This window comes from Ranitomeya imitator, chromosome 3 (assembly GCF_032444005.1).
Source record: "Ranitomeya imitator isolate aRanImi1 chromosome 3, aRanImi1.pri, whole genome shotgun sequence".
In the NCBI taxonomy this organism is placed as follows: Eukaryota; Metazoa; Chordata; class Amphibia; order Anura; family Dendrobatidae; genus Ranitomeya; species Ranitomeya imitator.
The window spans coordinates 397,634,370-397,706,065 of NC_091284.1; the positions used below are offsets into that span (position 1 = coordinate 397,634,370).

Genomic DNA, 71,696 nt, shown 5'->3' on the forward strand with positions numbered 1-71,696 from the left:
AACTTCTGTAAAGCACATGGGGGTTCAAAGTGCTCACCACACATCTAGATATGTTCCTTAAGGGGTCTAGTTTCCAAAATGGGGTCACTTGTGGGGGGTTTCCACTGTTTAGGCACATCAGAGGCTCTCCAAACGCGACATGGCGTCCGATCTCAATTCCAGCCAATTCTACATTGAAAAAGTAAAACGGCGCTCCTTCACTTCCAAGCTCTGCGGTGCGCCCAAACAGTGGTTTACCCTCACATATGGGGTATCGACGTATTCAGGAGAAATCGCACAACAACTTTTGTGGTCTAATTTCTCCTGTTACCCTTGTGAAAATAAGAATTTGTGGGCGAAAATATCATTTTTGTGTAAACAAAAGCGATTTTTTATTTTCACGGCTCTACGTTATAAAGTTCTGTGAAGCACTTGGGGGTTCAAAGTGCTCACCACACATCTAGATAAGTTCCTTAAGGGGTCTAGTTTCCAAAATGGTGTCACTTGTGGGGAGTTTCCACTGTTTAGGCACATCAGGGGCTCTCTAAACGTGACATGGCGTCCGATCTCAATTCCAGCCAATTCTGCATTGAAAAACTCAAACGGCGCTCCTTCATTTCTAAGTTCTGCGGTGCGCCCAAAAAGTGGTTTACCCCCACATATGGGGTATTGGCGTATTCAGGAGAAATTGCATAACAAAATTTATGGTTACATTTCTGTTTTTACACTTGTGAAAATAAAAAAAATGGTTCTGAATTAAGATGTTTGCAAAAAAAAGTTAAATGTTCATTTTTTCCTTCCACATTGTTTCAGTTCCTGTGAAGCACGTAAAGGGTTAATAAACTTATTGAATGTGGTTTTGAGAACCTTGAGGGGTGTAGTTTTTAGAATGGTGTCACACTTCATTATTTTCTATCATATAGACCCCTCAAAATGACTTCAAATGTGATGTGGTCCCTAAAAAAAAATGGTGTTGTAAAAATGAGAAATTGCTGGTCAACTTTTAACCCTTATAACTCCCTAACAAAAAAAAATTTTGTTTCCAAAATTGTGCTGATGTAAAGTAGACATATGGGAAATAGGGATTTTTGTGTGTACTCACCGTAAAATCCTTTTCTCCGAGCCACTCATTGGGGGACACAGGACCATGGGTTATGCTGCTGTCACTAGGAGGCTGACACTAAGCTGAGACAAAAAAGGGTTAGCTCCTCCCCTGCAGTATACACCCTCATGCTGGCATCCAGAGACCCAGTTAAGTGCAAAAGCAGTAGGATAACGAGAACAATATATCAAAAAACATTGGAACATAACATGTCAAACAACAGTCAAAGACTAAAAAAAAAGATAACTAGCCGTAAGGCTACCAGGGTGGGTGCTGTGTCCCCCAATGAGTGGCTCGGAGAAAAGGATTTTACGGTGAGTACACACAAAAATCCCTATTTCTCCTTCGCCTCATTGGGGGACACAGGACCATGGGACGTCCCAAAGCAGTCCCTGGGAGGGAAACAATACAACCAAATAACTCCGTGTACCATCTGACTACAGGTGCGCAACGGCCGCTTGCAGGATGCGCCTGCCAAGGGCCGCGTCCGCAGAGGATTGGATGTGAACATTGTAATGCTTCGTGAACGTGTGTAGGCTGGACCACGTTGCGGCCTTGCAAACCTGCTCCGCTGATGCCTGGTGCCGGATGGCCCAGGAAGCACCCATCGACCGAGTGGAGTGAGCTCTAATCCCCGCCGGGATAGGACTGCCCCTGACCCGATAGGATTCCTGGATAGCAGATCGGATCCATCTGGCTATCGTGGATTTAGATGCAGCCAAACCCTTTCTGTGACCCTCCGGGAGCACAAAAAGGGCGTCCGATTTTCTGAAGTGCGCCGTTCTGGAAATGTACTTCCTGAGGGCCCGTACCACGTCCAGAGTATGGAGAGCCTTCTCGACCCTATGTTTGGGCTGCGGACAAAAGGAGGGAAGAATGATGTCCTCGTTAAGGTGGAAAGATGAGACCACCTTTGGAAGAAACGCCAGAGAAGGACGTAGGACTACCTTGTCCTGATGAAAGGCAAGGAAAGGTGCCCGGCAGGATAGAGCGGCGAGCTCTGAAACCCTTCTGATGGACGTCACCGCTACCAGGAAGGCAACCTTCCAAGAGAGAACAGAGAGCGGAACGTCCTGAAGGGGTTCGAAAGGCGGTTCCTGGAGAACCCCCAGGACCAAGTTGAGATCCCAGGTCTCCAACGGCATCCTGTAGGGAGGAACAACGTGGGAGACTCCCTGAATGAAAGTCTTGACCTGAAGGTTGGTGGCGATCCTACGCTGGAACAGCACGGATAAGGCTGAGATCTGACCTTTAAGAGAGCTCAGGGCCAAACCGGAATCCAGACCGGACTGAAGGAAATTCAGGATACAAGGGATGGAGAACCTGAGCGGAGGGTGCCCTCGGAGCCTGCACCAAGAGAAGAAGGACTTCCAGACGCGGTGGTAGATAGAGGCAGAAGACGCCTTGCGAGCACTTAGCATGGTGGGAATGACCTGCTGAGAGAAACCAGCACGAGCTAGAATCCAGGTTTCAACAGCCACGCCGTTAAACGTAGGGCCCCTGAGCTCTGATGGTAGATCGGTCCTTGACGAAGTAGGTCTGGGCGGTCTGGCAACCGCAAGGGGACGTCGGCTACGAGCTGGACGAGTTCCGCGTACCACGCGCGACTAGGCCAGTCTGGGGCGACCAGAATGACCGGAACTCCCTCCGTCCTGATCTTTCGGATGACCTTCGGCAGTAAGGGAAGGGGAGGAAACACATATGGGAGTTGAAAATGATGCCACGGAGAAATCAGCGCGTCCACTCCTATGGCCTGGGGATCCCGAGATCGAGCAATGAAGTTGTGGACTTTGGCGTTCCATCTGGACGCCATCAGATCCACGTCCGGGGTCCCCCAGCGAAGACAGATCTGGTGAAAAACTTCTGGGTGAAGTTCCCACTCCCCCGAGGCGAGGCCCTGGTGGCTCAGGAAGTCCGCCGCCCAGTTCTCGACTCCCGGAATGTGCACCGCCGAGATGATGGAGTGGTTGGTCTCGGCCCAACGAAGGATGAGGGAGACCTCCCTCATCGCCGCCCTGCTGCGGGTACCCCCCTGGTGGTTGATGTAGGCCACCGCCGTGACATTGTCCGATTGGACTCTTATTGGGTGACCCGCGAGCAGAGCGTGGAAGTGAATCAGAGCAAGTCTGATAGCACGAATCTCCAGAATGTTGATGGGGAGACTGGATTCCCGAACAGTCCAACGGCCCTGGGCCGAGTGGTGAAGAAACACCGCCCCCCAGCCAAGAAGACTGGCGTCGGTGGTCACCACTAACCAGCGGATCGGGAGGAAGGACTTCCCCTGGCGAAGAGATGGTCCCAGGGTCCACCAAATGAGCGAATGTCTGACCCTTGGGGACAGAGGACAAGGGAGGTCGAGAGAAAAGAGACTCCTGTCCCAGTTGTCCAGCAGAGCCTGTTGCAAGGGGCGGAGATGGAGTTGAGCGAAGGGAACAGCTTCGATTGCCGCAACCATCTTTCCCAGGATCTTCATGGCGAACCGAATGGTTCGCGGGCGAGAATGGCAGAGTGTACGGACTCCCTGTTGGAGCGCTTGGACCTTGGACCGAGGAAGCGAAACCAGCCCCCTTGAAGTGTCCAGGATCATTCCCAGAAAGGAGATCCGACGGGAAGGAACGGGAGATGACTTGTCCAAGTTGATCAGCCAGCCCAGGCGCGAAAGAGAATCCAGGGTAATGTGGACGCTTGACTCGCAGGCCTGAAACGACGGGCCCTTTATGAGGAGATCGTCTAAGTAAGGTAATACGACGACTCCTCGAGAGTGAAGCATGGCCATGACAGCCGCCATGACCTTGGTGAACACCCTGGGCGCCGTGGCGAGACCGAAGGGTAAGGCCGTGAACTGGAAGTGGTCCTCCCGAATGGCAAAGCGGAGGAACCTCTGATGAGGCGGGAAAATCGGGATGTGAAGATAGGCATCCTTGATGTCTATCGAGGCCAAAAATTCCCCTCTTTCCATGGAGGAGATGACCGATCTGAGCGATTCCATCCTGAAGTGCCGGACTCTCACGCACTTGTTCAGGAGCTTCAGATCCAAAATGGGACGCACTGTCCCGTCCTTCTTTGGCACGACGAAGAGGTTTGAGTAGAAGCCTCTGAACCTCTCGTGTTCCGGGACCGGCATGATGACTCCGCTCTGGCGGAGGGAGTGGATGGCGCAAAGAAGGGCACGAGACTGAGCTCCCGAACTGGGAAGACGAGAGGGGAAGAACCGAGTTGGAGGGGGGGAGGAGAACTCTATCTTGTAGCCAGATGATACCAGATCTCTGACCCATTCGTCGTGAACGACGGAGAGCCAGGCTTGCTGAAAAAGGAGTAGACGACCGCCTACTCTGCTGGTATCGACTGGCGCCGTTCCCGAGTCATTGAGAAGGGAATCTGGGGGGTCTCGAACCTCTGGTTCGGGGCTGCCTCGGTTTCCCGCGCCAGGAAGGATTAGGTCTGAAGGATGGACGAGCGTCTCTGTCTGCGCGGGCGGAACGGTCCGATCTGGGAAGGCCAGAGGGATTGGACCAGGTAGAGCCGGTACGAAAAGGCCGAAAACGAAAATAAGGCTGGCGCTGGAAAGCCGCCTTGGGCCTCTGTTGGGGAAGAAACTTGCTCTTTCCCCCTGTGGCGTCGGAAATAAGCTGGTCAAGCTTTTCGCCGAAAAGACACCCGCTTTGAAAAGGGAGAGAAATCAGGGATTTTTTAGAGGAAGAATCTGCGCGCCAATCTCTGAGCCAAAGGGCCCTTCTAATAGCGATGGCGTTGGAAGCCGCTGAAGCTGCGCAATTCGCCGCGTCGAGAGATGCGAACATAACATAATCACTGGCCATGGCTAGCTGCTTAGCCAGGTCCGCCATTTCAGAGGGGAGATCCTGCTCATTAATGGATTTCGCTAGGGCGTCCGCCCAGGAAACCATAGCCTTGGACACCCAAGCCGCGGCGAAGGAGGGAGACAGGGACGAGCCAGAGCCTTCGTACACAGAGCGAGCTAGAGAGTCTATCTGGCGTTCGGTGGGGCTCTTAATTGAAGCGCCCTCCGGGACTGAGAGAAGAGTCTTAGAAGCCAGGCGCGAGACCGGCGGATCTACAGTAGGGGGATCCGTCCAGTCTTTCACGAGATCAGCTGAGAAGGGATACTTGGAAACCAAGTCCTTCTTACCCGTGAAGCGCTTGTCTGGGCGCTCCCTGTGACGCCTGACTATATCCAGGAAGGCTGGATGAGAGGCAAAAGATTTGTGAGAACGCTTGGTTCTGGAAAAGGAGACCGCGTGTTCCGGAGCGGAATTAGAATCGTCATCCACCTTCAGTGCGTGATTGACTGCTACGATGAGGGAGTCAACCGTGGCTCTGAACTCCGGAGCCTCCGGATCCAAAGAAATTTCGGACTCATGTTCAGAGCCTTGAACGCTGCGAGCCCCCAAAGAGGGAGAACGAGAGGTGGAGCTGCCAGAGTCTGAATGGCGGGGTGAACGCTCAGGAGAGGTAGTACAGGTCCGTTTTCTGGACGACCGTGCCTCCTTAAGAGGAGAGCGGCCCCTGCTGGCCGACGATTCCCCTGCTATGGAGGGATCTCTTAGCACCTGTAGCGGATTGCCTCGTTCCCCGGGAGGATTTTGAATGGACTTGAAAGAAAACGAGAAACGAGGCGACCCACGGGGGGGGGGGGCTAGGTACGCCAGGGTCGGCGGCGGTGGAGGGCTCCTGGGCACATGGGGCATCGCAGGCAGAGCAGAGGGGAGAGCTTTGAGGCCTGGGAAGTGGGGCCTGGCAGGTGGTACACGCAGAAAAAAAGGTTGTATGCACCTTAGAGGATTTTTTAGACCTTGACTGCGACATGATGCTAATGCAGAAAAAATTACAGGGTCTATATGAGAGGGCGGCGCTGCAGAGGGGAGCTAACGATGTCTCCTTACCCCGGTCCTGTGTCCCGCTATCCAGGAGAGACGAACTGCTGAGAGATTCTCTCTGAGAAGAGGAAGCCGGCTGCACGTGGGCCACTGACGCACCAGAGATGCGACAGGCAGGAGCTGCGGCGCTGAGGAGAGGGACCAAGATGGCCACCGAGATCAGGAGGAGAGATCTCGGCGGCTGCGAGAAGCGCCAGGAGCGGGGGGCGGCGCCGCTGTGACACGTCTGGAGTGGGCGGAGCTTAACGGCGGCGACCAGCGGCTAGGCCGAAGCCGGGGGCTAAATTTGCGGCCTCGGCCCGGCGCGCGGTCGCAAGCGCCGGAAAAAGACAGGGACACCGCCCAATGAAGGAAAAACCGCCTGCAGATGGTGACCCAGGGATGAGGAGCCCTCCTGACCGCTGGCGACCCCACCCCCAAACCCCCCACCGGGCACTTACCCTGATATGGAGGTGAGAGGGTGCCAAGCATTAGGAACGGTGCAGGGGTTGGGAAGCCTTCTATCCACCGACCCCACGTGGGGGGTGGAGAGGAACCGTCCACCACCTGAGTCACAGTCACATTGGTGATGCAGTGTGGTGTGCACGGACGCCACGGGGATAAAGCCACTGTACAGCCGGAGGGTAGGACCTGGTGGACAGGGCAGATGTCCGGCAATAAAAAGGCCTGGCTGCAGAGGAGGATACTGGAGGTAAAAACACCAGTGCTCGTCTGTATAACAAAAGGGGAGATCGGGGCCCATTAGGGGAGAAACCGTCGCCCAAAAAAGGACAGCTCAGGCAGTGGCTCCCACGACGCAGGAGAGGATACGGTGAGGTGAAACTCCCGTGCTCGCCTGTTGTTGGTTCGGGGGAGATCGGACCTTAGAAGAATCCGTCGCCCCCTTCGTCCGGAATAGATAAAAGAAAAAAGAAAAAGAAAAAAGAGAAAAAACCCATAGGGGTTAAAAATCAGTGTGCCTCCTACGGACACTAAGCTTAAACTGGGTCTCTGGATGCCAGCATGAGGGTGTATACTGCAGGGGAGGAGCTAACCCTTTTTTGTCTCAGCTTAGTGTCAGCCTCCTAGTGACAGCAGCATAACCCATGGTCCTGTGTCCCCCAATGAGGCGAAGGAGAAATGTTATTTATTAACTATTTTTTGTGACATATCTCTCTGATTTAAGGGCATAAAAATACAAAGTTTGAAAATTGCAAAATTTTAAAAATTTTCGCCATATTTCCGTTTTTTTCATAAATAATCGCAAGTAATATCGAAGAAATGTTACCACTAACATGAAGTACAATATGTCACGAAAAAACAATCTCAGAATCAGCGGGATCCGTTGAAGCGTTCCAGAGTTATAACCTCATAAAGTGACAGTGGTCAGAATTGCAAAAATTGGCCTGGTCATTAAGTACCAAATTGGCTCTGTCACTAAGGGGTTAACCTTTCAGGTGTTTCACAGGAATTTTTGGAATGTTTAAATAAAAATGCATAGTGGATGCTTTCCTGAAACGGAACATTTAACTTTTTTTCACAAAAAATTTAATTCAGCTCCAATTTGTTTTATTTTACCAAGGGTAACAGGAGAAAATGGACCCCAAAAGCTGTTGTACAATTTGTCCCGAGTACGCCGATACCCCATATGTGGGGGTAAACCACTGTTTGGGTGCATGACAGAGCTCGGAAGCGAAGGAGGGCAATTTGACTTTTCAATGCAAAATTGACAGGAATTGAGATGGGACGCCATGTTGCGTTTGGAGAGCCACTGATGTGCCTAAACATTGAAACCCCCCACAAGTGACACCATTTTGGAAAGTAGACCCCCTAAGGAACTTATCTAGAGGTGTGGTGAGCACTTTGACCCACCAAGTGCTTCACTGAAGTTTATAATGCAGAACCGTAAAAATAAAAATCATATTTTTTCACAAAAATCATCTTTTTGCCCCCAATTTTTTATTTTACCAAGGGTAAGAGAAATTGGACCCCAAAGGTTGTTGTACAATTTGTCCTGAGTACGCTGATACTGCATATGTTGGGGTAAACCACTGTTTGGGCGCATGGGAGAGCTCGGAAGGGAAGGAGCGCCGTTTGACTTTTCAATGCAAAATTGACAGGAATTGAGATGGGACGCCATGTTGCATTTGGAGAGCCACTGATGTGCATAAACATTGAAACCCCCCACAAGTGACACCATTTTGGAAAGTAGACCCCCTAAGGAACTTATCTGGATGTGTGGTGAGCACTTTGACCCACCAAGGGCTTCACAGAACTTTATAATGCAGAGCCGTAAAAATAAAACAAAAATGTTTTCCCACAAAAATTATTTTTTAGCCCCCAGTTTTGTATTTTCCCGAGGGTAACAGGAGAAATTGGACCCCAAAAGTTGTCCAATTTGTCCTGAGTACGCTGATACCCCATATGTTGGGGTAAACCCCTGTTTGGGCACACGGGAGAGCTCGGAAGGGAAGGAGCGCTGTTTTACTTTTTCAACGCAGAATTGGCTGGAATTGAGATTGGACGCCATGTCGCGTTTGGAGAGCCCCTGATGTGCCTAAACAGTGGAAAACCCCAATTATAACTGAAATCCTAATCCAAACACACCCCTAACCCTAATCCCAACAGTAACCCTAACCACACCTCTAACCGATACACCCCTAACCCTAATCCCAACCCTATTCCCAACCATAAATGTAATCCAAACCCTAACTTTAGCCCCAACCCTAACTTTAGCCCCAACCCTAACTGTAGCCTTAACCCTAGGCTCAATTCTAGCCCTACCACTAATGAGAAAATGGAAATAAATACATTTTTTTTATTTTTCCCTAACTAAAGGGGTGACGAAGGGGGGTTTGATTTACTTTTATAGCGGGTTATTTAGCGGATTTTTATGATTGGCAGCCGTCACACACTGAAAGACGCTTTTTATTGCAAAAAATATTTTTTGCGTTAACATTTTGAGAGCTATATTTTTTCCGTATTTGAGTCCACTGAGTCATGCGAGGTCTTGTTTTTTGCGGGACAAGTTGACTTTTTATTGGTAACATTTTCGGGCACGTGACATTTTTTGATCGCTTTTTATTCCGATTTTTGTGAGGCAGAATGACCAAAAACCAGCTATTCATGAATTTCTTTTGGGGGAGGCGTTTATACCATTCCGCGTTTGGTAAAATTGATAAAGCAGTTTTATTTTTCGGGTCAGTACGATTGCAGCGATACCTCATTTATATCATTTTTTTTATGTTTTGGCGCTTTTTATACGATAAAAACTATTTTATAGAAAAAATTATTTTTGCATCGCTTTATTCGGAGGACTATAACTTTTTTATTTTTTTGCTGATGATGCTGTATGGCGGCTCGTTTTTAGCGGGACAAGATGACGTTTTCAGCGGTACCATGGATATTTATATCCGTCTTTTTGATCGCGTGTTATTCCACTTTTTGTTCGGCGGTATGATAATAAAGCGTTGGTTTTTGCCTCTTTTTTTTTGAGCAGGCACTTGGTAAGCCACCTCCCTCCCTGCAGGACCCGGATGCCGTGGCCATTTTGGATCCGGCCTGCTGCAGGGATGTGGGGCTCCCTGTTCTATATGTATGCACTGTGGTATCAGTGGCCCAAAGGCATTTAACTCCTTAAAATTATCAGTTACGTATTCAGATGTGTGAAAATGGGCTGTGTGCCCACTTTGATGCCAGTTCTGATGCGCTGGTATATGCGAGTCCCATATGCCAGTCCCGTATGCGCTGTGGTATCAGTGGCCCAAAGGCATTTAACCCCTTAAAAACATGTTACTTATTCAAACCTGCGAAAATGTGGGCCAGGCTGGAGGGACCTGGAATTGATGCAGGGAATCACTGTCTGTGTTTTTTATGTATCAGATCAGTGGCCCAAAGTCATTTAACTCCTTAAAAACATCAGTTACTTATTCAAATGGCAAAAATTGACTGCCCACTTTGATGCCAGTTCTGATGCCCAGAACCCATGTGGGCCAGGCTGGAAATAACTGGTTTGGATGTGGGGCGCCCTGTTCTGTATGTCTGCAGTGTGAGATCAGTGGCCCAAAGGCATTTAACCCTTTCTTCAGCGCTCTTTGGTGCCCATTTTTATGCCAGTTTTATTGTTTTTGCAGCCGTTTTTAAGCGTATTCACATCAGGGCACCTCACTGCATTGTCGTTTGTTAATGTGCTTATTTTTTATTGTTAAACCTATAAAAAAAAACAGAAAAGAAAAAATTGCCGAAAAAGAAACTGTCGAATAAGAAACCAACTTCAGCTCCTAATAAGAAACCAACTTCAGCTCCGAATAAGAAACCAACTTCAGCCTTGTGCCAAAACCAGGGGTGGAACAAATAGAGGAAAAGTATAATAGAAACATATGCACCACTTCTGTATTTATCACCCACTCCTGGTTTGGGCTTACAAATACTGATGTAAAATACTGACCAAATACTGAACGTGTCAACATGGCCTCTGGCTGCAGAATTACCACAAGCTCTGTAAATACTGACCAAAAGTGGCTGTGCGCTTTATATAAAAAAGGGACTAATTGCATAAGCATGAAACCACAGCTACAGCTATATTGTGACTTGCCCTCTGACCTACTTGCACCTAAACTAGTAATATATCATTGCTCTGTAACGAGATCCGGTTCGTCGTGCCCTCACTGCCACACAGAGGGCGGGAACGGACTCTCGCGATAACTTGCGATGCATGCTAACTTGGGCACACGATTTACAGCTACAGTTCCTCCTAACTTGTTTTCAGATGGCGGAGAAGATCCGCCTACCCATTGTCCGATCTCACTGCTTATTGGCCTGTCAGCTGTCCATCTAAATGCCGACTCCCGAGTCAGTGCTTGGATTGGCAGAGACGTTAACTTTGTTCTTATCTGCAAAGTGCACGGAAGGCTCCGCCTTCTTATTGTTCGATCCGATCGTTCATTGGTCGGAGAACTGTCCGTCGAATCCGGACTCTGGGAGCCGTGTGGGGATTGGCTGAGTCAGTCTAGCACGTAGGCGGACGCTGGGTCGCAGAGCAGGAGTGGATCCGGAGCCCAGGAAGGAAAATGGCGTACACCCAGGGAACAAAGAAGAAAGTGTGCTATTATTACGATGGTAAGAGGGCGCGGAGGGTACGCAGTGAATGGAGGGGGCAGTGCTGTGGTGGGAGAGTGAAGGGCGCTCCGGGAGCCAGAACCGGGCACGGAATTGGCGGGGTCTGCGGGAGGTAGCGTGGTCCGGGCAGGAAGTGGGCTGCAGGGAGCGGGAGGGACTGGATGTGCCCCTAGGGGTTACCCTGTGTACTGTGCAGGACTTGGGTAACTGCAGCAGTGGGTCATAGTGACTGGTTTCCACGATGGGCACTTAAAGGGGCTCTCTGGGGAAATGTTCTATCCCCTTTGTTAGCAGTCAGGTGTGTATATGTGGTGAGCGCAGTAACGTAGTCCTATGACCGGCGGATCGGGGCAGTAACAAGGCGAGGGTCAGAGCGAGGCCCTATAGTCTCATTCTTTAAGAAAAGGTGACCCCTCCCCCCCACTGTGATTCGCCAGGTCATGTGACCCTAGCGCACCACTGAAGATGGCGATTGGGGAGAATATTACTCACTAGATGCTGGCCCGATTCTAACGCATCGGGTATTCTAGAATATGTATGTATATAGCAGCCACATAGTATATAGGAGTACTACGTGGCCTGTGGTATATACACCATGTGGCTGCTATATACATACATATTCTAGAATACCCGATGCGTTAATATTGCCCACGCAGTATATGGCACAGCCCACGCAGTATATGGCACAGCCCACGCAGTATATGGCACAGCCCACGCAGTATATGGCACAGCCCACGCAGTATATAGCAGCCACGCGGTATCTGACACAGCCCACGTAGTATTTAGCAGTGTGGGCACCATATCCCTGTTAAAAAAATAAAAAAAATAGTTATATACTCACCCGGCGGGATCCAGCGGACCTCTGGCGATGCGCGCGGTTGCCGCCATCTTGCGTTCCCAGGATGCAGGGAGTATGGATTACTGCTGGGAGTATGGAGCAAGCTCCGAGCACTGACTGCGGGGAGTAGGGAGGGACTAATCGGACTGTGTCCGTCGCTGATTGGTCGCGGCAGCCATGACAGGCAGCTGGCGAGACCCATCAGCGACTTGGATTCCATGACAGACAGAGGCCGCAACCAATGAATATCTGTGACAGAAGGACAGACAGAAAGATGGAAGTGACCCTTAGACAATTATGTAGTAGATACACACCTTATTGCTATCCATGAAAGCGAAAAATAAAACATTTCATCGGCATGGTCACTGAAAGGGTTATTCCGGTATAGAGAAATGGTTATGGATTATCCACAGCATACGTAATGCTGGTCCGATCACTGAGACCCTCCAATTGCCAGGACAGGGGCCTCTGAGCTCATATCTTGGATCCTCGCTGATCTGTGTTCACACCCGTTCATCATCAGACTGAAGAGCAGTTGTGCAAACTCTGGTCCTCACACTTCCGACACAATCCATCATCCGGCCGCACATTTGTGGTATTTCATAGTGACCGTTCAGATGAATGGGTCGTAATGTCATCTGTGAGTGCCATGCATCTGCTGGAGAATGGGGGGCAGCCATAACCCCACGTACTGAGGGCTCTACTATCACACCATAGAGAGTGGCTCCTCTAATTGGTGCTGCTCCACTAAATCTGGAACCGCTTTTCTTTTCTTTTTTCTTGTGTCCTTCCACTCCAAACTTATTCACGCTGGTAATAAGGATATGTTTCGTTTAAAAAAAAAAAAAACAACTGGGTATATACGCCAAGTTAGTTGTAAATTAGCATATTTATTTTCGGGCGGCATAACTTTGGAATGGAGCGGCACAAAAAGAAAAAAAATCCATAATCGATGGAGCAGCAGGGTTTGGAGGACAGTCTCCATTTAACCCCTTCATGACCCAGCCTATTTTGACCTTAAAGACCTTGCCGTTTTTTGCAATTCTGACCAGTGTCCCTTCATGAGGTAATAACTCAGGAACGCTTCAATGGATCCTAGCGGTTCTGAGATTGTTTTTTCGTGACATATTGGGCTTCATGTTAGTGGTAAATTTAGGTCAATAAATTCTGTGTTTATTTGTGATAAAAACGGAAATTTGGCGAAAATTTTGAAAATTTCGCAATTTTCACATTTTGAATTTTTATTCTGTTAAACCAGAGAGTTATGTGACACAAAATAGTTAATAAATAACATTTCCCACACGTCTACTTTACATCAGCACAATTTTGGAAACAAAATTTTTTTTTGCTAGGAAGTTATAAGGGTTAAAATTTGACCAGCGATTTCTCATTTTTACAACGAAATTTACAAAACCATTTTTTTTAGGGACCACCTCACATTTGAAGTCAGTTTGAGGGGTCTATATGGCTGAAAATACCCAAAAGTGACACCATTCTAAAAACTGCACCCCTCAAGGTGCACAAAACCACATTCAAGAAGTTTATTAACCCTTCAGGTGCTTCACAGCAGCAGAAGCAACATGGAAGGAAAAAATAAACATTTAACTTTTTAGTCACAAAAATGATTTTTCAGCAACAATTTTTTTATTTTCCCAATGGTAAAAGGAGAAACTGAACCACGTACGTTGTTGTCCAATTTGTCCTGAGTACGCTGATACCTCATATGTGGGGGTAAACCACTGTTTGGGCGCACGGCAGGGCTTGGAAGGGAAGGAGCGCCATTTGACTTTTTGAATGAAAAATTGGCTGCACTCTTTAGCGGACACCATGTCACATTTGGAGAGCCCCCGTGTGCCTAAAAATTGGAGCTCCCCCACAAGTGACCCCATTTTGGAAACTAGACGCCCCAAGGAACTTATCTAGATGCATAGTGAGCCCTTTAAACCCCCAGGTGCTTCACAAATTGATCCGTAAAAATGAAAAAGTACTTTTTTTTTCACAAAAAAATTCTTTTAGCCTCAATTTTTTCATTTTCACATGGACAACAGGATAAAATGAATCCTAAAATTTGTTTGGCAATTTCTCCTGAGTACACCGATACTTCACATGTGGGGGTAAACCACTGTTTGGGCACATGGTAAGGCTCGGAAGGGAAGGAGCGCCATTTGACTTTTTGAATGAAAAATTATCTCCATCGATAGCGGACACCATGTCGCGTTTGGAGAGACCCTGTGTGCTTAAACATTGGAGCTCCCCCACAAGTGACCCCATTTTGGAAACTGGACCCCCCAAGGAACTTATCTAGATGCCTAGTGAGCACTTTAAACCCTCAGGTGCTTCACAAATTGATCCGTAAAAATGAAAAAGTACTTTTTTTTCACAAAAAATTTATTTTCGCCTCAATTTTTTCATTTTCACATGGGCAATAGGATAAAATGGATCCTAAAATTTGTTGAGCAATTTCTCCCGAGTACGCCGATACCTCATATGTGGGGGTAAACCACTGTTTGGGCACACGGCAGGGCTCGGAAGGGAAGGCGCGCCTTTTAACTTTTTGAATGGAAAATTAGCTCCAATTGTTAGCGGACACCATGTCGCATTTGGAGAGCCCCTGTGTGCCTATGCAATGGAGCTCCCCCACAAGTGACCCCATTTTGGAAACTAGACCCCCCAAGGAACTTATCTAGATGCATACTGAGCACTTTAAACCCCCAGGTGCTTCACAGAAGTTTATAATGCAGAGCCATGAAAATAAAAAATAATTTTTCTTTTCTCAAAAATGATTTTTTAGCCTGGAATTTCCTATTTTGCCAATGGTAATAGGAGAAATTGGACCACAAATGTTGTTGTCCAGTTTGTCCTGAGTATGCAGATACCCCATATGTGGGGGTAAACCACTGTTTGGGCGCACGGCAGGGCTCAGAAGGGAAGGCACGCCATTTGGCTTTTTAAATGGAAAATTATCTCCAATCATTAGCGGACACCATGTCGCGTTTGGAGAGCCCCTGTGTGCCTAAACATTGGAGATCCCCCACAAATTACCCCATTTTGGAAACTAGACCCCCAAAGGAACTAATCTAGATGTGTAGTGAGCACTTTGAACCCTCAAGTGCTTCACAGAAGTTTATAACGCAGAGCCATGAAAATAAAAAAAAAAAAATATTTTCTCAAAAATGAATTTTAGCCCGCAATTTTTTATTTTCCCAAGGGTAACAGGAGAAATTTGACCCCAAAAGTTGTTGTCCAGTTTCTCCTGAGTACGCTGATACCCCATATGTGGGGGTAAACCACTGTTTAGGCACATGCTGGGGCTCGGAAGTGAAGTAGTGACGTTTTGAAATGCAGACTTTGATGGAATGCTCTGCGGACGTCACGTTGCGTTTGCAGAGCCCCTGATGTGGCTAAACAGTAGAAACCCCCCACAAGTGACCCCATTTTGGAAACTAGACCCCGAAAGGAACTTATCTAGATGTGAGGTGAGCACTTTGAACCCCCAAGTGCTTCACAGAAGTTCATAACACAGAGCAGTGAAAATAATAAATACGTTTTCTTTCCTCAAAAATAATTTTTTAGCCCAGAATTTTTTATTTTCCCAAGGGTTACAGGAGAAATTGGACCACAAAAGTTGTTGTCCAGTTTCTCCTGAGTACGCTGATACCCCATGTGTGGGGGTAAACCACTGTTTGGGCACACGTGGGGGCTCAGAAGGGAAGTAGTGACTTTTGAAATGCAGACTTTGATGGAATGGTCTGCGGGCGTCACATTGCGTTTGCAGAGCCCCTGGTGTGCCTAAACAGTAGAAACCCCCCACAAGTGACCCCATTTTGGAAACTAGACCCCCAAAGGAACTTATCTAGATGTGTGGTGAGCACTTTCAACCCCCAAGTGCTTTACAGAAGTTTATAACGCAGAGCCGTGAAAATAAAAAATCATTTTTCTTTCCTCAAAAATGATGTTTTAGCAAGCAATTTTTTATTTTCTCAAGGGTAACAGAAGAAATTGGACCCCAGTAATTGTTGCGCAGTTTGTCCTGAGTATGCTGGTACCCCATATGTGGGGGTAAACCACTGTTTGGGCACACGTCGGGGTTCGGAAGTGAGGGAGCACCATTTGAATTTTTGAATACAAGATTGGCTGGAATCAATGGTGGCGCCATGTTGCGTTTGGAGACCCCCTGAAGTGCCTAAACAGTGGAAACCCCTCAATTCTACCTCCAACACACCCCTAACCCTTATCCCAACTGTAGCCGTAACCCTAATCACAACCCTAACCCCAACACACCCCTAACCACAACCCTAACCCCAACACACCCCTAACCCTAACCACAACCCTAATTCCAACCCAACTCTAAGGCTATGTGCCAACGTTGCGGATTCGTATGAGATTTTTCAGCATCATTTTTGAAAAATCCGCGGGTAAAAGGCACTGCGTTTTACCTGTGGATTTACCGTGGATTTCCAGTGTTTTTTGTGCGGATTTCACCTGTGGATTCCTATTGAGGAACAGGTGTAAAACGCTGCGGAATCCGCACAAAGAATTGGCATGCTGCGGAAAATACAACGCAGCGTTCCCGCGCGGTATTTTCTGCACCATGGGCACAGCGGATTTGGTTTTCCATATGTTTACATGGTACTGTAAACCCGATGGAACACTGCTGCGGATCCGCAGCGGCCAATCCGCACCGTGTGCACATAGCCTAATTCTAAAGGTATGTGCACACGCTGCGGAAAACGCTGCGGATCCGCAGCAGTTTCCCATGAGTGTACAGTTCAATGTGAACCTATGGGAACCAAAAATCGCTGTACACATGCTGCGGAAAAACTGCACGGAAACGCAGCGGTTTACATTCCGCAGCATGTCACTTCTTTCTGCGGATTCCGCAGCGGTTTTAGAACTGCTCCAATAGAAAATCGCAGTTGTAAAACCGCAGTGAAATGCGCAGAAAAACCGCGGTAAATCCACGATAAATCGGCAGCGGTTTAGCACTGTGGATTTTTCAAATCCGCTGCGGAAAAATCCGCATAGGACCAGAATACGTGTGCACATACCGAAACCCTAACCCTAGCCCTAACCCTACCCCTAACCCTAGCCCTAGCCCTACCCCTACCCCTACCCCTACCCCTAGCCCTAACCCTACCCCTAACCCTAACCCTACCCCTAACCCTACCCCTAACCCTAACCCTAGTTCTTACCCCAACCTTAGTGAAAAAAAAAAAAATTCTTTATTTTTTTTATTGTCCCTATCTATGGGGGTGACAAAGGGGGGGGGTCATTTACTATTTTTTTATTTTGATCACTGAGATAGGATATATCTCAGTGATCAAAATTCACTCTGGAACGAATCTGCCGGGCGGCAGATTCGGCGGGCGCACTGCACATGCGCCCGCCATTTTGGAAGATGGCGGCGCCCAGGAAAGAAGACGGACGGACCTCGGGCGGCCAGGTAAGTATAAGGGGGGGGAGATCAGGGCACGGGGGGGGCGTCGGAGCACGGGGGGGTGGATCGGATCATGGGGGGGGTGGATCGGAACACGGGAGGGAGGATTGGAGCACGGGGAAGGATTGGAGCACGGGGTGAGGGATCGCTGTGCGGGGGGGGTGGATCGGAGCACGGGGGGGGGGTCGCTGTGTGCGGGGGGGGGATCGGAGTGTGGGGGGGTTTGATTGCAGCACAGGGGGTGTGATTGGTGCACGGGGAAGCGGACAGGAGGACGGGGGAGCGGAGCACAGGACGGAGGGGAGCGGACCACAGATCGGGGGGCTGGGGGGGCGATCGGAGGAGTGGGGTGGGTGCACATAAGTGTTTCCAGCCATGGCCGATGATATTGCAGCATCGGCCATGGCTGGATTGTAATATTTCACCAGTTTTTTAGGTGAAATATTACAAATCGCTCTGATTGGCAGTTTCACTTTCAACAGCCAATCAGAGCGATCGTAGCCACGAGGGGGTGAAGCCACCCCCCCTGGGCTAAACTACCACTCCCCCTGTCCCTGCAGATCGGGTGAAATGGGAGTTAACCCTTTCACCCGGCCTGCAGGGACGCGATCTTTCCATGACGCATATGCTGCGTCATGGGTCGGAATGGCACCGACTTTCATGACGCAGCGTATGCGTCAAAGGTCGGGAAGGGGTTAATTGTGGAAGGTCCTGTAAGCAGTGTGTACTTACTGCACATAAAGCAGAAATGGCGCCACAGAGCTCCTCAGGGGTGGTGCTGATGACTGCTGCAGCAGATGTCTGCTATCACGTGCATAACTGGAAGGTGTCGTAGCTGCTGATCACACATGTATCCTGACAGACATCTGCCTAGCAAAGTCATTAGAGCCTCTGTCCTTCCAATGTGGAAGGGAGCAGCACTGGAGTGTCCCTTTATCTTTTCTTCCTGTGACAGAATGCTTGTTCTGGCTGCCATATCTCCCATACTGCAATGAGAACTGTACCTGTGTGGGTGACTAAATTGGGGTTAAACACCCATTAAACACTTGTACACGTCTGTGCCATGGTGTCGGCAGTCATGTTTCCGGGGCTCACGTGAGGTTGCTGCATCACATACGCTCTGTGCCAAATTGATGCTGGCGTCACTGTCCCCATCAGCAGGCCGTCAGGGCTGCGATTGCTCTTCGACTTTTTGATGTTGGCTTTTTCCGAATGCGGGGACAGTGACGCCAGCGCTGATTGGGCACAGTGCTCACATGACGTGACAACCTCACATGAGCTCCAACGCTGCTGGAACTGCTAAAACCAAAACCTGAAATGGACGAGCCAGAAACTAACCCCTATGTTCTTGGATTTTTAAGACCGTTTATTGAAGAAAATCCCGGAATTTCTCACCCAGTTTGGATGCACTTATCTGCTGCTTACATATGCGTTAGAGAAGTCAGTTAAACTAGCTGATATCAGTGGGATCGGCCAACAATCTTTACATACAGACTCTCCAACAGATGATATTGGGAGGCAATAAGTATCAGTAGCATTATGACTTGCCCTATCCATTTGTTCTGTAGGCTCCCAGATGCTTCGTTAGGCCTCAATCAGAGATCCGTGTTTCTCACGTAGGAGAAAAACAGACTCATTATTTTGATCAGTGCATTTTTCTCGTACATGGAGAAAAGTCCCCACGTGCCTCTTTTGGCAGTTTGTATTTTTGAGTTTGCTGCGATATTTGTGGATGGTCAGCAAAAGGATTTCTGTTTGCCAAGTGTATCATCTAAAGATGGATGAATCTGAAAATGTACCGTACTTTATTTTGTAAGCATGTGGATTTCCTACATTCCTATAAGATAGTTATGCCTCCATTTATCTTTTGACTGTCCTAATTTCACCCTACCTTCTTGGAAAGAGTTTAAAATCCACTGCCAGACTCTATCATCTTTGTCAATCTCCTGACAGAGCAAAGGGAGCACCCTAATTCCTATTGGTGTTATCTTATGTGTCTGTGCATTACATAATAGCAGAACCTGCCACTTTCAGCGGGGTCAGCTTACCATCTAACATGTATGAAGAGACCTCCCAATTGTTCCCTGGCAGACATGTTACGGGAGAAATGGATCCAGGCTGTTTTAGTTCAGCAGCCGATCATCTACCATTTGCTCTCAACGCAGGAACTTTTGGCCCCTGAGGGTCCTTATGTAAGGCATGGAGGGGAGCAGAGGGTGTCCGCAAAGGCCTGATAGCTGTGTAAGCGTCCCATAGACATTAGATATGTATGGAGCCTAGATTTCTTTTTTGTTCCCATTCTAGTGATAATTGATGATGCAGTAGGGACAATTCTAAACATTAGGGCATTTTTGGTATTCCCCATTTCTTGTTAGTCCTTTTTTGTGTAACAAGTGTTTTTATAGGACAAGTCACCTGCCCGCAATCACTTTTTAAGAAACTTCCTGGCTATCTTAGTTCTTTCATTATGCTTCTAGAAAAAAATAATATATCATTGTTCTCACTTCTTGCCATTTACTCTTGGAAGACATTTCCCCCCCTAGTCGGATCAAAACATATTGTGCAGTAGAACAGAAAAAGCCAAAGTCCAACAGCAGTTCTAAATGATGCCAAGATAAGATGACTCCACCCCCACACGCCTATTACAATTCTTATAAACCCACAATACCATATAAGATGAGATCTACACACAAGGAATGGAAGAAGAAACCTGTTCAAAAACCAACATGCTCCTAACTGTTGTTTTGGGCCCTACAATAGTCCCTGGGAGCCCAGGCGGTCTCAACTCTGTCCAAACTCGCATTCCATAAGACTGCCGTGCTCCATCCAGCAGGTGTCGGGTAATCTAGATAGATATGCTAAAGGGGCGTCAACAGCGATATTCCCATTATTGGCCCCATGCTTCCTGACCCTACAGCGTCTGCAATCAGTTACCTGCTACAGACATTGATTGGCAGCGTAGTCACAAGTTTATGTTGGAATATCATCACTGGAACAGGAAATACAGAACATTTCCAGGAACTCGTAGAATCATCAGAATTAGATTGGCAAGCAATGGGGATGATTTTTTTTTTGTAAATTGTTCTGTCTTTTAGAAATGTAGTGTGTGTGATTCCAGTGCAGCTCTGGTCCTCTCCATCACGTGACCACATTTGTCTTTTTCTGCAGAGCTCAGAATTTGGCTCGGGTTCACATAGAGAAATTGATCCTTGTAAGATCTATATGTGCATTTGATATCCTATAATGACTAGTGATAATCACGCACAATGGAAGTGAATGTGAAACTCGAGCTTTTCTCTCTCGTAATATGTCTTGTTTTGTGTCATTTCTTAGGGGACGTTGGCAATTATTACTATGGACAGGGACATCCCATGAAGCCGCACAGAATTCGTATGACACACAATCTGCTTTTGAACTATGGCCTCTACCGCAAGATGGAAATCTATGTAAGTTTTTTATGTAAATGTTAAAGGGATGAGGTCACTTGCTTATTAGCAGGGGTCAATTCAAGGATATTGTACAATGTCCATGTAAGTTGTGTGCAGTTTGTGATTATACAAACCGTCTATTAATTTTGGAAATGCTGGTTAAGAGGCTTGCATCTCACAAATGGCAACTTCAGCAGGCTTTTGGTCCAAGACTATTATATGAAATACCTATGATGATAATTTCACTTCACTGCAGTCTATTTAAAACTGAACACTGACTTGCATTGTGACTAGTGATGAGTGCACGTGCTGGATAAGGTGTTATCTGAGCATGCTTAATTGCTAACCAAGTGTCTTCGGCGTGCTCCAAAAATGTTTTGAGTTCCTGCAACTGTATTTCTCTCAGCTTTTCGACAGCTGCAACACATGCAGGCACTACCTATTTGTTAGGCAATCCCTGGGCTGTTCTACAGCCGCAACAGACCCAAGACATGCAGGCGCGGGGACTCAAGCGTATTTTTTGAGCACGCCAAAGACACTCTGTTAGCACTTGAGCATGCTCAGATAACACCTTATCCTAGCACGTGCGCTCATCACTAATTGTGGTTATAGCACCACCTATTGGCTTCAACTCAAGGTCTGGATGTAAAGGACTGTATCGGTATGCAAATTCCTATATGCAGCTGCCGCCTCCACTTAGCTGGTTGCGGATGGACTGGGTCTGAGCACCAGTAGTAAATGGCTGAGTTCACTGTGTAATATACATGTAATACCGTATAGCTCGATTTGTACCATGTTTATATTCATGTATTCCATACAAGTTCATTTGACCCAATAAAACATTAAAATAAATTTATATTTATATGTTTTGATTATTGGACCAAAGTTAACTTGTCAGATGCTAATGATGTGAGCAGGGCTGCGGAGTTTGTAAGCTAAACCTCTGACTCCACAGCCCTGGATGTGAGTGCTGTGTGCTGACTTCAGCAGTGCTTCTACTTGGCAATCATTGGCAGTCTGATCTAGGCGCACTCCTATTGCTGAAAGCTAGGTGCAGTGTAGATGCTCGTGTCATACTTGACATTGACAGCTCAGTATGTCTCGCTTTAGAGCATGCTCTGTATGACAAGACATTGGTGTACAGTGAATGTTAGAAAGAAAATCGAACATTCGGTATTAGATGACGTTAAAGGTACCATCACACTCAGCAACTTTGCAACGAGAATGACCACAATCTGTGACATTGCAGCGTCCTGGATAGCGATCTCGTTGTGTTTGACATGCAGCAGCGATCTGGATCCCGCTGTGCCATCACTGGTCGGAGCTAGAAGTCCAGAACTTTATTTGGTCGCTAGATCGGCGTGTATCGTCATGTTTGACATCAAAAGCAACGACGCCAGCAACGTTTTTACATGGAGCGAGAACAATTAGTGAGTCGCCGTTACGTCACTGGATCGCTCCTGCATCGTTCTGGAGTTGCTGTGTTTGACGTCTCTACAGCGACCTAAACAGCGACGCTCCAGCAATCTAGTTTAGGTCGGATCGTTGTCTATATTGCTGGAGCGTCGCTAAATGTGACGGTACCTTAAGGGTACCGTCACACAGTGTCATTTTGATCGCTACGACGGTAGGATTCGTGACGTTCCAGCGATATCCATACGATATCGCTGTGTCTGGCACGCAGCAGCGATCAGGGATCCTGCTGAGAATCGTACGTCGTAGCAGATCGTTTGGAACATTATTTCGTCGCCGGATCTCCCGCTGTCATCGCTAGATCGGTGTGTGTGACACCAATCTAGCGATGCGTTCGCTTGTAACCAGGGTAAACATCGGGTTACTAAGCGCAAGGCCGCGCTTAGTAACCCGATGTTTATCCTGGTTACCATCGTAAATGTAAAAAAAAAAAAAAATCAGTACATACTTACATTCCGGTGTCCGTCAGGTCCCTTGCCGTCTGCTTCCCGCACTCACTGACTGCCGGCCGTAAAGTGAAAGCAGAGCACAGCGGTGACGTCACCGCTGTGCTTTCACTTTACGGCCGGCAGTCAGTGAGTGCGGGAAGCAGATGGCAAGGGACAGACACCGGAATGTAAGTATGTAGTGTTTGTTTTTTTACGCTGGTAACCAGGGTAAACATCGGGTTACTAAGCGCGGTCCTGCGCTTAGTAACCCGATGTTTACCCTGGTTACCCGGGGACCTCGGCATCGTTGGTCGCTGGAGAGCTGTCTGTGTGACAGCTCTCCAGCAACCACACTACGACTTACCAACGATCACGGCCAGGTCGTATCGCTGGTCGTGATCGTTGGTAAATCGTATAGTGTGACGGTACCCTAAGACTGTAGGCAATAAGTTGCTAATCTTCTTTTGTTCTTTATCAGAGACCCCACAAAGCCAATGCAGAAGAGATGACGAAATATCACAGTGACGATTACATCAAATTTTTACGCTCTATCAGGCCAGACAACATGTCCGAGTACAGCAAGCAGATGCAGAGGTGTAAGTGCCAACCATAAGCCCCTGCAGTAAAGTACATTTGTTACTTTGAGCTGATAAGCAATGTTTTCCTTTTCTCTTCTCTACAGTTAATGTTGGGGAGGATTGTCCGGTATTTGATGGATTGTTTGAGTTCTGCCAGTTGTCGGCAGGAGGCTCCGTAGGTAAGTTTTTCATTTTTTTTTTAATAGAGAACCTGTCCTAATTGTGGGCAGCATGATTTATTGACATGTGCCCTGATTCCATGAAGTATTAGGCTACTTTCACACTAGCGTCGTACGACGCACGTCGCAATGCGTCTTTTTGCAGAAAAAACGCATCCTGCAAAGTTGTCTGCAGGATGCTTTTTTTTCTCCATAGGCTTGTATTAGCGACGCATTGCCACACGTCGCAACCGTCTTGCGACGGTTGCGTCGTGTTGTGGCGGACCGTCGGCACCAAAAAACGTTGCTTGTAACGTTTTTTGGTGCGTTGTCCGCCATTGGAACTCCGCCCCCTCCTCCCCGCAACTCTCAATGGGGCAGCGGATGCGTTGTAATAATGCATCCGCTGCCCCCGTTGTGCTGCGTTGTCACAGGATGCGTCGGTACGTCAGCCCGACGCACTGCGATTGACCGACGCTAGTGTGAAAGTAGCCTTGGCTATAAAGTACAGAGCTCGGCTATATCTGGCTGTCTCGTAGTAAATGAAGGGAATGAAGATTCTCAACCTCACCTTCTTCAGGCAGATGGGGCTCTCCAGAGACGCGTTCTCGGGGTCACTAGGTGCCCCAGTGGACGGACCTCCAGCGATCAATAAGTTCCCACCAACTCTATTTGTTGGGCTTAGCTTATGTATGACGTGGCCGGTCAGGACGGTAAGGGGTTGTGATTACAGCATGTAAGGCCACACTGCTTTGGGATACTCACCCACCGACTGTAATTTTTTTCTGTGCCGACTTCATTAAAGGAACTTTTTCTGATACGATAATGGCCAAGTACGGACTGTGCTTATATGAGCTAGATTGGGATTAGTATTGTAATGGGGTGCTATGTATGAAGAGTCCGCTGAGCCTTTATTTGCAGTCTGTCTGTTCACATAAATGGGGAGAGCTGGCATTTTACAACGAAGATTTCTCTAACGCATGGCAATAAGGACTCATGGGTTTTATTTTTTATTGGCAGCAAGTTCTGTGAAATTAAACAAGCAGCAAACAGACATTGCTGTAAATTGGGCAGGTGGACTACATCACGCCAAGAAGTCTGAAGCCTCAGGATTTTGTTACGTCAATGACATTGTCCTTGCTATCCTGGAACTGTTAAAGTATGTATGCCCTATAGTAAATTATTATTATTTTTTACATACTGGTGTTTTCTTTATTTATGCAGACATCTAATGTTATATTTTCCTGGTTCTAGATATCATCAGCGGGTACTGTATATCGATATTGATATTCATCATGGCGACGGTGTGGAGGAAGCCTTTTATACCACTGACAGAGTCATGACTGTTTCTTTTCATAAATATGGGGAATATTTTCCAGGCACTGGGGACTTAAGAGTGAGTATGAGACCTACCGATCGAAGGCTCTTGGATCATTACATGAATGCATTTAGTTGCCAATGTTTGGGGATCATTTTTACACTTTTGACATTAAAAAAAAAATTAAAATATGAATTATAAGATTAAATGTTAGCTGTGAATACTCGCCTTAACCCCATTGACAACCTTGTGATTTTTTTTTTTTTTTTTTTCTCACTTTCATTCTCCTTCTTCCCAGAGCCATAACTTTTTTTTTTTTTACATATTTTTCCTGTCAATACGGCCATGTGAGGGCTTGTTTTTTTGCTGGACGAGTTGTACTTTTGAATGACACCATTGATTTTTACCATGTAGTGTACTGGAAAACGGGGAAAAAAAATTCCAAGTGCGGTGAAATTATAAAAAAAAGTGGAAATTTTTACAATATTCACTAAATGCTAAAACTGACCTGCCATTATGATTCCTCAGGTCAGTACAAGTATTGAGATAGCAAATATGTAGGTTCTTTTTTTAAGTGGTTAAAAAGACACGTACATTTTTGGGATCTGGGGCTGTGTGAGGACTTTTTTTTTTTTTTCTTTTTTCGCATAGCTGATCTTTCTATTGATGCCATATACTACGTGGCTGGGCAATGTACTACGTGGCTGGGCAATGTACTACGTGGCTGGGCAATGTACTACGTGGCTGGGCAATGTACTACGTGGACGTGCATATTCTAGAATACCCGATGCGTTAGAATCGGGCCACCATCTAGTGTGTGTGTATATATATATATATATATATATATATATATATATATATATATATATATATATATATATATATATATACATACATACATACATACATACATACATACATACATACATACATACATACATACATACATACATACATACATACATACATATATATATATATATATATATATATATATATATATATATATATATACATATACATATATATATACATATGTTCTAATATAGAATGTTCTACATGTTCAGAAGTTCATACTTGCCACATGTCAGGCAAATATCCTCACCAAAACCAAAGCGATATTAACCAGAGAAACAAATATGGTCTTTCATGTTGTGTTTATGATCTGTTATCGTTTATAACTTTATTCAATTAGGACATTGGCGCTGGGAAGGGCAAATACTACGCTGTGAATTACCCTCTTCGAGATGGTATCGATGATGAATCCTATGAAGCCATTTTCAAACCAGTAAGAGTTTTATTTTTTTTGTAACGCCCAGTTTGTGTATTAAACTTTAATACCACTCTTTATAGCCAATGTGTGTCTTTTTTCCAGGTAATGACAAAGGTTATGGAGATGTATCAGCCCAGCGCTGTAGTGCTACAGTGTGGTGCAGACTCGCTCTCTGGAGACAGACTAGGCTGCTTTAATTTAACCATTAAAGGTAAGCACTGATTTCATTTTACTTTCTCTAAAGCACTACACTAAACTTTACTATTTTATCTGTTTATTGTCATATATAGTTGTGGCTCAAACTCAACAGTTTACCCATTGGGCAAATTTAACCTGACAACTATTACTTTTTAGGGGACTGTACACTCCCTGACAGAAGTTTTGTCGCTTATCCATGTTATGTAAATAAAAGCTTAGAACCTGATGTTAAATTCATCCATTGATTGTATAAATTATTGTTTTGAAAGCTGAAACCCTCCGAAATGTGGTTTAGGTTAAGAAAATTGGCCTCAATGCACAAATATTGATCAATTAATGGACACAGAATGGTCAGTGTTTGGCAAGACAAAAGTTTTATCCCTGGTCATATAATGCACCTAATCCTAGTTTACATCCTCACCTGTGCTCAGTAAATGATCGGTTAATTAGTGTGTGTGTGTGTGTGTGTGTGTGTGTGTGTGTGTGTATAAAAAGAAACCTAGCACCCCAGACCTTCACTTGAAATGCATCTTCAGCTCTGACAACATGCCAAAAATCCACCCTGCAACCAAAGCCTGGATTATCAAGAGGCTGAAGACCAGATCTACTGCAGAGGTGGCTGGCACCTTTAGGCTAAGTGCACACGTTGCAGAATTGCCGCGAGTATATCGCATTTGGAATTAGCATGCGTATTCCCGCTGAACACTAGCGTTTTGCAGATCGCTTGGAAAACTGATTGACAGGTTGGTCACACTTGCCAAACATAGTGTTTGACAAGTGTGACCAACTCTTTACTATTGATGCTGCCTATGCAGCATCAATAGTCTAAAGATAGAATGTTAAAAATAATTTTAAAAAAAATGGTTATTCTCACTTTCCGGCGTCCCGATCTCCTCAGCGGTGCACGCGGCGGCTTCCGTTCCCATGGATGCTGTGTGTGAAGGACCTGGGATGACGTAACGGTCACGTGACTGCGACGTCATCGCAGGTCCTTCGCACACAGCATCCCTTGGAACAGAAGGCGCCGCGTGCACCGCTGAGAGGCGGGAGGACTCTGGGGGGCCATCGGAAGATGAGTATATCACTATTTTTTTTTTTAGTTCTTTTTTTTTATTTTTACAATTATATGGTTCCCAGGGCCTGGAGGAGAGTCTCCTCTCCTCCACCCTGGGTACCATCCGCACATGATCCGCTTACTTCCCACATGGTGGGCATTGCCCCATGCGGGAAGTAAGCGGATCACTGTATTCCTATGTGTGCGGAATCCCCGCGATTCCGCAAATTAATGAACGTGCTGCTTTTTCCCCGGAGTGCGTTTCCGCTCAGGAAAAAAAACGCAGCATGTGCATACATAATGTGGATTGCATTCTTTTAATAGGATGCTTAATGTAAGCGTTGTGTTTTTTTTTTTTTTTTCGCGGTTTTATCGCGTTTTTATAGCGAAAAATCCAGAATGTGTGCACACTGCCTTAATGTGTCTCAGCATCAAGTACAAAGAATTAAAAGAAGATTTGAAGGGACTGGAGATGTTTGACAAGCCCAGGTCCAGCAGACCCCGCAAGACAACTGCCCAGGAGGAACGTTTGTTGGTTAGAAAATCCAAAGCAAGCCCCTCTTCCACTGCAGCAGAGCTCCAACACGCCGGGTCACCTCAAGTCCCTGTGTCTTCTGGAACAGTTTGTAGGAGTTTATCTTGAAATGGCCTCCATGGTCAAATCAGTGCCCAGAAGCCAGCACTAAACAAATGGCAAATTAAAAAACTGTGTGGCATTTGCAAAGTCCCATAGCCTGCTAAACAGATGGATGCTGGAAAAGTGGCAGAAGGTGGATTTCTCTGATGAATCTTCAGTAGAATTACACCACAGCCGCCGCAATTACTACAGGAGACCTACTGGAGCCCGTATGGATCCAAAATACACCCAGAAAACAGTTAAATTTGGTGGTGGAAAGATCAAGGTCTGGGATTACAATCAGTATTTGGGGTGTGCTAAACATTTGCAAGGTGGAAGGCAATATCAATAGCCTAAAATATCAAGAAGTATTAGCTACCTCTTGTATTCCAAATCATAAAAGGGGTCAAATTCTGCAGCAGGATGGTGCTCCATCTCATACATCCATCTCAGACTACAACAAAGTTCCTCCAGGCAAAAAAGATTAAGGTGCTCAAGGACTGGCCAGCCCAGTCACCAGACATGAACATCATTGAGCATGTTTGGGGTAGGATGAAAGAGGAAGCTTGGAAGACAAAACCAAAGAATCTAGATGAACTCTGGGAGGCATGTAAGACTGCATTCTTTGTTATTCCTGATGACTTCATTAATACATTGTATGAATGATTGTTGAACCACATGGATGCAGTCCTTCAAGCTCATGGAAGTCACACAAAATATTAAATATGACTCTAATAGCACCACAACTTCATTCACCAATGTTATTAACATTTATTTGTATTTTAAGTTAATTATTTGTTTGAATATCACATTACTTTCTGTGGGCGACAACTTTTGTCTTGCAAAAATCTGACCATTCTGTGTCCATTAACTGATCAATATTTCTGCATTGATGCCAATTTATTTTCTTAACCTAAACCACATTTCAGAGGGTTTCAGCTTTCAAAAGCATAATTTATACAACCAATGGATGAATTTAACGTCCGGTTATAAGCTTTTATTTACATACCGTGCATAAGCAACATAACTTATGTCAGGGAGTGTACTTGTGGTTGGCATTTAGCATCACCAACTGTCTGATATTTTTGAAGGTAGGGGCTTTGTTGATTGTAAAATTTTTCCTAGCTTTGTGATGCAAATGGAACAGAAAGTTGGGAAGCATAGAATGTGATCACTGTACATATGTCTTTTCTGATTGTTCTGACCAATTGAACAAACATCAATTTTTGTGCTATTAGAACATTCTGCACTGGAACTGATTACAACAGTGGTTATATTAAATCTATTTACAACTGTGGATATGATTCTACCACTGACCACATAACCTGAAAAAGGGGTGTTATTAGTTAACGCTAATTCTGCATTCACACATTCGTGAGTCACAGTCCGAGTATGGACCATGATGGCTGGACTGATCGCATGTCTCCTGTCCCGACCTCTACTGTCTTGTAGGCATTTATGAGGCTAAGTTTGGATTAAGAGACTCACAACAGGTCCATGCATCGATGTTCTTTAAAGAGGCTGTCCATTACTAGGACAACCCCCTCTAGATGTAAATGCTTTGCTCCAATAAAAAGACTATACTTTCCCTCCGTGCCGACACCGTTCCAGAGAGCGCTTGCTCTCTCTGGGGCTCCCAAGCAGTTATGACTCGTGAGCCTGGTGTCCAATCAGCGCTGGCGTCACGGTCTCCACCTTTGTACGAATTGAACATCAAGAGGAAGTCAAGGCTGCAGCTAATCTCAGACTTCGTTTTCATGTTTAGTCCGTACAAAGGCGGAGACCGTGACGCCAGAGCTGATTGGGCATCGGGCTCACTTGTCACAACAACCCCACGAGAGCTCCGAGGAGAGCGAATGCTGACACCACAGGAACTGTGTTGGCACGGGAGGAAAGTATAAGCTTTTTTTTTTTTTTATTGGGAACAAGCGTGGGATATGACAAGGAGTTGTCCAAGTAGTGGACAACTTTTAATCTGACCGTGACGCATGGATGTTTGAATGCAGCATTATTATGCAGTGCTCATGATTAGCGATGAGCGAATATACTCGTTTCTCGAGCACGCTCGGGGGTCCTCGGAGTATTTGTAAGTGATCAGAGATTTAGTTTTCCTTGCCACAGCTGAATGATTTACAGCTACTAGCCAGCTTGATTACATGTGAGGATTACCTAGCAACCAGGCAACCCCCACATATACTCAGCCTGGCAAGTAGCTGTAAATCATTCCGCTGCGGCGATGAAAACGAAATCTCCGAGCACTTACAAATACTCGGAGGACACCCGAGCAACGAGTATACTCTGTCATCACTACTAATGATTACTATGTTGGCACTAAGATACAAGCACAATTATTGGAAACCAGATGGTGGCCAGATTCTAACGCATCGGGTATTCTAGAATGCACAGCCACGTAGTGTATATAGCACAGCCCACGTAGTGTGTATATAGCACAGCCCACGCAGTATATAGCAATGTGGGCACCATATCCCTGTTAAAAAAAAAAAAACAATTAAAATAAAAAATACCGTATATACTCGCGTTTAAGCAGACCCGAGTATAAGCCGACCCCCCTAATTTTGCCACAAAAAACTGGGAAAACTTAATGACTCGAGTATAAGCCTAGGGTGGAAAATGCAGCAGCTACCGGTAAATGTCAAAAGTAAAAATAGATACCAATAAAAGTAAAATTGAGACATCAGTAGGTTAAGTGTTTTTGAATATCCATATTGAATCAGGAGCCCCATATAATGCTCCATAAAGTTTGATGGGCCCCATTAAATGCTCCATATTAAAATATGCCCCATATAATCCTGCATAAAGGGTAATAAGGGCCCCATAAGATGCTCCATACAGTCACTGCCCCTTATAGTGCTGCACAATCGTTATGGCCCCATAAGATGCTCCATACAGTCACTGCCCCTTATAGTGCTGCACAGTCGTTATGACCCCATACAGATGCTCCATACAGTCACTTGCCCCATTATAGTGCTGCACAGTCGTTATGACCCCATACAGATGCTCCATACAGTCACTTGCCCCATGATAGTGCTGCACAGTCGTTATGACCCCATACAGATGCTCCATACAGTCACTTGCCCCATTATAGTGCTGCACAGTCGTTATGGCCCCATACAGATGCTCCATACAGTCACTTGCCCCATATGCTGTGGCTGCGATTAAAAAAAAAAAAAAAAATCATATACTCACCTCTCCGTCGCTCAGGACCCCGACACTTTTACCTGCTCCTCGTTCTGGTGCGGCTCCGTCTAGCACTGACGTTCAGCAGAGGGCGCGCACTGACAACGTCATCGCGCCCTCTGACTTGAGCGTCACAGCCAGAGGACGCTGATGACTGAGCCGCACCCGAACGAGAGGTAAATATCGCGCAGCGCTGCGCTCCCCCTCCCCGTATACTTACCTGCTCCTGGCGCTGTGCAGTCCCTGCTTCTCCCGGGGCTGCATATTCTTCCTGTACTGAGCGGTCACCGTTACCGCTCATTACAGTAATGAATATGCGGCTCCACCCCTATGGGAGGTGGAGCCGCATGTTCATTACTGTAATGAGCGGTACCATGTGACCGCTCAGTACAGGAAGAATATGCAGTGCTGGAAGAAGCAGGGACCGCACCAGGAGCAGGTAAGTATAATTAGACAGCCCCCGCTCCCCCTCCCTTGCCGACCCCTGCGTATGACTCGAGTATAAGCCGAGAGGGGGACTTTCAGCCCCAAAAATTGGGCTGAAAATCTCGGCTTATACTCGAGTATATACGGTAGTTATATACTCACCTTCCGTAGGCCCCGGGATCCAGCCCAGGCCTTTACCGATGCTCCTTGCGCTCCAGTCCTAAGAATGCATTGCGGCAATGAGTCGAGATCATGTAGCGGTCTCGCGAGACCGCCACGTCATCTCACGAGACCGCTATGTGATCTCGAGTCAGTGCCGCAATGCATTCTTGGGACTGGAGCGCAAGGAGCAGGAAAGGCTGCGGCGGACTTCGGAAGGTGAGAATATAATGTTTGTTTTTTTATTATTTTTAACATTCTATGTTTTTATTATTGATGCTGCATAGGCAGCATCAATAGTAAAAAGTGAAGCGGTGTTCAAATCCCACCCCAATCTCGCTGATTGGTCGCAGCTGGCCACGACCAATCAGCAACCCAGGATTTCCGTTACGCAAGTGACATATATATATATATGTGTGTGTGTGTATGTGTGTGTGTATATATATATATATATATATATATATATATATATATATATATATATATATATATATATATATTATGCTATGAATTGAAAAAAAATATGAAAAAAATAAAATACATGGGAATACATTTTAAATTGGCTGCTTTTAATTGTGCAAATTTAAAGTGACGTTCTATATTTTCATATTACTTACGTGCACGTTGATGAAGTAGAGTTCAAACACTCAGGAAAAACAGCCACTAATGTAGAAATACTCTGAAAGTTGCTAGTAGGCTCTGCCCAACTGCTAACTCTGCTAATGATGAAATGTTTGTCTTCTAGGACATGCTAAGTGTGTGGAGTTTATGAAGACATTTAACCTTCCATTGCTGATGCTGGGCGGTGGTGGCTACACAATCAGGAATGTGGCCCGCTGCTGGACATACGAAACTGCTGTTGCACTAGACACGGAGATCCCCAATGGTTTGTACACTTTTTATTTACGGTATAGTTGAGCTTAACAGGTTTCTTTTGGACTTTTAATCTATAACATGATGCTTTAATGTTTACACATATTTCATTACTTTTTGCCAAAATGACCCATATATAAATCTATCCAGTTTTGTACATTCCACCTCACCAAAGTATGTCCCCCTCCAGCTTCTATTTACTCTTCAGTTGCTATTTGAGCCATTCTGTAGTTCCAGGGGCCCTGGTCAATTCTGCACAGTGTAGTCGCTCTTAGCTGGCTTTTTGACAGCATAGTTGTGCTTTATCTAGAAAGAGAGCTTCTGCTGTGAGTGATGTGATGGAAAGAGACAACGCCTCCTTCACTACAAAGCAATTTAAGAGGAGTGCTTTAGTGTAGAATGGGCTGTAAACACGGGACAGAAAGGAGACATACTACAGAATGGGTTGATGTAGCGTTACAGAAATGAGATGTACTGCAGGATTGGGCCCTGTGTGCAGAGTCTGTTTGATTAGTTGAGCTGTTTATTTACTGCTGCTGAGAACGAGTTCAGTGATGTAAAACTGCAATCCCGCTCTATTGATGCTTATGACAGAGGATCATCTTCTCACCTATGTATCTGCAGAGCAGCGTTTACAGTTTCCCATGTCTTCTGCCAGCAGCCGTGCACTGCTGTTGTAAAGAAGTGCAGGACAGTTGAACTATGCTGTAGGCAGCTAATGATGTAAAATCATACTGTAGCTGTACTGATGATTAGAAGAGGACACAGGAAAAGCTGAGCTTTTCTAGTAAAGTCTGCAATGTTGCACTTCCCATCTGCCACCATGATTAAACTAAAAGGTATTATTTTGGTGCTTCAGGTTGAATATTTAGCACATTTACAGCCTTGCATATAGCTCTGTATTTCCTTTTGTTATTGAGGAAAATATTTGATTTGGTGCTTTTTCATTCTTCAGAGCTTCCGTACAATGATTATTTTGAATACTTTGGCCCCGATTTTAAGCTTCACATTAGTCCTTCCAACATGACGAACCAAAACACTAATGAATACTTGGAGAAGATCAAGTGAGTACCTAACTTTTATTTTTTATAAAATGAAATTAAGTGGGCATTGTACATTCAACACACTTTGCATAAATCAAAAGTACAAATGAAGATCAGAAAATTCTTATCATAATATATCTTATCCGAGAAACAAGCTTCTTTCTCTATCGCCTTTCATTGGGGGACACAGGAACCATGGGTGTATGCTGCTGCCACTAGGAGGCTGACACTATGCAAATAAAAAAGTTAGCTCCTCCTCTGCAGTGTACACCCTACCGACAGGAAGTAGGATATTCAGTTTAGCTTAGTGTCAGTAGGAGGTGGACACGGGTCTTTCATTAGACCCTTATCTACCTCAATGTGCGTCGTTCCTTTTCAGGTTTTCCGGAGGGATACAGGGTGAGCAGTCACACCTGTAGTCCCACAAGGCGGACTAGGAGTACGGCGTGTACTGCCACCCCGTATCCTCATATATCCCTCTCCAGGACCAAGATCCTAGCACACAAGCGTGCTCAGAAGTCCGGTCCTGGCTCCGTCCCCCACCCACTCGCCCACCAGAGCCTGTCGGTTGGAGGAGACGAGGACGTCCATCAGCTCACTGGACGTCTGATATTTTCCCACAGAATGAGGTTAGTAAGGACGGCGTGGGATTTTTTAGGTGAGTATTCCAAAGTACCTCTGGGTCCTTCCTCAGTTCCAGGGTAGTCATTTGGGGGTCCCTTGGGATTTTTTCCAGGCTGCATTGACCTGGTTGACATTTTCTCATGGGGCGGGGGTCGTCGCCCCATTAGCGTGGCAGCCGCGCTGTTCTTGGCCTTACAGGCGGCCGCGCTGCCTTTTTTCCCCGCACTGTGCTCTGTCCCGTTGCGGCGGCCGTGCGGCAGCCTCTGCCTTTTTTTCCCCCTGCGGCTGCACTGTTTCTGTCCTGGCGCGGCGGCATTATGGTAGCCGCGCCGATTTCCTTACGGCCGCACTATTCTTTTCTGACACGGCGTGGCCGCCTCGCTGGCAGCCGCGCCGCTTTCTCCTGCGGCTGCACCGCTTTCTTCTGGTGCGGCGGCTTTGCAGGCACCGCCGCCGCTTCCTCCTACGGCCGCACTGTGCCCTTTTGGCACGGCGGCCTTGCAGGAAACCGCGCCGCTTCACCCGCCGCCGCGGCCCTTCCCGGCGGCCGCCGGCCTTAAATTTGGGCCCCGGCTTCTTCCGGGGCCTACTTCCGGCGCTGCGTCTCTTCCCACTTCCTTTCCCTCGGGCGGGCTTTTCTCCCGCCCGACTATTATCGGCAAGCTCCGCCCACCGCCGCCATCTTGGTGCTCCTGGCCTGGCGGTTAAGCCCCGCCCACCACTCCCAGGCAGCCACAGATGCTTATTTCAGTGCCAGGAACGTTTTTCTTTGCACATCCCAAGAGTGCAATTTCCTGGCATCCTCGCATCTCCCCACTGCTGTTCTTCAGACCTGCAGCAAGTTTCGGACAAGAGTGCCCCAGATGTGTCTGCCTGTTCTCCTAGGGGCTATCGTTCCTGAGGAGCATCTTCAAGGCCGTGCAACCTTCCATCTGGATCCCGCAGTGTCTGCCGTGAGTACCTTTGCACCGCAGTTTGTCTCAATCCCCGGTCCCCTAGTCTTCTGACATTTACCTCAGGGGCCCGTTCGGTCTAATTTTAAGGAAGGTCACTCCCGACCTCCTACTTTTTCCTGTGCCTTAGTGAAACACTTTCAGGGTGCGTCTTGTAACCGCAAGCTTCCCTCAGTCAGGCCTGCAGCAACCCACATTATGTTCACCACCCAAGACCCCCCTGCTGCTCCGCCTCAGAGCGAAGTCCCCACCCCAGGCTGGGCCTCCCCTCTGTCTCTATCAATAGCGGATCTCACACGGGTGTCCCAGACCCTTGTGTCCGTGCTCGATCGGTTGCCCCTGCAGACTTCCGCAGTAGCCAGCGGGTCGCAAGAAGCTCCGTCCGAGTCTTCCAATACAGGCCGTGAAAGATTCCCCCCCCCCCCCCCCCGAGTAAGGCGAGGTTTTTCTCTGATGCGCCTTCGGAGGATAATTTGGGGCCGGAGTCTAACCAAATCATAACATGAGGGATATGGTTCAAGGCCTCATTGGAGCGTCCAATCTGACCTGTGGCATCAAAGATTCCTCGACGGAACCCGCAGATCAGGCGGTTTCGTTTAGACGGTCTAAATTACCTCCCAAGGGATTCGCTCCTCATCCTGAATCGAGGAGCTTCTGGCCAGAGAAAGAGCGAATTCGACCACACGTTCTCACAGAGACAAGCGTCTTGGAGTCTCATATCTCTTTCCTCCGGACCTCATCGCCAACCGGAATGAGAGGCGTTAGAGAACGACCTCTCCCTCTGTGGATCCGCCGCTGCTAGACTTGCCACCAACACAGTCTTCACGCTGTCCGGTGGGGAGACTCTGACAGATTCCATCGATAGGATCATGGAATCCTTCGTGAATTCGACTTTCGAAGCTGCCGCATCATCTCTATGCCCGGCTTTCGCTTCCACTTGGGTTTCGAAGTCTGTATCCGAAGGGGCTAAACAACTCCGTTGGGGCATTCAGGCCGGAGCTCCACCAGACTGGATGGCGGAAGTTTCCACCCAGATTACTCACGCCGGGGAATAATTTGTTCCCTGGACGTCGCGTCTTCAGTACAGTAATGTTGTTGCCAGCCGTCACTCTGTTTGGCTCGAGTCATCAAAGAAGTCCCTTACGGGCCTGCCTTTTTCAAGGATCACGTCTTTTCGGTTCCAAGCTGGACCAAATTACTAAGGAAGCCACTGGCGGCACCAGTTCTCTTCCTAGGCGGCAACTTCGGTCCTTTCGGCTTTTCTCGTCGCTTTGCAGCATCAGATTCCTTTTTCGCAACAGCAGAGGCCTCAGGCACGTTAAGAGAAGAAGGTATTCTTCGACTCACTCCTTCCTGGCGTTCCCTCTACTTCTAAGGTGGATTCTCCAGGTTCAGGACTGGAAGTTCCACCTAGGCATGACCCACGACTAGACTCAAGCCCATTTCCCAGGCTGGGCAGCCGTCTCCTGTTCCTCAGGGACGTCTGGGTCTCCTCAGTAGAGGACGCATGGGCCAGGGAACTTGTATCCTCTGGATACAAAATAGATTCATTTCACGGCCCTGGGATCGTTTTCTTTGAATCCCAACCTCCAAGAGACCCCGCTCTAGTCCCGGGTTTCTTTACAGCCATTGTTTCCCTCCTTAAATCCGGGGTAATCGTTCCCGTCCCAGAACAGGAACGGTTCAAATCTCTTTGTACTGAAAGAAGACTACACGGTTCGTCCCAGTCCGGATCTCAAATTGCTTAACAGGAAGTCTCGTCTTGAAAGACTTCAGGATGATATTCCCTCATTCAGTAATCGCTTCCATGGAGGCTCAGGAATTTCGGTTTCAGGCTCCCGAAAGTCTATCAATCTTCCCCGACGCTCTAGCCGTTGCGGGTGGCTCGTCAATAGGAAGAAGTTCCGTCTTGTTCGGCGCCTCGTATCTCTGGGCATGTTCTTCGTCACTTGTCTGACCAGAGTCTTTCTTCCCGAAGACACGATTTCCCTCCTTTGTCGGGAAGTTCGCTTGCTCCAGGGTTCTCGGCTCCCCTCCTTTCCGATGGGCCATAAATGTCCTAAGGAGGTTGGTTGCAACATCGGAAGCAATTTTCCCTTCGCCCGTTTCATTCAAGACTTCTTCAGCAGGCTATTCTATCACAGGGGGACACGTCTGTCTTCTCCCTGCATCGTCCGATCCGGCTTTCTCCCGGGTCAAACGGTTCCTCGACTGGTGGCCGAGGTCACTTCTCTTATCCCAGAGCAGATCCTTCACAGCATATCCTTTCTTCCAGTTCCCTGGCAGGTGGTGACGACGGACGCCAGCCTGCTCGGTGGAGGCGTGGGGCTTTGTCACCTGTTCTTTTCAGGGTTGTTGGTCGGCGCAGGAGTCCTCTCTACCGATCAATGTCCTCGAGGTCCGGATCATCTTTGTCTTTCACTGGATAAGGATTCTCAGCAGCCTGCCAATTCGAATCCAGACAGACAATGACACAGCAGTGGCATATGTCAACCTCCAGGGGTGGATTCTGAGTTCTCTGGCCTCTGCCGAGATCCCAGGATCCTCCTCTGGACAAAGGCTACGGTCCCGGTGAGATCCGCAGCGCATGTCCCCGGCGTGGACTATTAGGCCGCCGACTTCCTCGGCTGCGAGGGCCTTGCGGCAGGGGAATGGTCCTTACTTCAGGAGGTCTCCTACCTGATTGCTCTTCGATGGGGGACTCCAGAGGTGGACCTCACGGCGTCCCGATTGAACAGGAATGTCCCTCGGGTCGTCCCAAGGTCCCGCGATTATCTCGCAGTGGTGTTTACTCTTTGGCCATTCCTTGGTCGCAGTTCGTGCTCCCCTATCGGTTCCCACCCCTTCCCTTGCTTTCCAAGCTGTCGAAAAAGAAGGGGTGCCGGGCATTCTGATCGTCCCGGATTGGCCCAGGAGGTCTTGGTTTGCGGACATCGTCAATCTTCTCGCGGACGCCCCTGGTGCCTTCCAGACAGACCGGATCTGCTGTCCCACGGTCCGATCTGCCACCCGAATTATCAGTCGCTCAGTTTAACGGCGTGGTTGTGGACACCACAGTTCTAAGAGTGTCCGGCCTTTCGGCCCGGATGAGTCACACTATAATCCAGGCTAGGAAGCCTTCGTCTTCCAGGATCTACTATCGTACCTGGAAGGCTTACTTTCGTTGGTGCAAGTCCAACCGCTTTTCACCTATGTCTTTTTCCCTGCCTTCCATTTGGTTTTCCTTCAGGCAGGACTGGATTCGGGCTTCACTCTTAGTTCCCTAAAGGACCAGGTTCCTGCGCTCTTCTTCCCTTTGAGAAGATGTTATCTTCTCAGCCGCAGGTTAAGACCTTCCTTCAAGGAGTAGCCCATTCTGTCTCTCCGTACAGGGCCTCTGTGGATTCATGGGATCTAAAGGTTGTGCTGGTCGTTCTTAGGGGTTCCCCCCTCTGAGCCTCTCAGGGAGTTTTCCATGTCAGTTCTATCTGGGAAGGTGGCTTTTCTCAGGTCCATCACTTCGATCCGCCGCATTTTCAAATTGGCGGCCATTTCTTGCCGATCTCCTTTCTTGATTTTCCACCAGGACAAGGTGGTCCCAGGCCTCCGCCTTCCTTCCTTCACAAGGTGGTTTTCACCTTTCCACCTCAACGAGGACACCGTTCTACCTTCCTTTTGTCCAGTTCCGATTCATCCTCTGGAGCAATCGTTGAACAGGCTGGACCTCGTCAGGGCAGTGAGGATCTCCCTTGCTAGCACGGCTGCTTTCCGAAAGCTGGATTCTCTTTTCGCCATCCCTGATGGTGCGTGTGAACGCCTGCCGGATTCCAAGGCGACTATTGCTTGCTGGATCAGGATTCCAAGGCGACTATTGCTTGCTGGATCAGAACGGCAATTTTGGAAGCTTACCGGGTCAAGAACAGAGTGCCCCTCCAGAGAGAAAGGCTCACTCTACCCGGGCAGTCGGCGCTTCCTGTGCGGTACGTCACAGGGCTTTCACCGACGGCTTCGCAAAGCGGCAACCTGGTCTTCCATCCACACGTTTCGCTGAACTTTACAAGGTCCATACCTATGCTTCGGCGGACGCCAGCCTGGGCAGAAGGATCCTGCAGGCGGCAGTGGTGAGTCCTCGGACCTGATGAAAGTCTGCTTTTCCCACCCCAGGGACTGCTTTGGGACGTCCCATGGTTCCTGTGTCCCCCAATGAAAGGCGATAGAGAAAACAGGATTTTTGGTTGCTTACCGTAAAATCTGTTTCTCGGAGCCTTCATTGGGGGACACAGCTCCCTCCCAAGTTGAACAGCTTTGTTTACTGTTTACGTTTGAGTTCTTTGAACACTCTTTGAGTGTTTGAAACTGTTAATCTGTGGAGCGCCATGGAATTTGTTGGCGCTATATATAAAGTTTATTATTATTATTATTATTTTATTCTTTCTCCTTTACACGTTGCTTCTCCTACTGCTTTCTCACTAACTGAATATCCTACTTCCTGTCGGTAGGGTGTACACTGCAGAGGAGGAGCTAACTTTTTTATTTGCATAGTGTCAGCCTCCTAGTGGCAGCAGCATACACCCATGGTTCCTGTGTCCCCCAATGAAGGCTCGGAGAAACAGATTTTACGGTAAGCAACCAAAAATCCTGTTTTTTCCACTTTCTCCTGAACTTCCATCCACTCTGTTCCTGCCAGAGCAGTGAGGTGCCAGGTTATACGGACTACTCTGAGGAGTGAGGAACAGTGTAACAAATCCACAGCTAGGGACATGGAAATATCCTGCTGAGCTTTTTTTAGGCTCTGTTCAAATGCGGCTGGTATTTTTTATGCAAATCATAATCTGTTTTTTACTTTATCACCAAAAGCTATGAAATATTTAGAATTCTCATGCAAATTTTTTTTTTTCCCCCCGACTTTGAGAACTGCAGCAATGTAAATTCCTTCAGCGTATTTTCACCTATAAAAAGCAATAAGAAAGTGAAAAATTGCAAAAGCACAAGCGGTTTTGTTGAAAACTTTATTAAACATATGCTGTAGACAAAGCACTTGTAATCCGCACTCAAAAACGAATGAAAAATGCTGCAAAACTGCTGCATGTGAACATATCCTACTGCTCTTCTCACACGTCTGTCTCATCTTTTTCTAACAGACGCAGCCTTTAAAGTGTGTGTATCTATCTATATATCTCCATCGCAAATGGAGCATAAGGAATGTGAATTGAAAGTAAAAGCTGCTGTTTTTGAACAAAGTCAGATTGACCCCTTAACGACCGCCGATACGCCTTTTAACGGCTGCAGTTAAGGGTACTTATGCGTCACCGCCACTTTTTAACGGCGCTGAGAAATAAGGTTATAGGTCCCCCCTCAGCGTCAGAAAATGATTCTGGTCGGTTTTTACCGTCCCCAGTGTTGCGATCACCGTTATTCACAGAAAAAAGTCTGATTTCCTATTTGTTTCTCTCTCCTCTTATATGATCTAGCACATCAAAGCAGAGAGAAATGGGGTCCCCCGCACCTCCTGTATCCCCTAGTAATGTCCCCCGGCCCTCGCCGTCTTCTGGGAAGAAAATGGCAGGCGCAGTGCTGGGGTTAGGGCTGGGATTAAGGTTGGGGCTAGGGTTACGGGTTAGGGTGGAGGGTTGGGGTTGATGTTAAAGCTAGGGTTGAGTTGAGGCTAAAGCTAAGGTTATGGTTAGGGTCTGGGTTAGGGCTGTCTTGGGGTTAGGGCTGTCTTGGGGTTAGGGCTGTCTTGGGGTTAGGGCTGTCTTGGGGTTAGGGCTGTCTTGGGGTTAGGGCTGTCTTGGGGTTAGGGCTGTCTTGGGGTTAGGGCTGTCTTGGGGTTAGGGCTGTCTTGGGGTTAGGGCTGTCTTGGGGTTGGAATTAGAATTGGGGGCTTCCATTGATTCCTGACAATTTTGGGTTCAAAAAGTCAAACGGTGTTCGCTCCCTTCTGAGCCCTGCCATGCACCCAAACAATGGATTTCCCCCACATATGGGGTATCGGCGTACTCAGGAGAAATTGTACAACAAATTTTGTGATCCGTTTTCTCCTGATACCCTTGTGAAAAAAAAAAAAAAAAAAAAAGTTTTGGTTCCAAAGTACATTTTTTGTGAAAAAAGTAAAATGTTAATTTTTTCCTTCCACATTGCTTTAGTTCTCGTGCAGCACCTAAAGGGTTAATAAAACATCTTGAATGTGGTTTTGCGCACCTTGAAAGGTGCAGTTTTTAGAATGGTGTCACTTTTGGGTATTTTCTGTTCTGTTGACCCCCTCCCCAACTCACTTTAAATATGAGGTGGTCCCTAAAAAATGGTTTTGTAAAGTTTGTTGGAAAAATGAGAAATCGCTGGTTTAACTTTGAAGTAAAGTTGACATGTGGGAAATGTTGTTTATTAACTATTTTGTATAACACCACTCTGATTTAAGGGCACAAATATTAAGTTTGAAAATTGCAAAATTTTCAAAATTTTTGCCAAATTTCCGTTTTGTTTTTTATTCATAAATAAACACAAGTCATATCGAAGAAATTTTACCACTAACATGAAGTACACTATGTCAAGAAAATAAACAGAATCAGCGGGATCCATTGAAGCGTTCCAGAGCTATAACCTCATAAAGTGACAGTGGTCAGAATTGTAAAAATTGGCTTGGTCATTTAATACAAAATTGGATCTGTCACTAAGGGGTTAAAAAGGAACACATTGGATACTGTTTTGCAATCGTTTTAGTTTGAAACTGATCAGTTTTTATTTCAAGTGTGTCTGAACACAGTTAGGGTTCTGGACATGTGCAGTTCTAATCCGAAGTTATGACTTCCTTTCTCATTGAAATTAATCGGTCCTGTATTGGATTATTTTATTTTTATGATCAAAAAATGGAAATGACTCCTGGACTTGTGAAAGCCTAACAAGTTTTTACCTCACGTTAGAGCTGGATTCACATTAACACTGCTCAGCACTGCCGTATAATCTCCTCCGTATTGCTGCATCTTCTGTCTGTGTGCCAGCTAAGGAATGAAGAGCTGGAATACATCTGTGTGCCCTGTCCACTGTATTGGAGACAAAAATGCAAAACAGACCAAATGATATTGGAATTTTGTTTTAGGCAACGACTGTTTGAGAACCTGCGAATGCTTCCACATGCACCCGGTGTTCAGATTCAGCCTATCCCCGAGGACTCTGTTCAGGATGATAGTGGTGATGAAGACGACGATGATCCAGACAAACGCATTTCCAGTAAGTAACAACAATATGCCACATTTATGTTAAATTTAAGTCAAAATTAGACACCGGAAACAAAAAGTAAAGGGAAAAGCAGCAGGCAGGTAAAGCATTATCACTATGAATACACAAAGTTAACCTACAAGTTGTACTTCCCAGCCTCTAGACCTAAGTCCTATCTATGAAGTACAAGTGTGGGTAAAATATTGACCATGTTATGCTAAATATGAGTGAGGTCCGTAGTTAAAGTTGCTATATGAAGGATCCAACGCAAGACTGCAATAACCTACCTACTGCACTGCATAGGATGCTGACAAGCCTATGCTTATATAAAGAGAAAAGAAGCATATGAGGGTAAATAAAGAGACTAGAGGAAAAGAGAAACTGTGAAAGTGGATGGCCCCAACACCAGACCATACCCGGACGCACAGTGCAAGGTATGACTGGAATGACTAATTTCTAAGATCCAGCTAAGGCCCCTTTCACACATCAGTTGTTTGCCACCAGTCGCAATCCGTCGAATTTTGGAAAAAAAAAAAAAAACAGATACGGTGACTGATGTCGCCAGATCTGTTTTGTTTTGTTTTTCATAGACTTGTATTAGCAACGGATGGCCTCACGTTTCATTCGTCGTTGGCAGTCGAAAATTGTCCAGTGGCCGGAGACTACGGACATCGTTTGCTAGAATGGAAACCTATGGCGCCGGGTCCATCAAATGACGGAATCCGGCGACGGATTCTGTTTTTTTAACTGAGCATGCTCCAATCCAATTAGCCAGATCTGCTAGTTCGATCTGTCAAAAAAACTAATCCGTCGCATCAGTTTTTCACAATCTGCGACGGATCTGTCGATCTGTTGAGCCAACGGATTGTGACTGATGGCAAAAAACTGATGTGTGAAAGGGGCCTAGGAGGTCCAAGTACAAACCAACTCAACGTTGCCTCTTCTGATCTGCCAGGAGTTCCTCCATCTGAATATTTCTGTTAAATGGGTTGTCCAGTCCACATCAATAAGTCTGCAGTCACTCTGCGCGTACATTCTCTCCGGTCTCAGGTCAGAAACTGGCGAATATGGGGTGTTCCTAAGTCTGCAGTCACACAGTGACTGCAGACTTACTGATTTAGACCAAACAACCCCTTTTTAAGCTTGACTGCCCACTCATAAATTTTGGTCAAGGATCACAGCACATACCATGGTCATAACGATGCACAAAACGGCTTCAAGGATGATGAATAAACGTGTAACTTTTCATGAATTTTGGATCAGACACTAACTGTACGAACGTTGGATAATGTGAGCCCATGAGGACTTTGAGGGAAACTAGAGCACTTATGTTAGGCTAGGTTCACATCACGTTAAAGGATTCCAATTAACTGATCTGTTACTAAGTAGCACTAATGTAATGGATGCATTAACGCACCCATTGCCGTACATTATCGTAACACATGTCAAAATCGGCATGCATTAGCGATGATGCATTACTATGTGACGCACCCTCGAAGGCAGTCTACCTGGTTTTCGGGTATGTTACGTCTAATGCACAGCAAACGGACGTGTTCGCTGTGCATAGACCTCAATTGCTAACGCATGCCAATGCAATGGTAATATGTGTTAGCGCGATTGTAGAAAAGATATTTTGGGCATCAGCGTTGGCGCATCTGTTTAACAGATCTGTACCATTGTGAGATGAGAACCTTGTAGTCTCCACTGTGGTCTACAAGAAATGGACAGAATATATGTGAGTGTACAAGCTTTATCTGAGGGTTGAGAGAGTGATAGGTCAGCAACCCAGCGGTCTGTGAAAAGTTTGCCACATTTCTAATTCAAACATATATAGACAGTGTGACAAAGTTGTGACTTTTTTGCAGTTCGATCTTCAGATAAGAGAATTGCTTGTGATGAGGAGTTCTCCGATTCAGAAGATGAAGGCGATGGAGGTCGTAGAAATGTTGCAAGTTTCAAAAAGGCAAAACGTGTCAAATTGGAAGATGATAAAGATGAAGATAAGAAAGGTGAGGCTGCTGATTGTTTTAGGGCTCGTTCATACAAGCGAATAAATGGGATGCGTGCAATCCGATTAAAAAAAATCAGACTGCACTCTGCCCAATGTTATACTATGGGGCAGTGCACATCTGTGATTGTTTTTGCATACGGAATCAGTATGAGAAAACAACCACAGCGTGCTGCGAATGGCTACGAGAACCAAATCACACACTAGTCTAAGGGTGATTGTGAAACAACGCACTGCACTCGTAAATCACCTGCCTCCCGCGGATGTCGACTGTAGAGGAGATGGAGAAATTAATATTCCCCGTTTCCTCCACAGCTGTGCTTCGATACTCTGTGCGAGAGGCTCGGAGCACAGACGCATGACACTTGTCTCTCGCTCGCAGCAGAGCAGGAGCCGAGGGTCACTAGCATATCGCATCCGATGCCATACGCTAGTGTTATTCCAGCCAAAAAGGTAATGCCAAGTTTTGAGATGGATGTCTATATAGTTTAGCTATAAAGTAATTAGTGGGACACCCACCAATCCTGAGAATGAACGGCCACACAGCACTTGTTGAAGTAAATGGGTTTCTCCTTCATTCAGAAACCACCAAGCACTGTCCATGACCAACCATGTATATTGCAGACTAGAGACTTGTGCAGCTGCTGCTAGTCTTTCCGCTCTAGTCAACTGTGTACATCCAATATAGTTGTACTTGTTTTATGTATAATTTATACAGAAAGGGGATTGCAGTAAATAAAAGTTGCTCTTAGTGTTCGTAAAAAAATAGAATTTGAAAAGATGCTATTTCCTCTCTTTTTTTTTTTTTAATGACCCCCATCCCTTGAGATCAGCAAAGAGATAAAAACAACATAAAAATAAGCCACATAGGAAGAAAAAAAAAAGACAATCTTTTGAATCATTAAACAAGAACATTTTTAGAGCAGGTAAAAGCATACGTACAAAAAAAAAATCCAAAATGTGCCATGTTATCAAGCATGAAGATGGCCTGGTCCCAATCAGGTTAAACCCCCTTCCCACTAAAGCCAAATATAATTTTTTAAATTTTTTTTTTTTATGCTCTACTTCCAAGACCCATAACGGTTTTAATTTTTCCATGTTGTGGGACGAGTTATAGTTCTGAATGACAACTTTTATTCTACAATTCAATGTACAATCAAACAAGAAAAAAATCCAACTGCAGTGAAGTTGCAAATTAAGAAAAAGGCAATTCTGCCAATGTGTTTGAGTTTTGTTTTTTAGTGGGTTTTTTTTTTCTTTCTTGTATACACCATCTTTTATAGAGGTGCCCCCCAAAAGAGTCAGTTCTCGCCTTTTCATTTTTTCTCTACTGCTTTTACATTAAATTAAACATTAAATAATTTTAGATTTTGATCGGACTTTTACAGAACTTGTCAACGCAGATATATTAATGTTTTTTTAGGACGGGTGGAGTGTTAAGATATCTTAATAACTTTTTAATTCCTGGACCTTACCAAAACGGCTTACACAAATGTATAATAATAGTTTTTATTGGAGAAATAGAAACTAATATAATAAACACGTGTTACATACAAAAAAAGCATCTTTAATGACCAGTACAATACAATACAATGCATCTAGTAAAAAGATTATGAAACAGAAGAATCTTTGCAACCCAGGTTTAAAGGTACCGTCACACTTAGCGACGCTGCAGCGATACCGACGACGATCCGGATCGCTGCAGCGTCGCTGTTTGGTCGCTGGAGATCTGTCACACAGACCGCTCTCCAGCGACCAACGATGCCGGTAACCAGGGTAAACATCGGGTAACTAAGCGCAGGGCCGCGCTTAGTAACCCGATGTTTACCCTGGTTACCATCCTAAAAGTAAAAAAAAACAAACACTACATACTTACCTACAGCCGTCTGTCCTCCAGCGCTGTGCTCTGCACTCCTCCTGTACTGGCTGTGTGAGCACAGCGGCCGGAAAGCAGAGCGGTGACGTCACCGCTCTGCTTTCCGACTGACCGACGCTCACAGCCAGTACAGGAGGAGTGCAGAACACAGCGCTGGAGGACAGACAGCGGTAGGTAAGTATGTAGTGTTTGGTTTTTTTTACTTTTAGGATGGTAACCAGGGTAAACATCGGGTTACTAAGCGCGGCCCTGCGCTTAGTTACCCGATGTTTACCCTGGTTACCAGTGAAGACATCGCTGAATCGGTGTCACACACGCCGATTCAGCGATGTCTGCGGGGAGTCCAGCGACCAAATAAAGTTCTGGACTTTCTTCCCCGACCAGCGACAGCACAGCAGGGGCCTGATCGCTGCTGCCTGTCACACTGGACGATATCGCTAGCGAGGACGCTGCAACGTCACGGATCGCTAGCGATATCGTCTAGTGTGACGGTACCTTAACTTAAATCCAATAATAAATAAACACTATAACATATAGCATATGAGGCCACGTGGCCAGGTATATAATTTTCCCACAGAGTGAACGCTGAAAAAAAAATGTTTGGAACCCAGAATAATACTAATGAAATCTACTGCTCCTTACTCAAATTCAAGCCCTTGTAGAGCCCTGTACTCAGAGAATTGAAAAAGTTATGGCTCTAATAATATAATGGCGAATAACACAATTAGTGATTTCTTTATCGCCTCTCATTGGGGGACACAGGAACCATGGGTGTATGCTGCTGCCACTAGGAGGCTGACACTATGCAAATAAAAAAGTTAGCTCCTCCTCTGCAGTGTACACCCCACCGACTGGCATTATACTCTTCAGTTTAGCTTAGTGTCAGTAGGAGGTGGACACGGGTCTTACATTAGACCCTTATCTACCTCAATGTGCGTCGTTTTCTTTCAGGTTTTTCCGGAGGGATACAGGGTGAGCAGTCACACCTGTAGTCCCACAAGCGGACTATGAGTACGGTGTGTACTGCCACCCCGTATCCTCATAGATCCCTCTCCAGGACCAAGATCCTAGCACACAAGCGTGCTCAGAAGTCCGGTCCTGGCTCCGTCCCCCACCCACTCGCCCACCAGAGCCTGTCGGTTGGAGGAGACGAGGACGTCCATCAGCTCCCTGGACGTCTCACCCCCTTTTAAGGTTAGTACCGGCGTGGGACGTTTAGGTGAGTATTTTCCCTATCCCGTCCCAGATCCTTATTGGGGGGGGGGGTTCTTGTTAAGGGCTCCCAGACGGTGACCCTCTCTTACCCGGTCATCGCCTGTATCCTTTGCGGCGCGGCCGATATTTTATCGGTGATCCTGGAGTTCCAGCATTTTTCCCTATAATACAAGGGCCTTTCTGCTCCAGCGCGGGGCCCCTTCTGGCCGCAGCGCTCTTTTCCCGTGTCCAGCACCTTCCTTCTAGACAGCCCTTGGCTGCCGTACGCTCCATTCCGCGGCGCACTACCAGCGCTGCGGTTTTTCACTGGGCACTGTCCTCAGCGCGGCAGCCCTGCAGTCTATCGCGCCGCTTATCGCTGCGGTGCATCGCTCCGGCGCATCGCTCCGGCGCCGTAGGAGGTGCTTATCTGCGGCGCCCTTCAGCGACGCAGCCTGACAGGCTGCGGCGCCTGTGCCGCCAGCCTCGCGGCGCATTGCTCCGGCACTCTGTACCGGCGCCGCGACTCGTTTTCCCGGCCGCCGGTCCCTAATTTAGACCCCGGCTTCGGCCGGGGCCTACTTCCGGTCGTCGGATCCCTCACTTCCGCTTCTGCGGGCGGGCTTTTTTCCCGCCCGACATACTGTGTCCTGCCCACCGGCGCCTCTGCGTCTGGCTCCGCCCCCTTCCTCGTGGGACACTTGTCTGGTGTGAGCATCGCTTCACACTACAGCAGCAGCAGCCCTTGCAGTGCCTCACACAGCGCGCCACGCTCCTTCGCCCGCATCCTCTGTGGGCTCAGCATTTGCAGTATACAGCACCTCAGGGGATTTCTCCACCGAGGACAAGTGGGACATCTTCCAGGACCGGGTCCGTGAGTAGCTGCACTGCAGACTGACACCCTTCTCTGCCCCACTGTCCCCTAACCCACTGGCATCTTCAGGGATCTCTCAAAATGTCTTCTAAAGGGGGCCGCTCTCGCCCCCCTACTTCTTCATCTTCTGCCTTAGTCACGTACTTTGCATGTTCGTCCTGTAACAGCAAACTTCCCTCAGGTCAGTCCTCCCCGCTGTGTCAGTCCTGCAGCAACCCGATTGTTCCCACTGCCCAGGATCCCCCGGCCGTTCCGCCCGAGAGTGATCCCCCCATCCCAGGCTGGGCCGCCTCTCTGTCCCAATCGGTGGCTGATTTAACACGGGTATCTCAAACCTTGGTGTCCGCGCTGGATCGGTTACCCCTGCAGACCCCTGCCGTGGCCAGCGGGTCGCAGGAACCGCCACCCGAGACCTCCTTGCCAAGCTACAAAAGGTCCAGACAGGAACGTCGGTCTGAGTCCTCTTCGCGTTCCATCTCGCCGCCCGGCCACCCCCCCCCCCCCCCCCCTCCATAACCCCCCCCCCCCCCCGCGGTTGGTGTCGCACCGATCCTCCTCCCCTGAGTCAGGCGAGGCTTTATCTGATGCGCCCTCAGAGGAGATTTCGGAGCTGGATCCTAGCCAGATCGCCACCATGAGTGAGTCGGTCCAAAACCTCATTCGGGCTATAAACCAAACCTGTGGCATTAAGGATCCCTCTACGGAACCCGCAGATCAGGCGGTTTCGTTTAGACGGGCCAAACCACCTTCAAAATTTTTCGCTCCTCATCCTGAATTCGAGGAAATTCTGACCAGAGAGAGAGAGAATCCGACCAGACGTTTTCAGAGGGGAAAACGCCTGGGGGTGTTATATCCTTTTTCACCAGAACTTACCGCCAATTGGACGGTCTCTCCCTCGGTGGATCCCCCTGTCTCCAGGCTGTCCACCAACACTGTGCTTCCACTGTCCGGCGGAGCGTCTCTGAAGGATTCTAACGACAGAGTTATAGAATCCTTCGCGAAATCTGCCTTTGAAGCGGCCTCAGCAGCGCTATGCCCAGCCTTTGCTTCCACTTGGGCTTCAAAATCCATCTCAAAATGGGCCAAGGATCTACGGCGAGGTATCCTGGACGGGGCTCCTCCCGCGCAATTAGCGGAACTTGCCAACCAGATTTCCCACGCTGGTGATTACCTGGTTTCCGCCTCCCTGGATGTCGCGTCTTGTGCGGCTCAGGCTTCCAGCAATGCCGTTGCCATCCGCCGGACCGTTTGGCTCAAGGCCTGGCAGGCGGACTTGTCCTCCAAAAAGTCCCTCACTAGTCTGCCCTTCCAGGGCTCTCGCCTCTTTGGTTCCCAGCTGGACCAAATAATTAAGGACGCCACCGGGGGTACAAGTTCTCTTCTCCCCCAGGCTAAGCCTCGTCGCCCTCCTCCTAGACGGCAGTTTCGCTCGTTTCGGCCTTTTCGTCGCTTCGCTGCATCAAACTCTTTTTCCCAGCAGCAACAGAGGCCACAGGCACGTCAAGAGAAGAAGGCGGTGTCCTTCAGGCCCACTCCGTCCTGGCGTCCTCGCTGTTCCCAGGGTAGATCGTCCAGGCCCAGGACTGGAAGATCCACTTCCGCATGACTCTGCAAGACTCCAGCCCAACTCCCAGGTTGGGGGGCCGTCTTCTCCGTTTCAGGGACGTCTGGATTTCCGCAGTAGAGGATGCATGGGTCAGGGAAGTTGTATCCTCGGGATACAAAATAGAGTTCGCCTCCCGACCCAGAGATCGTTTTTTCCAATCTCGTCCTCCAAAAGATCCCGCTCTGGTTCCGGGCTTCTTCGCAGCCATCGCTTCTCTGCTCAAATCCGGGGTAATTGTTCCCGTCCCAGAAAAGGAACGGTACACGGGTTTCTACTCGAACCTTTGTGGTACCGAAAAAAGACGGCAAGGTTCGTCCCATTCTGGACCTCAAATTGCTGAACAGGAGGGTTCGCCTGAGACACTTCAGGATGGAATCCCTTCGTTCAGTAATTGCTTCCATGGAGGCTCAGGAATTTCTATGTTCTATAGATATCCAGGACGCCTACCTACATGTTCCAATATTTCCCGGACATCACCGTTTCCTGCGCTTTGCAGTGCAACAAGATCATTTTCAGTTCGTCGCCCTGCCGTTCGGTCTCGCAACCGCGCCAAGGGTGTTCACGAAAATCATGGCGGCGCTGATGGCCATTTTGAGGGTCAGAGGCTTGGTCCTGTTTCCATACCTCGACGACCTCCTCATCAAGGCTCCGTCCTTTGCTCAGGCCCGCGAACGCTTGTCCATTGTCCTCGACACCTTATCCCGTTTCGGATGGCTGGTCAACCGGAAGAAGTCCTGCCTTATTCCTTCTCAGCGCATCATCTTTCTGGGCATGCTCTTCGACACTCGTCAGTCCAGAGTCTTCCTTCCCAAGGACAAGAGATCCACCCTTTGTCGGGACATACTCTTGCTCCAGGGTCCTCGGCCTCCCTCCCTCCGATCGGCCATGAAGGTTCTGGGGAGGATGGTAGCTACCTTGGAAGCGATTCCCTTCGCTCAATTCCATTCTCGACCCCTTCAGCAAGCCATTCTGTCTCAGTGGGACAGGTCGGTCTTCTCCCTGGATCGGCCGATCAGACTCTCCTTTCGGGTCAAGCGGTCTCTCAACTGGTGGCTGACGTCTCCTCTCATCTCCCAGGGCAGGTCCTTCCTTCCGGTTCACTGGCAGGTGGTGACAACGGATGCCAGCTTGATCGGCTGGGGTGCGGTTTTTCGCCACCTGACGGTTCAGGGCCGTTGGTCGCCGCAGGAGTCTGCTCTGCCGATCAACGTCCTCGAAATTCGGGCCATCTTTCTGTCCCTCCGTCATTGGGAAAGGATCCTCAGGGGCCTTCCAGTCCGGATCCAGACGGACAACGCCACGGCTGTGGCATTTGTCAACCATCAGGGGGGGACTCGGAGCTCCCTGGCCCTTGCCGAGGTATCCAAGATCCTCCTTTGGGCAGAGGCAACGGTTCCGGTGATATCCGCGGTGCATATCCCCGGCGTGGAAAACTGGGCCGCCGACTTCCTCAGCCGCGAGGGTCTCGCGGCAGGGGAATGGTCCCTGCATCCGGAGGTCTTTCATCAGATTTGTCTTCGATGGGGAACTCCGGATGTGGATCTCACGGCGTCTCGAATCAACAGGAAGGTTCCGCAATTCGTCTCCAGGTCACGCGATCCTCTCGCAGTGGGCGTCGATGCTCTGGCCATTCCTTGGTCACAGTTCGAGCTGCCCTACCTGTTCCCACCCCTTCCATTACTGCCCAAACTGTTGAAGAAGATCAAAGCGGAAGGGGTGCCGGTCATCCTGATCGCCCCGGATTGGCCCAGGAGAGCTTGGTTCGCGGAGCTTGTCAACCTTCTCGCGGACGCTCCCTGGCGCCTTCCAGACAGGCCCGATCTGCTGTCCCAGGGTCCGATCTGCCACCCGAATTCTCGGTCGCTCAGTTTAACGGCGTGGCTGTTGAGACCGCGGTTCTAAGAGCGTCCGGCCTTTCGGACCGGGTGATTCACACCATGATTCAGGCTCGGAAGCCTTCGTCTTCCAGGATCTACTACCGCACCTGGAAGGCCTACTTCCGTTGGTGCGAGTCCAACCGCGTTCCGCCTATGGTTTTTTCCCTGCCTTCTCTTTTGGCCTTCCTTCAGGCAGGGCTGGATTCGGGCCTGGCTCTTAGTTCCCTGAAGGGCCAGGTCTCTGCGCTTTCCATCCTCTTTCAGAAGTCCTTGGCCTCTCGGCCACAGGTTAAGACCTTCTTTCAGGGGGTAGCCCACGCCGTCCCGCCGTACAGGGCCCCTGTGGAGGCATGGGACCTAAACCTAGTACTGGACGTTTTGAAGGTTTCTCCCTTTGAGCCTCTAAGGGAGATTCCTCTATCAGTGTTATCTTGGAAGGTGGCCTTTCTGGTGGCCATCACTTCCATTCGCCGCGTTTCCGAGCTGGCGGCACTGTCTTGCCGCCCTCCGTTTTTGGTCATTCACCAGGACAAGGTGGTTTTCCGACCCCCACCTTCTTTTCTTCCTAAGGTGGTTTCCACCTTCCACCTCAACGAGGACATCGTTCTACCTTCCTTTTGTCCAGCTCCGACTCATCCTCTGGAGCGATCGTTGAACAAGCTAGACCTCGTCAGGGCAGTGAGGATTTATCTGGATAGAACATCCTCTTTTCGGAAGACGGATTCGTTTTTCGTCATTCCTGATGGCACGCGCAGAGGCCACCCGGCTTCTAAAGCGACTATTGCTCGATGGATCAGAATGGCAATTTTGGAGGCTTACCGGGTCAAGAACAGAGTGCCCCCTCCTGGGATTAAGGCTCACTCTACCCGGGCAGTCGGCGCCTCCTGGGCGGTGCACCACAGGGCTTCCGCCCTACAGCTTTGCAAAGCGGCAACTTGGTCTTCCATCCACACGTTCGCCAAATTTTACAAGGTCCATACCTACGCATCGGCGGACGCCAGCCTAGGCAGAAGGATCCTGCAGGCGGCAGTGGTGAGTCCTCTGACCTGATGGAAGTCTGTTTTTCCCACCCTTGGGACTGCTTTGGAACGTCCCATGGTTCCTGTGTCCCCCAATGAGAGGCGATAAAGAAAACAGGATTTTTGGTTGCTTACCGTAAAATCTGTTTCTTGAAGCCTCCATTGGGGGACACAGCTCCCTCCCAATGTTTTCTGTTATCTGTTCTATGACTGTTCTCACGTTACAGTTCTCAAGTTTGTGGTTATGGTTTTTCAACCTTGTTTCATTATCTCCTACTGCTTTCTCACTAACTGAAGAGTATAATGCCAGTCAGTGGGGTGTACACTGCAGAGGAGGAGCTAACTTTTTTATTTGCATAGTGTCAGCCTCCTAGTGGCAGCAGCATACACCCATGGTTCCTGTGTCCCCCAATGGAGGCTTCAAGAAACAGATTTTACGGTAAGCAACCAAAAATCCTGTTTTTCTTGTGCAAAATTAGTATCATTATTGACCTATACTATAAAACATTTTTTTTTATCCCTCATGCTGAACTCCCCAAAAAATGACACAATTAAAATATCCACAATGCCCTTAATCTTTATCAAGAGTGGAATAAAAGACCTCTTGTTCCCACTATAAAACAAGTTTCAGGAAGGATTTCTCCCATTCTGATGGTGGTTCATGTTTGATTTTTACTAGTATTATGACCAAGTTAATCCTTTTGCAGATGGTAAAGAAGATGACAAGCTAAAAGAGGATAAGATGGATGCAAAACGGTATGAATTTAAATTTTCTCCAACATTGGCAACAGTTGACATCGGGGGCTTTGCTAGGGTCAGAAAAGATCAGGGGCGCAGAGAAAAAAAAACGTAACACCACTGATAACACAGTGATAGCGCTGAATACAGAAAATGTCACCTGCAGTCCTATGTAACACCACATAGTACAGATAATGTAGTAGTAACCTGCAATCCTATGCAACACCACATACCACAGTGATAACTCAATGCAGGTAATGTAGTAGATGTTACCTGCAGTCCTATGTAACACCATAGATAACACAATTATCATACAAGGCAACAGAACCAAACTAAAGTGCAATAAAACATGCAATGGATGATTGGAATAAAGTGTGTTGCTTGGAGATCGCTGTCCACACAATTGTGCATCGATGTCCGTGTGTGTAATACGTGTGGCAACCGTGTGCCACATCAGTACCAAACGTACTGGAGCCTGGGAAGCAGCGGTACAGTTAGCCCTGTTCCCAGTCGCTGGGTGCTACCGCTCTCATCATTCTGTGAACTGCAGGCAATCAGCGCGAGCATGGGAGAATGTTGTTATATTCAACTGATAAAAGCGAGAGCAGGCGGCGGCTGATGGGAGTATTGGTCAGCTGCTGCCTGCGCTATAAATAAATCGGCATTGGTTACCCTGTGTTTTTGATATCCAGCCATGCAAAACTGTCAGCTGTGTGCTGCAATAATAAAGTCCCCCATGTTATTTTCTTTTTCGATTATTTAAATACATAATTTTAATAAAATGGCCCCCCATTTTTGACAACCAGATGTGCTAAAGCAGACAGCGGGGGGGCTGGTATTCTCAGGCTGGTAAATGGCCATGGATATTGACCCCCAACCTAAAAAATAACAGCCCGCAGCTGCCCAGAAAAGGCACATCTATTAGATGCGCCAATTCTGGCGCTTTGCCCGGCTCTTACCGCTTGTCCTGTGGCGGTGGCAAGTGGGGTAATATTTGTGGGGTCGATGTCACCTTTGTATTGTCTGGTGAAATCAAGCCCACGGCTTAGTAATGGAGAGGTGTCTATAAGATCCTATAGTTATATGATAAATAAAGACACAGCTAGAATAAAGTCCTTTATTTGAAATAAAAACAAAACACCGTTTTCCATTTTTATTTAAAAATAACACCGTTATACTCTCATAACGCCCATTCCATTGAAGCTCTCGTCTCTTGTAATATAACAAAAATAAAAAACCACCATATTTCTCACCTATCCGACATGGAGACCCCTCTATTCTTGGTAGCCAGCCTTGCTGACAGCTGAGGGTTGCATCCCGCAGCTGTCAAGTTTTTCCTGGCTGGTTATCAAAAATTCAGGAGAACCCAAACCAATGCTCTCACTGTTATTAGCGGCAGCAGGTGTAGGCTGATGAGAATAGTAGTCTTATTAGCTGCCGCCTGCTTTCACTGTTATCAGTTGAATATAACAATCAACCTTCTCCCTTGCTCACGCTAATCCAGCACGAGCAGAGAAGAATGATGCGAGCGTTCTTCAGCACCCAGCGTTGGGGAACAGCGATAACTGTACCGCTGTTTCCCAGGCTCAGGTACTTGTCACACTAGTGACACACGGATGTCATGCCCAATTTTTAGACATTCCAACTCATCGCTGATGAATTCTCCTTCAATATTTTCACAGGGTAAAAGAAGATACCAAAATGGCCTGATCCTGACTGGTGAAAAAAAAAAAAGCATCTGAAGACCAAGAGATCCTTGCGGTCTTAACTTTTATATATGCCTTGTACAGTGACTCTTACAAAATAGACTCACGTGGACTAAATTATTACTATCCCTCTGGTTGGGGACGGAGGGAATTAAACCAGATGGAGCTTGCCTTTCTGATTGTTCATGTCTTTGTAGGCATTAATTCCTATGCCGCTTTCTCTGTTGGGGGTGACTCTGTTTTGCTCCAACTCTGCTCTTCATGTGAGAAGCCGGATGAACCACGTTAATTTTTTTTTTTTTTTTTACTCTGTTATTTAAAGTATTAATTCTAGTACACCGGTGCTGTATTCTTTGTCTGCAGCCAGTTGTCCTGCACCATAATGTTTGCTCTCTGATGTTGAAGATTCTTTATTCTTACGTGTTGGTTGAGCATGCTCGTTTCCAATGGGGCAAGAGAGGGAAAACCCAGCCGTCTTCCAGTTGGGGCTTATGATCCTAATGGGGACAGAGACATGCAGGCCTCTCTTCCCATCACTCTTCAGGGATTTCCTGTTGGGGTAATGCTGCTACATCATCCCATTATAAAGCCTGTTCAGCAGTTATCTGTTACCTCATAGGGGTTGCTATTTGGGTTTCTACATGTAATATTACTCTGGGACTGGAGGGGCGCACAGATGGAGTTCAGCGGGTTTATATATCATTTTTTGTGACTGGGTTTTGATTCAATTATTTTTTTTTTCTTTTTTTATGGTTAAGTTGTGGAGAAACTTTGTAATAAAACATTTTTCCGCAGACCAGTATACTCATACATTCCCTATTTCTATAGGTGCTTTCACAGAAAGCTATTATATCATTATACTTTGCAAATTTTTCTGTGGGTAGTTATATGCATGTATTTGATAATTTGCTATGGTCCCTCTTGCTGGTATGATAATTGGACATTCCCCCCAGGAAAGTCACAGGATATAGATGCTGAATAACAGTCACATGAATTGATTTAGCTAAAAGTGAAGACTTTCAGAAAAAAATACTAGAAATACCCAGTTAAAATGGGAACATACTTTGCGTGTTTGTAAGTTTATGTTTAAACTGGTTCTAAAGTCTTCTGAAAAGCCAATTGCATTGGTCACAATGCCTCAAAAGATATCTTTGGTCCGTGACCCAGTTTTCTTTGCCATATATATGTAGCCATAGTTTGGACATCAAGATCTGCCCATGGCGCCAACCTGCAACCACATTTACCAAGGTTTAAAGTGCCACATGGACATTTAGGCCGGTGTCCCAGTTGCAACTGCAATGCGAGAAACTCGCGCCTCAATACCCGGCACTGCCGTTGGTTCGGAATCTGCGTGGATTTCTATGCAGCCGCACGCTCTGGTCCGAACCGCCGGCAGCAGTGCCAGGTATTGAGGCGAGAGGCTCACACGAGTTTCTCGCATTGCAGTTGCAAGTGGGACACCGTCCTTAGGCTGGATTTACACTCCCATCTTTCCTAGCCTGTACATTAACCTTGATTTAAAGGACCAGTTCAAACTCAACAGCTTTTATGTGCCTTTGAGACTGGTTCGGGTCAGTCCATCCGTGGCCAGTCCTTGCATCGCTTTCCATGTACAATCCATGAAACAAGAATGTGTATGTATGAATTCAGACTTTTGTATACCACAGTCCGAGTAAGGATCACAATGCACAGGCTAACTGTATACCAGTCTCTCTACCTGAGCTCAACATACTCCTATAGACCTATGAAGCTGTCAAGTTGTGGCCAGGAGACCTTCCGCCAGTCCATACTTCATATTTCTCCTTCACCTCCTTGGGGGACACAGACCGTGGGTGTATGCTGCTGCCACTAGGAGGCTGACACTAAGTGATACAAAGAAAGTGATCTCCTCCCCTGCAGTATACACCCTCCTGCTGGCTCTCAGCTAACCAGTTCTTGCTTAGTGTCCGTAGGAGGCACACAGACGGGTCTGCTATTCAGACCCAAAGCTCATTATTTTATTTTTACATTTTTGATTTTTTTTTTTCCATGGACGAATGGGGCGACGGATCCTTTCAAGGTTCCGATCTCCCCGAACCATCAACAGGCGGGCACGGAGAGTGTTGCCTCTCCGTATCCTCTCCTGCGACATGGAATGCCAAGCCTGAGCTGATTCTAGGGGCGACAGGTCCCTTCAAGGGCACCGATCTCCCCACACCCTGAACGGACGAGCATATGGAGTGTCGCCTATTGCCGGACAACTGTCCCTGTCCACCCGGGGACTCCGTGGATGTAGAGAGGCCCCTCTATGGCGTCCAAGCAGCCCCCAATGTCCCACCACTGTGAAAGCGGATGACACAAGGAGGCGGACGGTTCCTCTCCACCTCCCTAACAAAGGGATGATGGATTGAGGTTTATCCCTCTATCCCTGCACCGTCCACACTGCAAAACCTGACCTGCAGCAGAACAGTGCTGAAACCCAGTCATCGTGGCAGCTCCATGCCGGGACGCGCACAGATGGTGAGTGGATCCAGTCAGCGATGGGCCTCTGCAGCGGGATATTCACATGCTGACAGGCAGCCTCAGCCACTTCCCTGTGGCCCACCTCCCTGAGGTAACGCTTTGGCCGGCTGCAAAAATTTAGCCCCCGGCTTGGCCGATGTGTAGGCCGGAAGCAGCGCCCGCATCATGGCGTGCTAAGGCGGCTCCGCCAACTTTTCTGGCGCTTGTCACCCGGCACGGGAACACTCAATTTTCTCAGCCATTACAACGCCCCTCACTTCTACCGCTGGTATTGCTCCCGCCAGCTGCAGAAATTTAGGCCCCGGCTTGGGCCTATTCATGAGTCTCGAGGCTCCACCCACATCGTGTATGTGGCTCCGCCCCTGAATTGGCGCTTCTCGCTCTGCGAGGTTTTATCACCTCTAACTCCCTGGGGCCATCTTGGTCCACCCAGCCGGCTCACGACTCTGCAACATCAGTGCCCGGGTAAGGAAGTACCTAACCAGTATTCTCTGGTCTTAAAGGCACATGACCAGTATTCTCTGGTCTTAAAGGCACATGACACGACCAGTATTCCCTGGTCTTAAGGGCACATGATCAATCCGAAAATGAGCTCAGGAGCCCTCCGCCGCTGATCCCAGTTTATCTCAGAGTACCTAGTTCCCCTCAGTGGACTTCGTCACTGACCGCAATCCATTGTTTCTCTGACCAAGAGATTGAATCCCTCCGTGTACCCTCTGTGGCTCGGAGTACTCGCAGGACCAATATACATGGTCCCTCTCCTACATGGGAACCCTCGGCTAGCAGAGGCCGCAAGTATTCTAGAAACGTTCAGGCGTCTAGAAACGTACAGGCATCTAGAAAACGGAAGTTTTCATTTCCTGATCTCTCCACAATGATTTGCTGAGAACAAGGCTCTGAATATGGATCGGATACTGCCTTGGATCTGGACTTGCCAGAACTTCAGGAAAAGATGGACTCACCTATTTATATCAACCAATCTCTGTACATAGACTACGCAGTGTCCCTCATAAGGAGACTAAACTCCCTCGTAGAGCATTTGCCATTCAGTCAGGATAAGCGATTCACTGGACAGAAGCCTCTACGTGGGATGCCATGCCTGGTCTAATTTTTAAGGGCGACTGGTCCTTTAAAGGGCACCGATCTCCCCACACCATCAACAGACGAGCACATGGAGTGTCGCCTCCATGTATCCTCTTTTGCATCCAGGCCTAACGCTATACAACCTGTCCTGTCCACCCGGGGACCTGAACTCTGGATGTACAGAGGCACCCTTTTTGGCGTCCGACCATCCCCCTTTGCATCACCACTATTTAGCAGATGATGCAAGAAGGCGGACGATCCCTCTCCACTTCCCTGTTAAGAGGATGGTGGATCGAGGGTTCCTAATTTTCTACTCTGCACCGTTAAGAGAGCGGCGATGGCAAAAGACGGCTTTTCCTGACCTGCTGGATGCAGCTGCGCATTCTGCCGCTTGGCAGATTAACCGGGTAGTCTCTTGTGGTATACCTACCACTATCCCTGCCCGATGTATCATCAATTAAAAACACCAAGGACTGTCAAATAGCAAATCTGGTTAGTTACGGCTTTGGGTTCAGCGCTCTACCCTTCCTTAGCCGCCGCATGGGTTGCTTGAGCAGTGATCTCCTGGTCGGAGACCTTAACTACTTTGATTCACACCACTAAGATTTTCCTGAAGACAGTACAGCTGGCCAATCAAATCTTCTAAGCGGGAGACTTACAAGGGATCGTATATTTCCTACAGACCCAACCAGCAGTGGAAGGGTTGTCCAGGACAGTCTAGATCTAAGGGATCTTGGTTCCAAAAAGGGGGAATGAAAAGTAAGACCGATCCTGGACCTCAAACTTCTAACAACCTTTTGACAAGTTCCTCCTTCGGATGGAGTTCCTCCGATCAGCCATTACTTCAACAGAAAAAGGTGGAGTTTCTGGCATCCATCGACATTCGGGATGCTTACCCTCACATTCCTATTTTTCCCCTCTTCAAAAATTCCTTCACCTTTCCATTCGCGAACCGCATTTTCAAGTCACGACCTTGCCCTTCGGCCTTGCTACTGAACCCAGAGTGTTCGCAAGGGTCATGGCGTGGTCCTCTTGCACCCTAGAAGCGTGGTCGTCCTGCCCTATTTGGTCGACTTTCTAGCCGCTTTTCCAGGACTACGCTGAGTCATATATATCACTTGCGATACCCTCTCACCTGGGCTGGCAGCTAAACTTAGACAAGTTTTCCTCATTTCCAGCCCAGCAGATCCTTTTTGAGGATGATCCTGCACACTTCCAGAAGGAATGGTAATTCTCCCTCGAGACAAGGTTGTGGCCCTTCAACAGGGAGCTTGCGCACTTGATCCCTCATCCCCTTCGATTTGCTAGGAGGGTTCTGAGGAAAAGTGACGACAATGGAAGCAGTTTCCTTCGCTCCGCTCGTTTTCATCAAGTCAATCAGGCTTTCAGAGGGTAGTCTCTGAGCTCCTTCCTCATCCAGGGCATTTCTCCCTGTTCAATGGTTATTAGTGACTACCAATGCCAGTCTTCTCCCAATCATTGCTCTGGGGATCTGAACGGTACGGCTAATCCTACAGCAGGTCCACTGCCTTCTGGCGGGTCACCCCATCCAAACTCAAATAGATAATGCCACGGCTGTGCCATATGTCAATCATCTAGCAGGTACCCACGGTCAGGCACGATGGCCGAGGTACCCCACATTCTCGGATGGCCCGAGATCTATCATTCAGTGATCTCGGCAGTACATATCCCTGGAGTAGAACTCTAGGCGGCAGACACATTCAGCCGTCAGGGTTTCTCCTCAAGTGAGTGAGAACTTCACCTGGAAGTCTTCCATCAGATCTGCCTGCACTGCACTGGAGCTATCCAGTTGTACATCGGATGGCGTCCAGACTCGATGCCAATGTACTCGAGTTCATGATTCGGCCTCGAGATCCAAGAGCCATCGCAGTGCATTCTCTGGTTCTTCCATGGTACCAGTTTGCATAACCCCTCTTCCACTACTCCCGAAAGCCTTTCGGAAGCAGAAAGGGCCCAGTGATCCTCGGAGATCTGCACTGACCAAGTCAGTTTCTTTTTGTTTGCGGAGCTAGTATCTTTCCGTCTTATTGCAACAGACTGCAAGTAGGGACTTTCTCGCAGGGAGTTTTCCACATGTAGTTATTCTCTATCGCATACCGTTAGATCTTTGGGACCTTAATGGTCCTGGGAGTCTTACAGAAGACTCCTTTTGATCCCAACAGATTTTTCTATCAGGGAAGGCTGCCCTTTTTACTCTGCGATCTTGTCATCCTGATGAGTTTTCAGAGCTTGCTGCTCTGTTCTTTCAGACTTTTTTTTCCTTATTACCATCAAGGCAAGGTTCTCTTCAGGCCATCCCCTTACCTTGTTACCAAGATGGTATTGTATTCCTACTGTTACAGGGGCATCGCCCTTCCCTCATCTCTTTTGGCTCCAGTCCACAAAATGGAATGGGTTCCCCATAATCTGGACTGAGTGCTCCGAGTAGATACGTATCGAGGATGGCGTCCTTTTGAAGGTTGGACGCTTTATTTGGGCTTCCTGACGGTAAGAAGAAGGCTTTCTTACAGTTACAGGAAGAGTTTAGCATTTTCATCGGCCATGTTAGCCTGGTCGATTCGTTTCACCATCCAGGAGTCCTTCCGTGTTAGATGTCAGCCTATCAAGGGATCTAGGCACCAGACGTCGGCAAGCATGCCTACCAGCTTGCGGATTCGTCCTGTCCGCATGCATTCTTGAAGCACTATAATGCTTACACTTCCACAGATGTGAGTCTGGGCAGGTGGACTGTGCAGGCTGTGGTGGCGCACTTGTAAGTAGCGGTTACATAGGGCCTGATCTTATGTTGTCCCCACCCAGGGACTGCTTTGGGACGTACCACAGTCTGTGTCCCCCAATGAGGCAACGGAGAAATTGGGATTTCTGTGTACTCACTGTAAAATCCTTTTCTCCGAGCCATTCATTGGGGGACACAGCTCCCTACCCTGTTATTAGCTTGTGCTTGTTTTATAATTTGACATGCTATACTCTCATATATAATATGCTATACGCTCATATGTTGTTATTGATCTCCTACTGCTTTTGCACCGAACTGGTTAGCTGAGAGCCAGCAGGAGGGTGTATACTGCAGAGGAGGAGCTAACTTTTTTTTGTATCACTTAGTGTCAGCCTCCTAGTGGCAGCAGCATACACCCACGGTCTGTGTCCCCCAATGAATGGCTCGGAGAAAAGGATTTTACGGTGAGTACACAAAAATCCCTATTCCATACATAGACCAGGTTTCATGGATGTCTGAATTTACTCCTGGATCAAATTAACGCATAGTTTTTAAAAACATTTTCTCTGCCTTTTTATTATTTGTGTGCCGAATCAGATTTTCATTCATTTTGATCAGTGTCCGTTTTTATCACGGTCTTCAGTTTTGCTTGCATAAAACCTGTTTGATGGAGGTTTCCCTAGCTTCGCCTAGCAGTCACTGAAGAATGGAAGAAGCACTTTTTTTTTTTTAACAAACCTTTTTCAGTTGAAAGAGACCAGAATAAGACATGTGAATAGCCCCATAGACTATAACATGTCTGTGTTGATGGAATGACGTGCGAATGAAGCCCTAGGCTGTGTTCACATTCTGAAAACTGCTACAGCTCTCCCCTTCTGTGGTCTTAACTACTCCTTTACACTTTATCTTTACTTTACTTCACTTTATTTTACAGGAAAAGTGCGCAGATTCTCAGTTGAAAAAAACGTTTTCCTTCATATTTAAGGAGTGGAATAGTAAAGACTGCAGATGCTCAGGGAGGCGTCATATCAACACTGCCTTAAAGTATAAATCCATTAGCACATGATGGCTTGCATCAGTTTTATGAACTATAGAGTCGAAGTGTATTAGTTCCTCTGGTTTTCTTTCTTTGGTTACATAAGCATCTTATTCTCTTCACACACTGAACAATGGAGGTTTTCACCGTTTCGAGTTTCTGCTGATGCAACTTCTGCCTTTCCAATGATAAGTGGTAACACACTGATCTGTTAATCTCATTAAATCTAGTCATAGCTAGACCCCATGTGTAATGATCAGCATATGTGTATTTTGGAGACTAATAAATCAGTCCTGGAACGGAGCTGAGCATTGATATGTTCTGGCAGAAGTGGCGCCCTGTCCCTTTTTCAATGTGAAATGAACCTTATGTAGGAAGACTTTGGGTATGTTTCCACGTGCAGGAAACGCTGCGTGTCTATCGCTGCATAGAGCTGCAGCGTCCAGATGTTACAGCATAGTGGAGGGGATTGAATGAAATCCCGTCTCCACTATGCGTGGTAACACGCACGCGGCGGCCCTGCGACTCCGGACATGCTGCGCGTCTTTTCAGATCGCAGCATGTCCGTATATCTTGCGGCGACGCAAGATATAGCACAGGGCCCTATGCGATGGGTGCGATGATGCCGGATGTGTGCTATGAACACATCCGGCATCATCGCGTCCCAGAAGGGGGCGGAGCTTACCGCAGAGCGGCAAAGCCGCTCCGACGATCCCGCCTGCCATCCTGAAAGTGGACACATACCCTAAGGTTCAGTACTGAATGCATAGAGGTATTGCTACATAAAATGTGGGAGAGCATTAAAGGGCCACTGTCACCCCCTCCAGCCGTTATAAACTAAAAGAGCCACCTTGTGCAGCAGTAATGCTGCATTCTAACAAGGTGGCTCTTTTAGTTTTGTGTTCATGTATTACTAAAATAAAGCGCTTTAAAACTTTTCAAAAATACCTATCTTTGTCCACGGAGGCGGGTCTGAAGCCTCCTCTGTGAAGCGCCCAACTGCCGTCACTCATCTCTTCTGGGCGATGGTCGCCGCCCCCTGCGCACTGTTCTTCTTAAATCCGGTGCCTGCGCTGTGCGTGCCTGCCTCGGGCAGGCGCAGTGAGAGTTGGCAGTCATAGCTCAGAGGCCGGGTTCCTGACTGCCTGTGCGGGCAGTGCGGCCACCCTGTTACTGAATCCCCGCACTGTTATGCATTATGCACAGTGCGGGGCTGGGATTCCTGGGCATGCGCACTGCGCTTGTCAGACGCTCTCCCAGGTTCCCCGCCTTCCAGCGTCGGTCTGTGCAGGAATCTGCCCAGGAATCCCAGCCCCGCACTGTGCATAATGCATAACACAGTGCGGGGCGGGGATTCAGTAACAGGGTGGCCGCACTGCCCACACAGGCGCAGTCAGGAACCGGCATCTGAGCTATGACTGCCAATTCTCAATGCGCCTGCCCCAGGCAGGCACGCACAGCGCAGGCACCGGATTTAAGAAGAACAGGGGGCGGCGACCATCGCCCCAGAAGAGATGAGTGATGGCAGTTGGGCGCTTCACAGAGGAGGCTTCAGACCCGCCTCCGTGGACAAAGATAGGTATTTTTGAAAAGTTTCAAAGTGCTTTATTTTAGTAATACATGAACACAAAACTAAAAGAGCCACCTTGTTAGAATGCAGCATTACTGCTGCACAAGGTGGCTCTTTTAGTTTAGAACGGCTGGAGGGGGGTGACAGTGGCCCTTTAAAGGGAACCGGTCACCCCCAATATGGAAGGTGAGCTAAGCCAACCGGCATCAGGGGCTTATCTACAGCATTCTGGAATAAATTCATTAAAAAAAATCTGTTTGAAAATGGCGCCGGCCACGCCTATGCAGTAGCAGCTATCAGCGATTCGATAGCTGCTACTTTGCAAGGTCTGGCGGCGCCATCTTGCTAGAGAAAAAAAAAATTGCCGCCTCCGAGATGATACCACCTGCGCAGTAGCATGTATTGCCTTGGAGCACGGGCGTATCATTTTTAACTCAAAACTGAAAATAAAGATTAAACAACAACCACAAGATGGATTTAATCAACCAAGGTATCATTTTATTCAGTATTACTGCGCTGACCTGACACTGTCTGTAGGTTACTGTGCACAATCCTACTGACCACATTAAATGTTGTATTCTCATCTTTTGTGGGCACACGGCCTTACTAAATCCCGGCTAACTGGGGCTGATGTGCTTCTGAATATTGCCAGTTTGGTCTGGAGCTCTGACACGCTACACGCAGAGGCAGCTTTGCGTTTCCAGCACCAAAGTAATACAGTGGCACTGGAGTGCGTGCGAAGACTGCTCCTTGCCTAAGAAACAGCCACCTTTTTGATACACTGCAGAAGTGGCCAGTAGATCAAAAGAAGCATTAAAGGGAACCTGTCACCCCCCTCCTGTTGTTTTTAACTAAAAGAGCACTAATGATGCATTTTGCCAAGGTGGCTCTTTTATTTTGGGTCCCTTCCCACGCTGCAATATTCGTTTTTTTTAATTTGCCCGCAATACCTGTAGTCAGTCCGGGGGGTATGTCTCTTCCCCCCCCAACCCCCCCCCCCCCCCCGGACACAAAAGCCTCCCAGCCATCACTCTGCCTCTCCATGCGCCGCCTCCTGTGCCTTCAACGTCCCTGGTGCTTGCGCTGTAAGTTCCTTTTTCGGGCATGCGCAGTTTGCGCTGGCCTTAGACTCACATCACATGATGGGGACTTAAAGCGCAGGCGCCAGGGACGTTAATGAATGCACAGGAGGCGGCGCACGGAGGAAATGAGCGATGGCTAGGAGGCGTTTGTGTCCGGGGGGAAAAGACATGCCCCCTGGACTGACTACAGGTATGGCGGGCAATTAAAAAACAAATATTGCAGTCTTGGAAGGGACCCCAAATAAAAGCCACCTTGACAGAATGCAGCATTAGTGCTGGTGACAGGTTCCCTTTATATCAAAACATTGTTAGTTCTTGAGCATGGAGAGGATATTCAAGATTTTTTTTTTCATATGGATAAATTGCAAAGTTGCATATGGTTACAAGCACTTTGATCAGTGATCCATTTTACACAGGATGAGGTAACCTGGCAGGAAGATTTTACTACCGAAAATTAGTCTTATGGCTTTTATATATGATACTATAACATAACTATTTTGTAGTAATCCAGTGTGCCAGCACTGAAAATTCAAGCCTTGAAGTTGCATGTGTTTAAAAACACTCGGAGGGCATGTGTTTTTGTTTTTTGAAGAACCCGTTAGGCTGTGTTCACATGTCCTGAAATCATCAGTGAGAACGGATCCAGCAGCAATCTGTTGATAAAGTTGTACAGACACAACTTTGTCCATCTAAAAAAAAAAAAATTAAATTAATGGATTTAACATTGAAGTCTATGGGAAACTGATCTGTTAATTACCCATATATTTTCTTCCATTTAAAACCGATAGTAATCAAAAAAGGGATCCTTTTCAACTGAAAAAAATTGCAAATTAACAGATCCATTATCCATAGACTTCAATGTTAAAAATGGATCCAGTTGAAATCAGTGGCGTTTTTTTTTAGGACAGAAAAGTTTTCTGCACAACTTCTTCTTTTGTCAATGAATAGCTGCTGGATCCGTTCTCAGTGGTGTTTATTACTGGACATGTGAACATAGCCTTGGGTGCCTTTATCACAAGATCTCCTAATGCTTGTATCACTCACTGACCATTTACACACAATGTGCAATTCCGCTACAGCAGATGACCCTGGCCAAATGTTTATCCAAGGAAGAGTTGTGCACACGTATCTGTGAGGGCTGCGGATTTTTCCGCAGCGGATTTGATAAATCCGCAGTGCAAAACCGCTGCGATTTTTCCCTGTGGATTTATCGCGGTTTCTAATGCACGGAAACGCAGCAATTTACATTCTGCAGCATGTCAATTCTTTGTTCGGATTCCGCTGCGGGTTTACATCTGCTCCAATAGAAAACTGCAGGTGTAAACCCACAGCGGAATCCGAACAAAGAATTGACATGCTGCAGAATGTAAATTGCTGCGTTTCCGTGCATTTTTTTCTGCAGCATGTGCACTGCGGTTTTGTTTTCCATAGGTTTACATTATACTGTAAATGCATGGGAAATCGCTGCGGACCCGCAGCGTGTGCACATACCCTCACCACTCCAGAAAGTCCTAGATGAACCAGATGTGTTCACCTTGTGCAGGGATCCAGTAACTTGCTATGGAACACTAGATGACTAGCTCTGAACTTATTTTGTATTTTCGAATGTTGTTTCTTCATTGAATGAGTGAATGTTTGACCTACAGCATTAAAGTCAGGAACTCTGCACCCACTTGGACACTTCTTCATTGAACTTTATTTTTTATTATTCCTTTATTCATTAAAATTAAGGTAGGGCTGATTTTGACATTTTGGTTGCGTTTTGACTTTTAAGAACAAATGAAATTCATGTATGTGGTTTGAGAGACCCCATTAAGTATGGGGGTCTTTTGTATTGTTATTTGTCAGAACAAGTGCTGCATGATGTTTGCTTCCATTCTATAAAGTGACACATCCCGGATGGACCCGATCGGTGTGCTGGCGCTCCTTCATTTGCATCAGTTATGTAACCATTGTTTTTTCCTCTTCCTTTACCTCCATTTGTTCCTAAAAATGGAATATGCCAATGGAAATGCAGGCGTGATCATTGCTTTAACCTGTGCAAAAAGTTAAAATGTTTGCGCACTAGTCTGGTCTAAAATAGCAAGCAAATAGTTATATGCCAAGTATAAATGTATTTGTTTTTATATAGGAAGTTGATGATTTTGTTGCAGATTGCTGGTTTTCTGTTATAGGGGCTGTGAGGGAACTCTTTTCATGCATTAGATGTAGTACTTGGAGAAGTAACTGTAGTTATTAATATCCTATATTCATGTTGATGCAACAATGTAGGGAAAACAGAAGTTGGCTAATGAATTGGGGCTTTGTTTTCCTTCGTACCTGGAAGAGTTGCTTTAGCTACTATCAATCCTTGCTTAATATTTAAGCTGAAGAATTGCAGTTGGATGACAGAAGAAACCAGGCCCGCATACTGTGGTTTACCTGAGCCTGCACTTCCAAACCTGAAGGCAAAAAGATGGTGGTCTCAAGACTGTCAGATGAATGTTTGGTATTGGTGGGGGAGAGTGTAGGGTTTGAGCCCTGACCAGCCTAGATGGGTGGGAGGGTTTGACCACTGACATGTCTCCTACAGAGCTGAATGGCGGTCATGTGTACCCCAAGGGCGCCCATTCTGCGTGGTCCATGATACTGTTGTGGAGCTCTTAACAAAAGCAGTGCATCTGGTCACATGCATTTTCCACATCATGGAGTAAAGCAGCTCTGTAGTGACAGGTTATGAATGGCGGGCTGTGTGGTTATGTTTGAGGGAGCCACATTTTGGCAGAATAGGGGAGACCTGACTGCACAGCAAGGAGCAGATGAGGTGAAGTGGCCATATGTGGGTGCCTATGTTCATTGTAGTCTATGGGGGAAGGGAAACACTACTGATTCAGTGTTTGGTATATAAACGATGTGAATGCATGGTCTCCTGGGATCTAGGGAGCCTCTACCATCCTGGAGCCCAATAAATGGATCCAGCACCTTTTATTTATGGCACATACTTTCACTCAATAAATGTCTAATTGACAATTGGATCAGTTCAATTGACAACATGCCCCACCACCAAAAAAAAAAAAGAGTTCTAGTAAAAAAACTTTAAAGGAAAACTTGTATATAAAATAAACAAAAAAAAAATTCAGACTAGCCACTTGACTCCAGAGTTGTTACAAGTTGGGCAACAAATTAACTGGTGCATCATTTGTGGTTCCTGTGCCAATCACCTCACACCAGGGTGGCAATGACTTGTTGGCAGCACTATACAATCATTTAGCACTTACCCATGAAGGGGAATTTACAGCTTAGTGTTAAACACTCACCCTTAAAGACTTCAGTACTGGTCAATCAGTTTAGGGCCCCACTTAACAGAACAGGGCACAGGTTGACTGCAGCCTTCACCATGTCCTCAGAGCAGACAGCCATCCTGATGGAGCCTGGTTTGGATTCAGAGGCCTTGGACCCCAGCCCCTGACCTGATATGCCTTCATGGCACCACTCCAGGATGTGAGTATTCACAGGGTCTAGGCTGAGGTTGGTCCAAAGTGGATAACCCCTTTAAGGCATCATTAGGCAAATAGGGTTTAATCATACACATTTGAAAAGGGAGCCCAAGAAAAGGACACATGCACCCCTCACCCCAGGAAATAGGAGACACTTCTTTAAGATTTGGATAGTCACTTTGTGCCATGGGAGAGAAGGAAGATCTGCTGGAGGGGGCATGATGGAGATGTACAAGACCACCAAGGACAGTAGTGAGTAGGTATGGTGGGAGGTTTCAGTGCAGGGAAACATATTTCATGTGCCCATGTCCATAGTGGCCAACCCCAGACCAAAGGAAATTGGGGGAAAAACAAAAAACCTGTTCCCCTCCCCTCAGTGTCCTTACAACTACCATGCAGCAAATACAAGGCAATGGAACAATAAGATGACTGACTTCAGGTAAAGGGGGTTAAAATTTATTTTTAAAATATATCACAATGAAAAATAAAATATAACACAACTGAAAGAATTTAGAAAAGTCACCACAGAACTAGACCATAAAAAAGTATTTACAGAAATGCACACTCCCGAGTGACAGTCCCAGCAGAGGCTCGCAGGCAGCTCACATCCTGAGGAGAGGCCTGTGCCCCGGGCCGGGAGGCGGCGCCGGCCGCTACATGTGCCGCCCGTGGTGCGGCGGCCGGCAGAGGGCGCCAGGCGGACAGTCCACCTCAGCAGCAGGACACGAGAACACCTAATGAGGGCAGTGATTATTACCATGGAGGGGCTGCGGTGAATGACAGCTGTAAAAGTCTCTGGGGGCCGGGCTACTCCTTCTGGGGCTCGGCGGGCGCCTCCGTACTGGGCACGGACTCTTCGCTCTGGGGGGTCTGCTCTGGAGAGGCGGCGGCTTCCTCGGCGGGCTCGGGGGTCTCACTTGTGGCCTCCGCAAGCTTGGGCTCCTCTTCTGGCTTGGGGGCAGCCGCTTCTTCCCCAGCAGGGGGCGCCTCCTTCTTGGGCTTCCTGAACGGCAGCTTGATGTTCTTCTTGAAGGAGAAGATCTTCTTCTTGGCCGCCTTTCCCGGGGGCTCCTCGGGCTTGGCCTCGCCGTTAGTTGGGGGGGCTTGCTCGATCGTCTCTCCGGAGCCCACCTCCTCGGTGACCGGCTCGGCAGAGCCATTGGCAGCGGCGGCATCCCCGTTAGTTTTCGGGAGGGTATCACCGTTCGTCTTCACGTGACCATTTTCCTGCGATGCATAAAACATGTGGATGAGGCTCTGCATTAACCCCACAGTCCCCCCTAATCGTGCAGCAAGCCCCTGGGTCAAGACGATCGAACCCAGGCAGCTGCAAAACTAACCACACCCCTATACAGATACACAGCGGGGCATCAGAAGAGCCAGCACAGGAACCTGGGATACCCGGTCACACAACCCGCATTCACACCCGACCCACCGCTCTCCACGGCGTGTGTGGCCGCGGCATCTCACCTGTTGGTCCGCAGGCTTGCTGGCGGCGGTGTCCGCGCTCTGGCTCTTGGACTCGGTGCTGCCCATGTCTGCTAGCGAGGGTTACACACTTGTAGTCACCCGTACGGTATAACGCACAGCTGCACTCACATACACCCTCTGTAGCCGCCTCACGATTTGCGCTCGCAGCCCTCCCTCGTCTTTTATATAGCGCTTCTGTGGCCCGTTCTGGCCAATCGGAATGCTGCAATCAGCAATGGAAGGGCGGGCTGAGCCAATCAGCAGACAGCAGGAGGGGGCGAGGGCGAGGTCCTGTGTAGCGCACAGGGCAGCGTGATTTGGGGTAAATGATTGGGAAGAAGTAGTGTCCGCTCCATAGGGGAGAATGGCGGCAGGCATGGCCGGAGCGTGGACAATGGATGGAGCACAAGATGGTGACAGAAAGAGCAGTTACAAAAAAAAACCCTGGAAGAAGAATGCGCTTTAGCTCTTTAGTGATGCCGTGAGAGTTCCCACGCGTGTTTACGTCCCGAGGAATGCCTGTGCATGTAGCGCACATGAAAGTGATGACACACGGAGATGGGCGGCCAGATAGCCCAGCGCCTCAGCAGCCTCCGCGGGGGCCACATTCCTGGGGTCACATGGCAGACACTCCGCTGTCTGTGGGGGGCTTCTCAGCAGCAAGACTCGGGGGTCTCCGACAATTGCCCACTCTCGCCACAGCCTCTGGCCCCGCTACAAAGGGCCACTCGGGCAGGCCCTCAGGGCCCACAGCTATTTGGATGGCCAATGTAGTCCTTAAAGGGGATGTCCAGTGCATACAAGGTATAGCTATGCATTGGATAGGGGGTAACTTCCTAATCACGGAGAGCTATGCCTGAATATGAACTTCTATCCATGTTACAAAATGGCAGGTCGGATCCCTGACCACCACTGCATACTCTATAGGACTCCTGGAAAAAGTCATATAGTGCTCAGCAGCTCCATAGAGAATGAATAGAGCGCAGCACGGATCCCTGACCTCCGCTCCATTCCTTCTCTATAGGACTCCTGGAAAAAGTCATATAGCGCTCAGCAGCTCCATAGAGAATGAATAGAGCGCAGCACGGATCCCTGACCTCCACTCCATTCCTTCTCTATAGGACTCCTGGAAAAAGTCATGTAGCGCTCAGCAGCTCCATAGAGAATGAATAGAGCGCAGCACGGATCCCTGACCTCCGCTCCATTCCTTCTCTATAGGACTCCTGGAAAAAGTCATATAGCGCTCAGCAGCTCCATAGAGAATGAATAGAGCGCAGCATGGATCCCTGACCTCCACTCCATTCCTTCTCTATAGGACTCCTGGAAAAAGTCATATAGCGCTCAGCAGCTCCATAGAGAATGAATAGAGCGCAGCACGGATCCCTGACCTCCACTCCATTCCTTCTCTATAGGACTCCTGGAAAAAGTCATATAGCGCTCAGCAGCTCCATAGAGAATGAATAGAGCGCAGCACGGATCCCTGACCTCCACTCCATTCCT

At 47.6% G+C, this 71,696-nt stretch overlaps 2 protein-coding genes across 2 annotated transcripts; one reads left to right on the plus strand and one right to left on the minus strand.

Annotated features, from left to right (window-relative positions):
- The first annotated feature begins 10,930 nt into the window (after nucleotides 1-10,930).
- Nucleotides 10,931-56,034, plus strand: HDAC1 (histone deacetylase 1). The gene is made up of 14 exons (XM_069757040.1): nucleotides 10,931-11,073; nucleotides 20,682-20,794; nucleotides 23,156-23,273; nucleotides 23,360-23,434; nucleotides 24,434-24,572; nucleotides 24,668-24,809; nucleotides 25,927-26,019; nucleotides 26,107-26,215; nucleotides 32,401-32,541; nucleotides 33,484-33,592; nucleotides 42,224-42,354; nucleotides 44,208-44,351; nucleotides 53,504-53,552; nucleotides 55,217-56,034. The coding sequence occupies exons 1-14, from the start codon at nucleotides 11,025-11,027 to the stop codon at nucleotides 55,242-55,244; spliced, it is 1,440 nt and encodes a 479-aa protein (XP_069613141.1). The 5' UTR covers nucleotides 10,931-11,024; the 3' UTR covers nucleotides 55,245-56,034.
- Nucleotides 56,035-69,166: 13,132 nt separating this feature from the next.
- MARCKSL1 (MARCKS like 1) lies at nucleotides 69,167-70,370 on the minus strand. Its single transcript, XM_069757041.1, has 2 exons — nucleotides 70,197-70,370; nucleotides 69,167-69,953 (listed from the first exon to the last, which is right to left on the minus strand). The coding sequence occupies exons 1-2, from the start codon at nucleotides 70,260-70,262 to the stop codon at nucleotides 69,534-69,536; spliced, it is 486 nt and encodes a 161-aa protein (XP_069613142.1). The 5' UTR covers nucleotides 70,263-70,370; the 3' UTR covers nucleotides 69,167-69,533.
- Between the last annotated feature and the right edge of the window lie 1,326 nt (nucleotides 70,371-71,696).

Bases quoted from the DNA above. Each gene is read 5' to 3' on its own strand.
- MARCKSL1 (XM_069757041.1), bottom strand. From the start codon at position 70,262: ATGGGCAGCACCGAGTCCAAGAGCCAGAGCGCGGACACCGCCGCCAGC. The intron at 69,954-70,196 runs GTGAGATGCCGC...TATGCATCGCAG, and splicing joins GCAAGCCTGCGGACCAACAG to GAAAATGGTCACGTGAAGAC.
- HDAC1 (XM_069757040.1), top strand. From the start codon at position 11,025: ATGGCGTACACCCAGGGAACAAAGAAGAAAGTGTGCTATTATTACGAT. The intron at 26,020-26,106 runs GTAAGAGTTTTA...TCTTTTTTCCAG, and splicing joins ATGAAGCCATTTTCAAACCA to GTAATGACAAAGGTTATGGA. The intron at 26,216-32,400 runs GTAAGCACTGAT...TTTGTCTTCTAG, and splicing joins CTTTAATTTAACCATTAAAG to GACATGCTAAGTGTGTGGAG.